The 72,089-nt window shown below is 35.2% G+C and overlaps 1 protein-coding gene and 1 pseudogene across 1 annotated transcript; both read left to right on the forward strand.

The window, feature by feature from the left end:
* The first annotated feature begins 24,846 nt into the window (after positions 1-24,846).
* LOC127898647 (PTI1-like tyrosine-protein kinase 3) lies at positions 24,847-27,316 on the forward strand (annotated as a pseudogene).
* A 1,666-nt stretch (positions 27,317-28,982) lies between these two features.
* Positions 28,983-32,485, forward strand: LOC102616164 (WAT1-related protein At1g68170). The gene is given in 8 exon segments (XM_006491775.3): positions 28,983-29,341; positions 29,934-29,958; positions 29,960-29,997; positions 30,549-30,665; positions 30,889-31,138; positions 31,235-31,393; positions 31,496-31,647; positions 31,929-32,485. Coding segments are annotated over 8 exon segments (1,224 nt in total). The 5' UTR covers positions 28,983-29,129; the 3' UTR covers positions 32,200-32,485.
* The last annotated feature ends 39,604 nt before the right edge of the window (positions 32,486-72,089 follow it).

Here is a 72,089-nt window from a genome sequence, read left to right on the forward strand (position 1 = left end):
AAAGGAGAGGTTTCCAGCACAAAGGCATTCCAAGTTGCTTCCAAGGGGAGATGTCCATTTCAAGTGGTGAGTATAATGTGAGTGCTACTTTGAATGTTTCTAATCTTTCTCCTTTCGATATAGGTGAAGATTCTAGGACAAGTCCTTTTAAGGAGGGGGGAATGATGAAAACCATCAAGGGAATACCATTAAAGTTTCAACTAATCTTTTGAGCATTCACGGAGGCCCAATTACAAGAGCTAGAGCCAAAAAGATACAAGCTACTTTAAATGGGTTAATTGAGAAAATATGGATTGAAAATGCAATTCAAGATGCAGGACATGATGAATTGGGCTTGGAGAGAAGACAAAGCATTGTGCACATTATTCAAGTTGTTGGGCAACCAAATATACAATTTAGGTCAAATGCAGGAAGGGTAAATTCAGAATAAAACTGGTATTGATTAAGCTTGAACCAATGTGCAAGCTATATACCACTAGAAAGATATTAAGTTATCTTCTCAATGCAATTTACAGAGTTGAATTTAGAGTTCTCTAGAAGGTGTTATGACCAATTTATTACAGCTTGTTCAGGCTTGGGAATTCCAACCACTCCTTTGTTTATTCAACTTCATTTATTTGTTTGGTTTCAAGTTTGTCAATGTGTTAGGTAAGTCTATCATCAATGATGGTGGGCTAGCATTAAGTTTATTAATGACTAACATTAATAATGGTGGGTTAGTGAAGAGTTTTGAAGTATCCTTTGACAAACCTATTTGGAGGGTTGTTCCAATGTTTCCATTTGTATTTTTAGGATCTTGGGTGGTTTTTATTAGCCTGTTTAAAATTAGTAACCTTGTTATGTAAGACGATTAGAGATGAATGTTATTTGAATTTGAAGGATTATTTTTTCTTTGGTTCTTTTGAGAACTAGTGAACTTATCAAGAATTTGCATTCTTGTGGCATTCCAAATCTAAACTTATCACTCACCTTCTCATCCAAAAATTGAGTGTGGCGTCAATATCCTTCCCTATACCTCTGGTTCATGTTTTCTTAAACATTGAGTCAAGGTTTTTGTTTCACTTAAATATGTTTAGAACTTTCTTGGGAAGTTGAAACTCCAAATTAAGTGTGGGTTTCAAAGTTTCATTGTGGGATTCGCATCATTTATGCAAGATTAATCCTTTATATCCTATTAGCCTATTACTAGAAGGATAATATTTACTTCTAATTCATTTGTTTTTCCAGTTATATTCTTCTTTTTTCTTGATAGATAAAAGTTCATCAGTATATTTATCAACGGTTCTATGAAAAATTATTTCTAGAAACTTCTTTTTTGATTTTAATTAATAGAATAAGATCTATGTTTAAGTTTCTATTTTTTAATATTATGAGTTCTCCAACTCTAAATTCATGAGCCTGTGACAGATACAATTGAACTAACTATTTAATATATAAATCAGATATTTCTAATGGGATATATGTGTAGCTATATTATTCATTATGGGATCCTAATCTAACACTGGATCATATCTTGTTTATGATTTTGAAATAATCTATTACGTGGCTTGTTATACTGACGGGAAAAACTGATATAGTTCCCATTCGGGTTAACCATTAGAATATATGTCCCTGTTTTCCTGTTGATGTACCATTTGTTATTTCAAATTTTGAACAAAAAGTAGGCTCTAATACAATTTTTTGGGGAAATTTATCAACGTTATCAACCCAAGATCAACAAAAGGGTGCCAATGATAAATTTTTAATTTTTTGCAATTTTGCTTTATCAAAGTGCACCTTTTATGCAGTAATTGTTATCTTTGTGGTTCTCTTTGTGGCAAAAACTTCATATTTTTAAATCTACTATGGATTAAGTCTATGAATTTCAAGTAATTGTTCTAAAGCCTCGAGAACAAAAAATAATTTTTCTTAAATTATTCCAATCAGGGGCTATAGTTGTAAGATTGCCTAAAAATTAGAATGACTATGAAACTTTTGCAAATGAGAAGATTTCATTTTGAAGATATACAAAAGCATTTGCATATTCAGAAGGTTTGACCTAAAGCATTACAAACCTTAATTTTGATGATAACAAATAATATAGTAAGGGTAATATGGAAAAAATGCTTTTGAATCTCATTAGTTTTTGCAGATCAAAAATCATTCATGTGAGATCAAGCTCAAAAGATTTAAGGACATGCTCATCAAATCAAGACTTAAATGTGAAGAACCTTGGCTTGGATGATGTTTCATTGTCATAATTCTTGTAAAATTAATTTGTTAGATTTATGCATCGTCAGGCATTTAAAGCTCAAATTTACTATGATCATGTCATTCATAGATGTATTTTGTCCAAGAAAATATTTTCCACACTTGAAGAAATTTGAAAACTGAATGTTTTACAAAATGAATTTCTTCAAAGCATATGTGCTGATTTGAAAAAAGTCTTGAAAAGTTTTGACGTGCCAAAAAACAAAGAAAATTTATACAATTTTAACATTATTTCTGAAAATCTACAAAAGGACCTATTTGATAATATTTCAAAACCTTTTAGGCACTTTCATATATAATTATATAAAACCTTACAAATGTGGACCAAAATGCAAAAGTTTCAAAGTTCGAATAAGCCAAAGAAACTCTATCAAAAATGGAATCTTCCTCTTCTTCATCAGAAATAGCTTCATCAAAATCCTTTCCTATTTCTCTCTCTTCTACTCTTTCCTTACCTCGTTCTTGTCAAAAACATGTAGCCTCAAAAATAGAAAATCTTGTTGAATACTCGTATATTCCTGAATTTGCTCAGATTAATGAATCCCAAATCCCTGTTATGAGTCCATATCATCTTTACAAACAAAAAACTTCTTTCACTCGAAGCATCAGAACCCTAATTTCCACAAAAAGACCTCTTCCCAAAGAGTACATTCAATCCTCACGACTTGATCAGTGTGCTCTTCTAGCCTCTCAAAGTGAACAATATGTCACAATGGATATACCAACAGACCTCGTAACCAACTGAAAACGAGAAGGGTATGCACACCTCCATCTAGTGGTGTCAGGCTTATCCTCACTTTACATGGCAGAAAAGGCTTACCTGTCACATCCAGAATTGCTCTCCTTGACACAAGGTTCAAACAGTATCAACATGTTGTTATTGGCATCATTTTAACCACTCTCCATGCTGGAACTGTCTTGTTGACCTTCTACCCAAATTTCAACATGTCTTTAGAAGATCGTAACCTTCCAACAACACTGAAAGTCCAAATCTAACTTCAAGGAGCAGAACAAAAATCCACTTCTAAAATAGCCACACTCCTAGTGTATCGATTGCAAAATCATGCGCTAGATCTCCCAACTGCACAAACAACCAGTGATGCACTGATGATCCTTGCAGACACAGATACAATTCCAACCCTAATCCAAATTCCCAAACAAATTCAAAAGCAAGAGTTGCTCAAACTCATGCCTTTGGAATGACTTACCAACTATAAACAATTCCATCAGAATTCAAAACTTGTCCAGACTTCTCAAGTTGTCTTCGAGAGAAGAACAGATGGACAAGTCAAGTTGTCTTTTTATACTCCAGATAAGCCAAGTCCAGATCCTCCACGGCTCTCCTATACTGCTATGATTATAGCAGTTTCTACTGGACAAGAGTCGAATCTTCCAATCTATGGATTTTCCTTAGAAGGGTATCTAGTATATCCTAAAAAAGTCAACGGTCACTTCTTATGGGATGTTCCAGAAGCCCATATGTGTAATCCCGATTGTCCCTGCTTGGATGATGACGAAGACTTTGAAACTATGAGAATAAGGAGAAGGAGAAAGAAACAGCCTTGTATTCCTAAAACTCCGTGTCAGCCCTATCGTTCAGGACCACCAGATGATCCAAAGTTAGATCAACCTTTACCCATCTACAAGAAAACACTCAGGCAAATAAAAAGAGAGTCCCCATCAAAGCCTATCCCTGTCCAACCACAAATTAAGTCATGCTTGATGTTCTCGATGTTCTCATCTTCTAGCCAATCATACCAAGAATCTTTTCCTCCACTCGAAAGACACACAGATCCCCAAACCAAAGTTGTTTCTCAACCTTATGTCCAATCCCCAATCACATCCTCTAGAGCACTAGAAGCACCAAAGCAGTATGAGGCAGTGCTAAATTGGCAAACCTAAAATGCCAGTGCTTAGAATCAAGCTCTCCACCATCTTGGGAAAAAGATTGACAAAGTGACATCACATGTGTCATAAATAGAAACAAAGGTGGACACAATTACTGCCCGACTTGAACAAATTTATTCAAATCTGCAAAATAGAATCTCTGAATTGGATATTGATCTCAGAACAATGATCAGCAATTGTATTTGGGGTCCAAAATTCAATAAGAAATAAGCAGAGATCAGACAGCTAAAAGTAGAATTGGCCAGAATTAATGCTGACAAAGCACAACCTTCCATTTTCACTAAAACCCAATCCATAACTATACCAGCACCACTATTCACATCATATCAGCCTTTTTACAATCCTCTTAAACAGTCAACTTATGACCATTTCTTTGGTCTTTCTCATCTCCAATACACAAACCCAAATATTCCTTCAGTTCCACCGCCAAAGCCTACCTCACCAAGAAAACCCAAATCAAAAGTCAAAATCTCAAAACCTCCACCCAAGGAAGATCTTCAAGTTCAGAAGACTCTCCTAAAGAAACTCCTGAACCTCCAAAGAAAGACAAAGCTCCAGCTTACCAATACCATTATCAATAGATTGATTACCAAAACAGTGACTCAGATTCAACCTCAGAAGAAAGTTTACCCTCCATAGATCATCTCAGCTCATCTGAACAAACTTCATCAGATTCAGAGTCCCACTATACAGACATTTCTGGTCTTCTAATGGCCACAAAAATAGAAGATCCTAGTACATCTACTCCTGTTGTCGATGAATCTTCTAATGATAATAACTAGTTCCCCCGGTTTTTAAAAATTCTTCCAAACCATCTTCTTCACCATGGTTTACATTTGATGACATCCCTCGTCACAAATGGCAGGCTCGACATCAAGAATTTGTGCATGGATTGATGTGCAAATGACAAGGCCTCATGTACAATCTCAAAATGTTCTCCGTGAGTTTTGTTCCAGATTCACTAGATCATTACAAGATTGGTTTAAAAGTCTAGGCGAATACAGACAACTCCAATTTATTCAAACCACCATTCCTATAGCTCTTGCAGTCATTTATGAGTAGTTTATTGGAGAACCAGTAGCATCAACTGAAGCTTCTCGAAAAGAATATCATCAGATGAAATGTTGTTCCCTTAAACAACAACACCTAGAAATGCATTACAAAAGGATGAGCATGCTTTATTACAAATTGAATGGATTTAATGATCCATCTTTAAAGCATGTCTTTGCTGCATCTTTACCACCAGAGCTTCAGCCAGAGCTTCAAAGGCAATTAACAACCTTTAACCTTGACATAGCAAATGTCTCACTTGGAAAAAGCTTTCAATTAACCATGCTATGCCTTGATAAGATCTGTGAGCAAAAAGATTTCTTCAAAGATCTTATTGAACACAAAGAACCCTTTGCCTCAGCTTGATGAGAGAAGAAGTTTTAGAGAAACATGATATGGAGAGAACTGAAATTTTATTTATGATTAACTCCTGCCTACAACTGAAGCATAAGGTGCCTTATATAGAAAATCATTGAGGACAGGACCCCTCGAATGATTATAATCGACAAACAGGCACATGCTTTTAGAAAGTAAACGCACACCTTTTTAGAAAGGAAAGCACACCAACTAAGACTTTTATATAAGACAAAGTAAAGCACACCGACTAAGACTTTGAAAGTAAAGCATACCGACTAAGACTTTTTAAAGTAAAGCACACAGACTAAGACTTTTACATAAAGCATTCAAAGCAAACGGGAGTCACATGGGCTATTGCATCAAAAGCTGTGTGAGAGCGACAAAGTGTCATCATGGAGTGGATGGATAGCGCGATGGTGACACGTCTCCTGTCTCTTTCTCATATTGGCGCTTGTGCCAATGGATGCATCTCTGGTCTAGATACGCCTCAGCTTGCTGATACTTTTCTTCATCAGTTTCAGACATGTGATGTGATGTAGAAGCAGCAGGAGAGTCTGGGTTGGTGACAGTATAATGGGGATTTTCAGTTTGGAGAAGGGAATGAAAATCTTCCCATGGGTCCTGAGCGTCTTGGAATAAGACGTTGGTGTAATCAGGACGTTGTTCCATAACAAGGATTCCTTTGGGACTTGAACTTGAACCTGGAGTACAACCTTGTGTTTTTGGAATTATTTCAAGGGTGTGTGATGGTCCAATGGAAGTATGGTGAATGTTTGTGGCAGGTGGAGGAACATTGTTAAGTTCCATGAGATAGGCTTTGAGAACAGAGGTGACTGATGTATCATGGATGAAGGTATAAGGATGAGGGTAAGTTCTCCATTCATATGCCATGTCCTGTGTCCAGTAGTCTCTTGTTTCTGGGTGCTGGAAGTAGGGCCTGTGAATGATGAAGACTGTAGTCCACATGTTAGCTTCCTATTCTAGCATTTTGTCTAATCCGTGAAAAGTACACAGATTCTGGAGTTGTTTACGCCACCATGTGAGTGGGGAATACCATTCGAGGAAAGTCCATAGAAGGTTTGGTGAGAGAACTTAGGAGTAGTAAGGTGAGTCAGGACTGGTTTGACGGGGAAAACTAGCTTCGTAGCATACAAGGTGGTGAGACACCACATGTACCAAAGCTCATCTTCAGAGATGGACAAAGAGGAGAGAGTGAGGCCTGTGAGAAACAGGTGCTCCATGCAAAGGTTAGGAAAACGGTCAGGTTTTATGGTTTGAACATTAAAGAAAAACCTGTAAAGGAACTTCTTTGTAAAATCTTGCAGTTGGTAAGCTGATTGGAAAGAGATGTTCATGGGGAAGTTTCTTTGGTTGAGAGCTTTGAAAGAAAGTTGGCGATGCATGGCTATAACGGGAATGGTTTGGATTGAGGAAATGAGTGAGGGCTTATTTATAGCTAGACGTGTGAGGAAGTCTGGAATGAGGTTCTGGTTACTTTTTATGTGTTGAATAGTGAAATCATATGTAGCAAACCAGTTTTTGAGACTGAGCAGTTGCTTGTCTGGGAGCAACTTATTTTTGAAGTCAAAGATTTAGGGAAAAGAAGAGTTATCCATATTGATACGAAATTTGTGGCTGATAAGATGGAATTCAAATTTTTTAATGCCATACTTGGCTGCCAAAATCTCTTTGTAGATCACATGGTAGTTCTTTTTAGAATCTTTCCCAAAGAGATGTCAGCAATGCTGAGATTAGTGGCTGTGAGTTTTCGTTGAAGATCAGGTTGTAACTCAGAAGGAAGAGAGGCTATGAAGACATATTTGAGAGACGGTTCATTGAACCCATTGAGCTTGTAAAATAGAATACTCATTCTTTTGTAATGAGACTCTAAAAGATGTCGTTTACGAGAACAACATTTCATCTGATGGTACTCTTTTCTGTCTGCATCGGTAGATGCTGTTTTTTCTCCAATGAATTGTTCATGGATGAGGTTGAGTGCTGTACCAACTGGTGATTGCATGAATTAGAGTTGTCAATATTCTCCCAAGCTTTCTAACCAATCTTACAAAGAACCCGTAGATCGGGCCATGAATTCACGAAGGACAGCTTGAGATTGAGCATTTGGTTTTGTTCCTTGGAGATCAATCCATGCAGTAAATTCTTGAAGTCTAGCAGGCCATTTGTGACGGGGAATGTCATCAAATGTGAACCAAGATGCTGAGGATGGTTTTGTTGAGTGGTCATGAGCTGGTGGTGGCATTGGTGGTACCGATTCTGTGTGAGATGCTTTATGCTCATCATCAGAAGAACTGTCTTCAACAATAGGTGTAGAAGTTGAAGCACTGGGATCTTCAGTTTTGGTTGCCATTAATATGCTCGTAATGTCAGCATATTCTGATTTAGAGTCAGTGGAGGAACTGGTTGAGTTTGTGGATGAGGAAGAGGAAGATGGGTTTGACTCGGACGGATTGGACTCATATACAGATTCTGGTTCAGAGAAGTCAGAGGATGAGTCATGAACAGTATGATAATGATACTGATCCATCGGTCCTTTATCCTTTTTAGAAGGTTCAGGAGTGGCTTTTGGTGAATCTTCCGGAGGTGCCGGAGGAACAGAGGAGGATGAAGGTGGTTTTGACTTGGGTTCTAAAATTTTTACTTTGGACTTTGATTTCTTAGGTGAAGAGGGCTGTGGTTGAGGAGTGGGTTGGAGATGTGAGAAGCCAAAGAACTGGTTGTAAATAGGCTGTTGAGGTCTGGGAGGTGTATAAAAAGGTGAATAGGTTTCAAACACAGGTGGAGGCACATGTATGGACTGTGTTTGGGTGAAGAGTGTGGGACGAGTTTTTTCAGCATCAATTCTTGCTAATTCAGCTACAAGTTTTCTGATCTTTGCTTCTTTCTTGTTGAACTCTGGACCCCAGATATGATTGTTAATCATTCGTCTGAGATCGGTATCTAGCTCAGAGATATGGTCCTGTAGATGTATATACATCTGATCAAGACGATGGCTGATTAAATCAACTTTAGTTTTAGTCTGGGAGACTTGACTGGCAACTCGATCAATTTTCTTTCTGAGTTGTTTGAGAGTTTGATTCTGAGCATTGGTGTTCTGGTTTGCCAATTTAAAACAGCTTCATACTGTTTTGGTTCTTCAGGTTGCCCAGAGGCTGTAACTGGGGATTATACAAAAGGTTTTGAGACAACTCTGGGTTGAGTGTCTGTTTTTTTTTCAAGTGGTGGGAATGACTCTTCATAAGATTGACTTGAAAACATTAGGCATGATCTTATTGGTTGAACATGAGGTTTGGGATCTGGTGGAGATTGTGGAGGAAAGGATTTGCAAGATGTTTTTGAATGAGAAGGCTTTTTCTTTTTCTTTTCCTGTCTCCTCATAACTTTCAGTTCGCCATCTATCCGTATCATCCAAGCAAGGACAATCCGGATTACACATATGGGCTTCAGGAATATCCCATAGAAAATGACCATTGATTTTATCAGGATATATAGGATACCCGTTTGATGAGAAACCATGAATTGAAAGTTTCTTTTCTTGACCAGTTTGAACCGCTATAATCATAGCAGTGTAAGAAAGCCTTTGACTTTCTCAAATAGGTTGAGACTCAGGTGTTTGGAAAGATAGTTTGACTTGACCATTCTGTCTTCTTTCAAACATGGCTTCTGTTGTTTGAACTAGTTCAGAGTTTTAGTGGAAGTGCTCATAATTGGTCAGCCATTCAAGAGGCATGAGTTTGAGTAATTCTTGTTTCTGGATTTGTTTGGGAATTTAGATAATGGTTGGAATTGTGTCTGTGTCGGCAAGGATCATTAAGGCATCAGATGTGGTGTGAGGTGTACAAAGATCTAGCGCATGATTTTGTAATCGATACACTATTTAGTGGTGAAGAGTTGCAATCTTTGATGTGGGAGTTTGTTCTGCTCCTTGGAGCTGGATCTGAACTTTGAGGGTTGTTGGAAGGTTGGGATCCTCAAGAGAGAGGTTGAAATTTAGGTAAAAGGTTAATAGGACACTACCGGCATGGAGGATGGTCAGAACAGTTCCTATAACAGCATGTTGGTATTGTTTGAACCTAGTGTCGAGAAGAGCAATTCTGGCTGTAACAGGTAAAACTTTTCTGCCATGGAGAGTCAGAATCAATATACTACCACCAAGATGAAGATGGGTATACCCTTCTCGTTTTCAATTTGCTACAAGATCTGAGGGTATTTCTAAAGTGACATACTGCTCACTTTGAGAGGCTTGTAAAGCACATTGATCTAGTCTAGAAGACTGGATGTACTCTTTGGGTAATGATCTTTTTGTGGAGATGAGGGTTCGAATACTTTTGGTGAGAGAAGTTTTTTGTTTATAGAGATTGTAGGGACTCATGATAGGAAACTGTGATTCATTGATTTGGGCAGATTCAGGAATATAAGAATATTCGACAAGGTTTTCAGTTTTGGTGCCTACATGTTTTTTACATGATCTTGGAAGAGAGAGACCAGAGGAAAGAGAAATATGGGATGAAGACGATGAAGGGGTTGAGTTTGAAGATGAAGTTGTTTCCATGTTTATTTAATCTTCTTCTAGGAGATCAAATAAGATTATTTGGAATTACTAAGGATACCACCTCTTCGTGAAGTGTGGCTCTGATACCAGTGGGTAGTTGTACGTGGCGTTGTTTACACCAGATCTACAACAGAACGAAGTCTGTCCTTAGGGCCAGTAGCCTGCAAGTTCTGGTTTCTAGCCGGTATACACTTAAAACAGTTTTTCACGATCCCGTCCCAAAACACGGCACTCATGGCCTTCAAAGAGGGTGAACGTTGTGAGAAAACAATTTCATTTTATAAAAATCAGTTTTGGAGGATAAATAGGACTTTTCTTATGCACAGGATCCTCAGGCTTAAGGCAAGTGCAGAGCATACTCAGTATGAAAATTTAGAGGCGAGCGTACCCTTATATTCCTGAATCTGCCCAAATCAATGAATCACAATTTCCTATCATGAGTCCTTACAATCTCTACAAACAAAAAACTTCTCTCACCAGAAGTATTTGAACCCTCATCTCCACAAAAAGACCATTACCCAAAGAGTACATCCAGTCTTCTATACTAGATCAATGTGCTTTACAAGCCTCTCAAAGTGAGCAGTATGTCACTTTAGAAATACCCTCAGATCTCGTAGCAAATTGGAAACGAGAAGGGTATACCCATCTTCATCTTGGTGGTAATAGATTGATTTTGACTCTCCATGGCAGAAAAGGTTTACCTGTTACAGCCAGAATTGCTCTTCTCGACACCAAGTTCAAACAATACCAACATGCTATTATAGGAACCGTTCTGACCACCCTCCATGCTGGTAGTGTCCTATTAACCTTTTACCCAAATTTCAACCTCTCTCTTGAGGATCCCAACCTTCCAACAACCCTCAAAGTTCAAATCCAGCTCCAGGGAGCAGAACAAACTCCCACATCAAAGATTGCAACCCTTCACCACCAAATAGTGTATCGATTACAAAATCATGCATTAGATCTTCCTACACCTCACACCACATCTGATGCCTTAATGATCCTTGCCGACACAAACACAATTCCAACCATCATCCAAATTCCCAAACAAATCCAGAAACAAGAATTGCTCAAACTCATGCCTCTTGAATGGCTTACCAATTATTAGCACTTCCACCAAAACTTTGAACCAGTTCAAACATATGTGAAATTTTGACTTTGGTTCTGAAATTTTGACTTTGGATTTTGATTTTTTGGGTGAAGAAGGCTTTGGTGGAGGAGTTGGTTGGAGATGTGAGAATCTAAAGAAGTGGTTGTATACAGGTGGTTGAGGTCTTGATGGTGTATAGAAAGGTGAATATGATTCAAAACACTAGAGGAGGAATAGGTGTGGTCGGATGAGTCTTTTCAGCATCAATTTTCACCAATTCAGCTTTGAGTTTTCTGATCTCTGCTTCTTTCTTGTTAAATTCTGGACCCCATATGTGATTGTTGATCATTCGTTTGAGATCAGTATCTAGGTCAGTGATACGGTCTTGTAGATGTATGTACATCTGATCAAGACGATTGCTCGATCAATTTTCTTTTCGAGTTGTTGAAGAGTTTGATTCTGAGCATTGGCATTTTTGGTTTGCCAATTTAAAATAGCTTCATATTGTTTTGGTTCTTCAGGTTGCCTAGAGGTTATAACTAGGGATTGGACAAAAGGTTTTGAGACAACTCTAGTTTGAGTGTCTGTCTGTTTTTCAAGTGGAGGGAATGACTCTTCATAAGATTGTCTTGAAAACATTAGGCATGATCTTATTGGTTGAACAGGAGGTTTGGGATCTGGAGGAGGTTGTGGAGGAAAAGATTTACAAGATGTTTTTGGATGAGAGGGGTTTTCCTTTTTCTTTTTCTTTCTCCTCATGACTTCCAGTTCGTCATCAACATCCGTATCATCTAGGCAAGGACAATCTGGATTGCACATATGGACTTCAGGAACATCCTATAAAAAGTGACCATTGATTTTGTCAGGATATACGAGATACCCTTCTGATGAGAAACCATGAATGGGAAGTTTCTTTTCTTGGCCAGTTTGAACTGCTGTAATCATAACAGTATAGGAAAGTCTTGGAGTATTTGAAACAGGTTTTGGCTCAGGTGTTTGAAAGGATAGTTTGACTTGACCATTTTGTCTTCTTTCAAACATGGCTTTAGTTGTTTAAACTGGTTCAGAATTTTGGTGAAAATGCTCATAGTTGGTCAACCATCCAAGAGGCATTAGTTTGAGCAACTCTTGTTTCTGGATTTGTTTAGGAATTTGGATGATGGTTGGAATTGTGTCTGTGTCAGCAAGAATCATCAAGGCATCAGATGTTGTGTGAGGTGTAGGAAGATCTAGTGCATGATTCTGTAATCGATACACTATTTGGTGATGGAGGGTTGCAATCTTTGTTGTGGGTGTTTGTTCTGCTCCTTGGAGCTGGATCTGGACCTTAAGGGTTGTTGGAAGGTTGGGATCCTCAAGAGAGAGGTTGAAATTTGGGTAAAAGGTTAACAGAATACTACCAGCATGGAGTGTAGTCAGGACGGTTCCTATAACAGCATGCTGGTACTATTTGAACCTGGTGTCTAGGAGAGCAATCCTTGTTGTAACATGTAAGCCTTTTCTACCATGGAGGGTTAGAATCAGTCTGACACCACCAAGATGAAGATCGGTATACCCTTCTCATTTCCAGGTTGCTACAAGATCTGAGGGTATTTCTAAAGTGACATATTGTTCACTTTGAGAGGCTTGTAGAGCGCACTGATCTAGTTAGTTTGAACTACTGTAATCATAGTAGTATAGGAAAGTCTTGGAGTATCTGAAACAAGTTTTGGCTCAAGTGTTTGAAAGGATAGTTTGACTTGACCATTTTGTCTTCTCCAACCAACTCCTCCACCAAAGCCTTCTTCACCCAAAAAATCAATATCCAAAGTCAAAATTTCAGAACCAAAGTCAAAGACCACTTCATCTTCATCAGTATGGCATCTCCTAGATGTTGAGATATAATGGTTTTATTTTAAACACTTTGGCATGTTCTCAGCAATTATTAGAATTTTCGGCAATCTCGTGCTGGTTCCACAAATTTTTTTCCTTTTTTCTTCGCCACACCTATTGCATTATCCTTTTTGGTTTTTTTCTTTACTTATATATAGCCCCTACTGTTTTCTCTTCCTGTTTACCACTTACGATTATTTAAAACTTTTTGGATTCTATCGCTAATTCTTTACAGTTCTTGTGCATTGATTTGTCTAATCATTTAAGACGCCATCTTGACGTGGACAAGATATTGTAAGAACTATACATGTGAATTCTGTTATGATGGAATTTGTTTCGCGCTCTTAAATTTTGGGTATGGAAATTTATACAGCTGGTGTTTTTAGGAATTAGTGTATGTTAGCTAGATTTTTATATTTTATGGCAATTCATCAACTGCTTATAGACAATGATAATAGCAACCTGTTAGCCACTCTTGCTATGTTGAGGCTTCAATGTATAACAGAAATTGAAATATAATTGCTCAAGTTTGAGAAATATATTGCCTACTAATTCTTGGGATGTAATATTAATTACCCAATCCCATTTCTTATAGCTTTTCCTTAATAATTTTCTATTATTATTTTCCATAATTTCTATAATTATAGAAATTATAATTTCTTTTTTTGTTCTCTATCAGTTTAATCTTTTACAACAATTTCATCTAGTTAAATAAGAAGTTGGTGTTGTAATTGATGGTACAATTAGCTTTAAACTTTCATATAGTGGATTTTAATTTACTAATGGATTTTTGTTACTTACAATATGCTATTGTTTATAATTTGCAGCCATGTTTACATGGAGATAGGGGTTGTGGTAGCTGGTGAAAAGATTGATGTAGCAACTGTAATTCCAGAGCATTACACCTTAAAGAAGTTGTGGCAAGATGTAAAGGATGTGTGCTTTGACAAGCCTATAAGACATGCTAACAAAGTGAGAGTTTATGTCATGTTGCCATGGGAAACATCTAATATGCATGTAAAACCTGACTCTGACCTTCAAGACACATTCAAAAAGCTGAAACTGAAGAGTTATTCTTGGCCATTATTCATTATCAGAACGAAGTTAGATGTAACCCCTATTTCTCTGGATCAGAATGAGAATGAAGAGACTCCCCTGGCCAGTTTCATGTTCCACAAGTTTCTGAGCTTGATTGGTTTGATTTTGCTGAAGTAAATGAATCTGCTTTGCCTAACTGGAATGCTTAAATCAAATCTGTTGTTGGATGTTCTGCTACTGCGGCTGAAGAGATTGAAGGCAACGAAGATGATGATAGCACAACTAGTGGGTTTGCTAATACTTATGATAGTATACGTGTTCCTGATCATGAAAATAATGCAGAGGAAGTGGAATCTGTTGTAAGTGATGATGAATTAATTTTAACAATGAAGATGAGTGGGATGCGAGATTGGATGCCTATGAGTCTGGAGATGACAGTGGGGCAGATTTAGACGGTGAAGATGAAAACGTTCAACTTGCTGCTTGTAGGTATGAAGCAAATTATGGTGGCTTCGAGTTCACTCCTGATGGTGACAATATTATACTTAGAATTGGACAGCTATTCAAGACAGCTGATGAGTTTAGAAATGTTGTCAAAGTTGTCATAATAAAAAATGGGTTTAGACTTAAAAGGGTGAAAATGAGAAGAGTAGGGTGACAATGAAGTGTTCGGCTTTAGGATGTACTTGGAGAATACACGCGAGTCTAAATTGGAATAAGAAACATTTCCAAATTAAAAGTCATATGCCCAAACATAGTTGTGAAAGAAACAGTGAAAACTATGAAGCAAATTCAACATGGATTGATGCTACATTCCTTCATTTATTCAGAGCTAACATAGAAGTTCCTATTGATGTGCTCGGGTCAGAATTATTCAGAAATTATGGCCTTAGAGCTGCTTGGTCAAGACCATAATGCCATTTTCACAAAGCTATTCAGGTACATGCATGCAATCTTAGCCTCAAATCATGGTTCAACAGTGTCGTTAGAAAAAGATTGGCTTGGTGGTGGGGTGAATCCTCACTTTAATTTTTTTTTTGTATTTTTTGATGCATGTAGGTTTTTGAGGGTTGTAGGCAGTTCATAGGTGTAAATGGTTGTCACTTAAAGGGTCTGTACAAAGGGGTTTTACTATATGCTGTTAGTGTAGATGCCAACTACGGCATATACCCACTGGCCATGTGTGTTGTAGAAATTAAAAACATTGAGTCTTGGGTTTATATTATGGAGAAACTTTATGATCAAATAGGCTGTAACGATGGTGAGGGTTTGTGCTTCATGTGTTGTAGAAATTAAAGGGTATATTGAATGCACTTGATAGGGCTTTTCCTCGAGCCATGAGAAGGTATTGTTGTAGGCACATATATGCAAACTTGAAGCTGAAATTTCCAGGAATCTGACTTAGGAATGAATTTTGGGCAGCATGTAAAAGTGGAAACCAAGTGGAGTTCAACAATCATATGACTGAAATTAACAGCATCAGCCCTACTGCCCATAGGTGGCTGTTACAAATTCCTGTGACATGTTGGGCCAAACATTGCTTTCCCACACAAACCAAATGCTCACGTCATAAATAATATGACGGAGTCCTTTAATAATTGGATAAGTAACTTTAGAGGCATGCCAATAGTAAGAATGCTTGAGGAGATTAGAAGAAAGATTATGATCCTCATACATAAAAGACATGAGCTGGTCAATACTTGGCAAGATGAGCTGCCTCCACTTGTTAGGAGAAGAGTAATGGAAGCAAGGGTTGAATCTAGGGCATTATCTATAATATTTAGGCACAATAAATCATTTGAAGTCATGGAAAATGTCTCCAAGAGGTGTGTTGTAGATCTAGGCAGCAAGCACTATGATTATGGGGAGTGGGATGTATCAGGCTTGCCTTGCAAGCCTAATATGTGCCGCATTGATACAATGAGGTATAATGTAAATGAATATGTCCATCCTCTGTTGAAAAAAAGTGCATTCATGAAGACCTATCAACACCAATCATATTAGTGCCAGATGAAAGTAGATGGCCATTACTCCTACATGATAACTTGCTGCCACTAACTATCACTAGAGCTGCTGGCAGGATGGAGAAAGACAACCATTTAAGAGGAGCACAAGTGTAAGATGTTCTAACTGTGATGAGTGGGGCCACAACGTGAAGAGTTGCAAGTCTATTACCAAAGCTGGAAAAAATAAAAAATTGGTGAAGAAGAACTTCTATCAGGTCTTAGTTACTTGTTTGTAATGAAGTTTTTATATTGCTTTTGTTAGTCTTTGCCTATTTAAATGACGAACTAATATATCTATTAATTATCTAAATGTAAGATCGAGGAACGACATCCAGCTGTAACAAAAAAGAAGTTGTCACATGTGGTCCAACCATGAACACTCAAAACAGTGTCCATGAAAATGGTAAGCGTTTCGTGTCTAGTTTATTTTTTAAATTTATACATATACAAGTTTAATTTCACCACCTGTTTGTTTTACTAATGTTGTAATTCCAAAATAATATGTTACATTTTAATTTTTGTACATTTTATTATGAAGGACAACTTACCTAAGAATGACCACTGCCAAGTTAAAGCATCCAGCAGCATTATGAATACCTTTTTTGTAATTATGGAAAGAGCAGGAGTGAAGCTAATCCCTTCTAACAAATTCTTTTGAGGGATCAGATGATACATCACCTTAACTATAAGCATTGCTATGAAGATGTCGTATCATCTTTTTGTCACTCAACTATAGATATAGGTTTGAGTTTTTGTACATTTTTAGTTGTCCGTCACATACAAACACACTTTTTATGGGGCCATATATGCCTTGCCTATTTTTGTCATTTCTAAACAGAGGATATTGTTATTTGTATTGGCTAATAGGAATTCAGCCATTGATGATATGTGATACTCTTATTGTTGCTAGATTGCATACGTCTTTATAATCTAAATAGCAAAAAATTATGTGCTTTATATTGTTTCAGTACTTCATTCCTTATTAATTTTAATTTGTTGATTAAGGATTGAATATTTAAGGCAGTCAAGGGTTAATTTCAGCAAAGGCTTATGCTCTTGTTGTGGTTGACATTGTCAATTTAAACAGCAGCGTTTCCTCTGCTTGTACATGTTATTATGAAATGAGACTTGCTTTGTTTGCAATGACAAACGGATATATAGTTTGTGCATATTGTTGTGTGTTATTAGATGTATGTTTCTTGAGAAATTAGCTTGAACAACAGTAGCTTATGCTATGGTTGTTCTTAAGCGAGTTGCTTGTATGTACTTGTTGAACTTACATAATGATGTAACTGCTCATGTGTGTTATTTATTGTGTGTGTTGGATATGTATAGATATGAACAGCGGGATGTGCTGGGTTTGTAGAGGTTCTTATGAAATAAGTTGCTGTGTGTTAGTGTGTGCTTGTTGTATTTTGAACAGCAGCTTGTGTTGAGGGATGTAACTGCTACTGTGTGTTATTTGTTGTGTGTATTGGATATATATGCATAAGACGAGCAGCTTGTGCTCTACTTGTGGGTCGCAATGAAGTGAGTTGTTGTGTGTCTACTGGATACGTATACATATACTGGTAGTTTGTGCTATGTTTGTGGTGATTGTTATGAGGTGAGTTGCTATGTGTTAGTGTGTGTTTACAGTATTTTGAATAGCAGCTTGTGTTGAGGGATGTAGCTACTGTGTATTATTAGTTTTGACTACTCAATATTGTCAATTTTTGCCACCTTCATTTCCAACGTTGGATTACACATGCATTTTATTCCTATTAATAAGCACATTACATATAAAAAGCACTATATTCTACAATTTATTGCATTCTTCATACTTAGGAATTCTTAGGATTACCACTTCTTAAGCATCATTAAATTGAGCACAAACATAACTAGGTTCATGTACATTATCATCTTCACAGCTCCTCCAAAAACTGACTTTTGCAGCTTCTTCACAATACTCTTCACTTCCTTCATGTTTGATTCAATAGCATTCAGAGTATCATAATCCACAATAGCACCTAAATTCTCCTAAAACACAACTCCATTATTGAAATTATTCCTTTCTGGAACCCACCATTTAAAGTACCCACAACCTTTGTTTCAGCATCTATAATAAAGCTTGTGAGGGTTGTCATCCGATTCAGATATCATCACTTCGGCTCTCATCCGACACCTGCAGATTCGATTTGAAAACCTAATGAGTTTCCCATTAACAAAGTTCCTCTAAGCTGGCTCATAAATTTGTTGCATGCTTGATTGGCTGGATGTGTTTGAGCTCTCAACATCCATTTAGTTGAGACAATGCAGTAGTTTCCTTATGTTGAATGCTGTTGTGGATGAGTTTGAGACAAATGCAAAGATTTCTTATGCCTTTGTTGAATGCTTCTGTTGATAAGAAGAAAATGAAGAATAAATTGTACTTTGTGATTTACTACGCCTCCATTTATAGCAATTGTTGCTGCTCAAATTTTTACCGTTTACTTACAATGGCTACTTTTACAAATTTATTTCAGTTTTACATTTTTTTAATAACCAATGTCAATTACTTCATATAGTTGGGCATTTTGGTCTTTTTCTAATTTTTTGTGATTCCCGCCATTTTTAGTACCCATCGGTTCTCATCCATTTTATTTAATAATTCATTATTTTGGCGGAAAGGGTATTTTAGTAATTTTAATAGTCAACTAACGGTCAACTTAACGGCAAGGGAGGTATGTGTAATTACATCAATACTTTCTATCAAAGTGTTAATACTTCAAACCTCAGGGGAGGTCCCTAAAAATTACCCTTTGTCAAATGATGTATAAAGCTTGTAGCTAATAATCCAAAAGAAAGAAAAAGCAAATACTAAAACGAAAATAAATAATGATTAGATCCATAACACTAAAATCAATTATGCAAATGATAAAAAGGATAATAAAAAAAAAGGACATTTACTGGTACTTGATGATTTTGGCTCACATCTTGCTCTGGTTTTACACTCAATAATGGCTTGAATGCCCTCTATGGGTCGAAGATAAGCTTTCCATCCAGTTTTCTTATAAAGTAACAAATGAGATCTTTTAGAGTCTGATTCCCAAGACTAAATTGTACACTTTCTTTTTGAAATAGTGTCCATAAATTATGAATCTCACATTGCACATATTGCTTGGATGCGTCTCAAAAGATCATAAGATATTATCTAATAGTTCTTTACTTAGGCCATCTTTAACGAATTTAATTTTATCTTCATGATTTTCATAAACCATTCCTAAATTTTTACAATGTGATTGATTACAATCAAGTTTTACACAGTCAAGACATTTAGAGCCAAGTCGATTAGCTTTTTTTTTTTTATAGCAAATGTGCTTTTACCAAAACCAATCGAACCTTTGCTTTAATTAACCAATGAATATAAAAAAAATCACATTGGTCATCAACAAACACAATCATTCGCAATGAGCTTTATTAATTTTCTTGAGAGCATTTTAAAGAAAAGAAAGAAAACACTTATGCAATTTACATTGTATTTCTTCCATATTTGATTTTGGGGTTTTAGTTATTATAGAAACTGAAGATACTGACTTAAAAAGTTACAAAGTACCATTTATATCGAAAAATGAATCAAAACACATCAACAAAATAAATCAATTATGCAAAATCAAGTCAAACTTGGAGGCAAACAAAATAACAAAATGAAACACACAATGTGAGAAAGATTGAGTATAATCAAATATTCAACTCACCTTCATCCCTTTATTGAGTTAACCTTAAGTTCTAATTTAAAGTCTTATGTCCACCCTCTGTTTCCATGAATTGTCTTTTTAGATCCTCAACATGTGACACTAACACTGGCGGTCGTAGATCCCAGATGAGATGTGATCTACAAATTTGTGTCAGGCCTCTTAAGTGAAATTTCACTTGTAACAGTTCTCTAAGATGCTTCAAAATGATCTTTCTTATTGAGGTTGTCATGACGTTCGATGAAAGGAAATACAATCGTCAAACAAACTCGGCAAGAGATATCACGAAACTCAAAAGATGTGCGATGCATATCATCTAAAACATAAAAAAAACAACTAAAAACTTTTAAATTGGCAAAGTAACAGTAAAACAAATTGGCACAAAGTAAAATCACTCATTAAATATAGAGAAAAGAAAAAAAAGATTTAATCAAGATTTGGTGGACCACTTAAATTTATTTTAGTGCTTAATGTGATTGGTATTCCAGATATAGTTTTAATTTTTTATCATCAACTTTAAATATAACCCATTCTTTAGATTCTCATTTTTGTACAACCCCATATAGATATATATTTTTTACAATAAATGGGCCACTCCACTTTGACTTTAATTTCTCTGGAAGAAATTGAAGATGAGAATGTTAAAGCAACGTTTTTTCACCAATCTCATCTGTTTTTCAAAAAATTCTTTTATCAAGTAAGATTACAAAATCATGCACTAGATCTTCCCACACCACACACTACATCTGATGCTTTAATGATCCTTGCAGACACAGACACAATCCCAACCATCATCCAAATTCCCAAACAAATCCAGAAACAAGAATTGCTCCAGCTCATGCCTCTTGAATGGCTGACCAACTATGAGCATTTTCACCAAAACTCTGAACCAGTTCAGACAACAGAAGCCACGTTTGAAAGAAGACAAAATGGTCAAGTCAAACTATCTTTTCAAACACCTGAGACCAAGCCCGTTTCAAACACTCTAAGGCTTTCCTACACTGCTATGATTACAGCAGTTCAAACTGGTCAAGAAAAGAAACTTCCCATTCATGGTTTCTCATTAGAAGGGTATCTTGTATATCTGACAAAATCAATGGTCATTTTTTATGGGATGCTCCTAAAGCCCATATGTGTAATCCGAATTGGAAATCATAAGGAAAAAGAAAAAGAAAAAGAAAAAATCTTCTCATCCAAAGACATCTTGCAATTCTTTCCATCCACAACCTCCACTAGATCCCGAGCCTCCTGTTCACCCAATTCGATCATGCCTCATGTTTTCAAGTCAAAGTCAATCTTATGAGGAATCCTTCCCTTCATTTGAAAAACAGACAAACACTCAAACCCGAGTTGTCTCAAAACCTTTTGTCCAATCCCCAGTTACAGCCTCTGAGTAACCTGAAGAACCAAAATAGTATGAAGCTGTTTTAAATTGGCAAACAAAAAATGCCAATGCTCAGAATCAAACTCTCTAACAACTTGGAAAGAAAATTGATTGAGTTGCCAGTCAAGTATCCCAGACTAACACTAAAGTTGATTCAATCATCAATCATCTTGACCAAATGTACATACATCTCCAAGACCGTATCTCTGAACTAGATACCGATCTCCAACGGATGATCAACAATCATATCCAGGGTCCATAGTTTAATAAAAAAGAAGCAGAGATCAGAAAACTCAAAGCTGAATTGGCAAGGATTGATGCTGAAAAGACTCGTCCATCACCAGTATCTTCTCCAATGTTTAAATCTTATGCACCTTTCTATACACCATCCCGACCTCAACAACCTGTCTACAATCAGTTCTTTGGATTCTCACACCTTCAACCAACTCCTTCACCAAACCCTTCTTCACCCAAAAAATCAAAATCCAAAGTCAAAATTTCAGAACCACAGTCTTCATCTGTTCCTCCGGTCCCTCCAGAAGATTCTCCAAACGCCACTCCTGACCCTCCTTGCAAAGACAAAAGACCAATGGATCAGTATCATTATCATGCTGTCTAAGGCTCATCATCTAATTCTTCTGAACCAAAAACAGTATATGAGTCAAATCCATCAAAGTCAAACCCATCGTCCTCTTCTTCAAACTCAGCTAGTACCTCCACTAATTCTGAATCCGAATATGCTGACATTACCAGCATATTAATGGCAACCAAAACTGAAGATCCAAGTGCTTCAACTTCCACACCTATAGTTGAAGATAGTCTTTTTGAAGATGAAAATCAAACATCTCAGACAGAACCGGTGCCACCAATGCCACCACCAGCTCCTGATCACTCAACAAAACCATCTTCAACATTTTGGTTCAAATGTGATGACATTCCTCGTCCCAAATGGCCTGCTTGACTTCAAGAATTTGCTGCATGGATTGATCTCCAAGGAACAAAACCAAATGCTCAACCTCAAGCTGTTCTTCGTGAATTCATGGCCCGATCCACGGGTTCTTTATGAGATTGGTTAGAAAGCTTGGGAGAATACAGACAGCTCCAATTCATGCAATCCCCAATTGGTAGAGCACTCAATATCATTCATGAACAATTCATCGGTGAAAAAACAGCATCCACCGATGCAGACAGAAAAGAGTATCATCAGATGAAGTGTTGTTCTCTCAAAAGACATCTATTGGAATCTCATTACAAAAGAATGAGTATTCTTTTTTACAAGCTGAATGGATTCAATGAACCTTCTCTCAAACATGTTTTCATAGCCTCACTCCCTTCTGAGTTACAACTTGATCTTCAAAGAAAACTCACAGCCACTAATCTCAGCATAGCTGATATCTCTCCGGGAACGATTTTCCAAATGGCAATGCTATGTCTAGACAAAATTTGTGAGCAAAAGGAATTCTTCAAAGATCTTATGGAAGATAAAAAATCTTTTGCTGAAGCTTGTAAAAAACCCTATCTCAGGATAGAGTGCAAAGATGACAGGAAGTGTGTTTTTCCAACCAAAAAGAAAAAACATTTTCAGAAACACTTCCACAAGAACTCATCCTCCAAAAAACCCTTTCCGGTAGTTCAGAAAGAAGGATGTCTCTCAGTACAGAAAGAAAAAGCACAACCGTTGTTTCATTTGTAAGAAACACTGTCACTTTGCTCGAAACTGCCCTCACAAATCTGCCAAAGTTGTTCGTCTCATATAGTATGTTCAGCATTCTTCTCTGTTATCTGAGAATGCAGATGTTGAATTAAATTTTTTAGAACAGTCAGAATAAGATAACCAGATTGCTTTCATCATCGCAGAATCTTCTAATTTTGATGATATTTCAGTCATCTCTACAGTTCAAAATGTCAACCTTATCTCAGCCATTCCTAGACTTTCTCTCAAAATGTCCATTTTTCCTTTAAAGTTTCATAAATCTATCCCTGTCATCGGGTTTATTGATACTAGTGCAAATACTAGTATGATTGATCCTACTGTTCTTCCCTCTGAGTATTGGGAATCTCATTCAAAGCTTTTCAGAGCAGTTAATGGAGAAACTTTTGAAACCACTTTGATTACCAAAAAACCCATTGGTATTCAATTCTTTTCGAATTGTATAATTTGGAAAAAGATTGTAGCTTCAAAACTCCCTGATAAAGATTTACTCATAGGTTTTGATATCCTGCATTTAGTTAAAAACCTATTCCTCACTAGTTCTGGAGTTCGCTACAAACAGATGTTCTTGCCTTATATGGATACACTTCGTCTGTATGCACTTTCAGAAACACCATCTCCATACAGTCACATTTCACAAAAGTTCCTAGAGTTTTGTCCAGAAAACCATTCACAGTTCCACCATCCTTCACCTCTTTGGAAGGATGAAAAATTCTTCATTCATCTTCCTTTCAAACTCAATGAGGACATAAACCCCACAAAAGCATCTCACCCAGGTATGTCTCCTTCAGACCTCTTGCTTAATCCTCAAGTTCGTTCAATTACAATTTACGCACAATACTAGCATCATTAAGATTTGAATTAAAAGCTTTAATAGCTCAAACTGATTTATGTTCAAGTTCGACCGATAAGTGGCAACACTTACCGTAAATCAGTTGATAGGGTGACATTGTTAAAGACGTCTTAAATGCCCAAAGTGCATCAGTTGGTTTCTCTGTACTTTGAGTTAACCGTCTTTTCTAAAGTTTATTTTATCTCCCTATTTGCTAATTCAACTTGACCATTTGTTTGAGAATGATAAGGGATAGCATTTATGTGTACTTCCATATTTCTTCATTGATGACTCAAATGACTTGTTACAATAATACTTACCTCTGTCACTAAAATGGCCAATTTTAAATATTTGTTCTTTAATTCTTATTTTTTTTATCTTAATTTTATAATTTTTATCTTATTTTGGTGAGTGTTTGAGATTTATAGTTTGGATTTATGTTGTTATGTGTCACTTTTAGTAACTACTCTGCTAAGGACCTTAGTTTTTTTAGAGAACTTTTGCTTTGAAAGCTTTTGGTGCATTTCTAATGTCGTTGGAGCTATTCTTCTTGCTTTGAAAGCTTTTTCGTAATTTATATTCTCTTTGTTAGGTTGTGAGTGATAGCAAAATGTTCCGAGTTCATGTGGTATTTTTGGGGCATCCTCTACTGGAGGGGTTTCGAATGATATTTCCATTCTTTCTTTTTGTTTTTGGCTTCCATCTTTGTCTATCTAAATACTATAAAGTTGCGGTTATGTTTTGATTTTTCATTTCATTTTTGCAAACTTTTGTTGCAATGATGTTGGAATGTTTGTAGTTTATGTAGAGTATCCGGACTCTGCTATTTGGGGCCTCTGTAATGTGTTTCTTTTCCCCCCTACCTCTCTTTATTGATGGGTTGTGAATGGTATATTTAGAACTTAGTTGGCTTTTTTTCCCCTCAATTTTCTGAAATGAAATACCCTTTTGCAGTAATTTTGAATGTCAAATAGTTTTCTCATTTTGAATGTTGGTTTATGATTAATTTGTTTAATTGTCCGACTGTGGTGCAGAATTTCATGTGTAACGTGAGCAGGATTGGATAAACGTCCTGAAGACGATCTCTATTTGAAGAGAGTAAAGATGCGTCGTTGGCTCTTTTGTACTTGTCAAGTAGAAGAGTCTTATCCATCTCATGAAAATGAGCGCCTGAAAAGCCTAAAGAATTATCCATATGGTATGTTTCTTTGGCCCTTGTTGTCTCGATTTATTATTGAATAGTGAAGCAGCTTTTGAATAGATGTAATACTCTGAATTCCTTGTTTATAGCATCACTTTTAATTGGTCTTGCAATTATATTTGGGTACATTTAATAATTTGTAATGATTCCGAACTTTTAACTGTTTTATGTTTAGATAGAACGATTTGGACATGGCTTTGATCTCGTATTTTACAGCTTAATAAGATAAATTAAAATTCATATTTATGATAGGAAATTCTTGATAATTTTAGCACTTGATTTTTAATATTATGTTGGAGAATTGCTAGAGATGAGAAAAAGTTGGTTATGATAGTTGTTTTGATGATCAGATGGGTACCGATGTCAAGCATTCAATAGTTAATACCTTTTACTTTTCCTCATTTGTGGCTGCGCTCAAACTAAAATTCAAAATTGTTTTGTGAGAGCTTATTGCAGTGGATATTCTATTCTTTTTGCAGAAAATTGATATATCATTTGATTAGTAGCAACTAGTTTCATTGTGACTCCAAGTACATATTTACTGTTGTAATTAAGTTTGTTTTCACATAAGGCCTTCAAAAGTAGCTATTGGCATAATTTCATATGGTTAAAAGGAAATGAATAGATTTCTTATTTATGAATAAAGGCATACATCTATAACTAGGTTCAGTTGTTTTTCTATGCTTGTCCTATCTCAATCATTTTCCACATTTTAGGGCACCACAAAAAGGTCCTAGCTCTTGTAAAACCTGAAGTGCAGAAGGAAGCACCACCTATTGAAGTGCCTGCATTGCCTTTGGATGAACTGAAAGAAAAGACAGACAATTTTGGATCAAAGGCATTGTTTGGTGAGGGATCGTATGGAAGGGTGTATTATGCAAACTTAAAAAATGGCAAAGCAATGGCTGTTAAAAAGCTTGATGTTTCCTCTGAGCCTTAGTCAAATGTTGAATTTTTTATTCAGGTATATCTGAAACTTCATAGAAGCATATTGTTTTTATTATTACTTTGTTGTTATTGATTGCTGAATTTACATTTTTAATGCATGTGCTTTTGTCCCGCTATTTTGTATCAAGTTTCAGTTGTTTCAAGATTGAAGCATGAAAATCTTGTCGAGTTGCTTGGTTACTGTGTTGAAGGAAATTTATGTGTTCTTGCTTATGAATTTGCTACAATGTGATCTCTTGATTAGAAGATATGATGAGCTGATTTGGATTATACATGTAATTACATGCAGAAAAGGAGTTTAGGGAGCACAACCAAGTATAGTGCTTGACTGGATGACATGGGTTAGAATCGTAGTTGATGCAACATAATACACAGAGATATCAGATCTAGCAATGTCCTTCTCTTCTAAGATTTCAAAGCAAAGATTGCATATTTTAACCTTTCAAATCAGGCCCCTGATATGGCAGCTTGCCTTCATTCTACTCGAGTTTTGGGAACCTTTGGTTATCACGCTCCAAAGTAATGCTTCTGAAAATCTTCTGTCCTATTTATTCGTTTTCTCTGTTCTTGATTCACTATTTCCTTTTTTGATGATTGGTTTGGTTCAGTGCTTCTAACTGTCAAAGATAATGCAATTACTACTGACAAATTTCTATATACCATATGACCTTGATTGATCCCAAACTTGTGACTTTGACTTTTATCCTATCCAAAATGACACTAAGTAAATGTAAAACAGTAAATTTTAAGAATGGATAATGTTCTGTTGAACTAGAATGGTTTTTAAGAATGGGTAATGTTTATTGAACCAGAATGGTTTTAGGAATGAGTTATGTTCTATTGAACTAGATTGCTCTGTCAGAGATGGTTTATAACGAAATAAAATATATTAATGTTTCTGAGATTTATAATCTTTTTATGATGATTGTTGTTAAGGATTGTAGTGTAGATGTTATGTGTAGATTTTGTATAGATTTATTTGTTGGTTTGGTTTGGAATGTTGTTGGGTATGTGGCTGGAATTAGAGTGGTATTGGAAGATGGTGGGTTGCTGGGTATGGGTTGGAGTGTTGTTAAGTGTCTGCATTGGAGTGTTGGAGTGTGGCTGTTGGAGTATTCCCACTGGAAGAGGGCATTTCTGCTGGAAGTCAAGCTTAAAGTCTTGCTATTGGAATATTTCCATTAATCTTTAGAAGTTTTGTTGGGTAACTTGGCTTGGTTTCTAGGATTATAACTTAACTGTGTTGTTTTATATTTGGGATTTTTTTAATTTAAGATGTTTTATTATGTATTCATGGTGATTACATTGGATACTATATGTATCTCTTTTGAATTTGTTGGATTGAATGGATTTTAATTAATATTATTTGTTTTTAGTTTTTGTTCCCATATTCATTTTATCAATTAATTAAATCTGTAAACAGGAATTGATTAATAAATTATAATTATAATATAATTTTTTAAAAAATATATAACTCTATGACGGAAAATAGCCATCATAAAGTCTATCACAAAAAATTTTCATCCAAAATTTTAAAATGATAATTGAACTTCCCACCAAAAATTAAAAAAAATAGGCGCGAAATTTAAATAAATTTTAATTTTAATTAAATTATTTTTATATTAAAATAATATGTGATGGATATATGACCGTGAAATACCATCATAAATTCATGATAGAAAAATATTCTGTCATAAATTAATGACAGTGACATAGATGACGGATAAACTATCATGCACCCCCTTTTATGATAGTTATTTTCCGTCATCTATTACATTTTTTCTTGTAGTGCAACAGGTAGCGTAAATAATTACCTGATGATGAAATGAAGAAAAAATTAATAGCTTGTGGAACATATTGATAATCAACAATAAAATTATATTTACCTAGTTAAGAATAGTTTGTATTTTAAGTGATGAGTCATAAATCATTACTTGTCATTTGTTAGGTGTTTTGACATTATTTTTTATATTATAATATGGTACTTTCATTTTGTACAATACAAAAAATCACAATTATATAAGTGTTATGTATCATTATTTAGTAATTAAAGGTCATCCGCACTGATATTTGGCTAAGTAAACACTCAAACTTCAGATTTTTTATTTCAAATCAACAGATTTTACCAAATAAATTAGCCGATACAGATGTATTATATTATGTTGAACTTATTCATAAGATTTTAGGAATTGATATTTTATTCCAAATTGAGAAAAAAATAACCACAAAAAGTAAAAGAAATCAAAGTTTCATACTGTAAGCGTCATATTTCCTAGCTATCTGCATATAGTAACGAGTGTTAGTCAAAAGAGTAAGCTACGTCCTCCTACACACGTGTCAGCCCAGTCAACCTAAAGGTATTCTGAAAGTAACAAAATAAGTAAGGTTTTAATTAATTTTTTAACCCTTATCTTCTTTATGATTCGAGCACGGATAACATACTAATTAGAGTCGACCGCAAATATACGTATCCAAGAGTATGACATATATATATGTATGTATTGCAACACATGAATTAGGTAAATAATACTTTCCAAGAACTTACCACTTTAAAGTTTAAAGCAATGTCAAATTGATAATAAATAATCCACCAAAAAAATCACGAAGCACATTAGTGGAGAAAAGCCGACCCGAGCAAATTATTTCACACATGGAAAGTGCATAATCAGCTGAGAATTAATTTTTGACTAAAATCTAGTGGACAAATAGGAATTCAATTGCCTTCCAAAATTACAGCTACTTCTCCTTTTCAACGTGGGCAACATAAATCATGGCAACTGCCACCATGCACTATCCCACGTGTAACAGCCACGAAGCTACTTCGCACGATTGCATGTTTCTCCAAGCGTGTCATCAGGTATTACGCAGCCTTTCAATTGATTTTTGCGAGTCAGAGCCACAAAGTACATTAAAGAGGAGCCAGCCCCATTAATGTTTAATTAACAGAATTGTTTACGCATGAGCAACAAACGTGGACGCTACGTATGTGCTTACGTGGTAAAAAAAATTGCCTATAAAGACTACTGAAAGAGCAGAGCAAAGAAAGCCATCCATCTCTCACAGATTAATTTTAATTTATTGGTTTCATTTGTTTCCTTTCTTCTTTCAATTTCAAACAAGAGAGAAGAACAAAAAGGAGAAAAGATTTTCTTGCTTGCCCGTGCTATTGATTGCTCTTAAATTGTCATACATTTTTTACATGATGATGATGATGAAGTGGGGGCAAATATGTAATTTAATACATGGGTTAAAGCCAGCGTTGACGATGGTGGTGGTTCAAGTGGCATTTGCCGGGGTGAATGTCTTTTACAAACTGGCGGCTAATAACGGAATGAGCTTGCGAGTTATTGTTGCCTATAGATTCATTTTTGCCACTGCTTTTATGGTTCCCGTCGCAATCATTCTGGAAAGGTGATTTCATCCTGTTAATTAAATTTTCGATTTGGCACTGTATATATATATATATATATATATATATATATACATTCTTTGGTCTAATTAGTTTTCGGATTTCAAATTTTATTTAGTTAGTCACTTCAGTCCGAATCTTAAGAAGTAGGGATTTTCTAACAATTTGATTGAAATGGTCATTTGAGTTTAAATTATAGGAAAAATAGTGGTTAAGGCCCATCCCCACCTTTAGAGAAGAATATTTCTTTAGTAGAACTGTTGCTTAAAAATCGTTATAAATATCTTTTTTTTTTTTTTACAATTATAAATATCTTTTTTATTTCGCTTGTTATTGTGATTTTCTACTGCTTTCCAAAGGTTCTTACACTTCTGCATACTATTTTTATACACTTCTATTTCTGTTTAGAACCCTCAAGAATCAGAAAAGCTCAAGCCAAGGCATAATTGACAATGAAATAGCCAGACGGAACATATTAGCTACACTGTAGAACATATTGCGCATTAAAAGAGACGGGAAAAATGTAAAGATTTTATTTGACTATTTGGTATAGTCTAACAGTATTAATTATTTGTTATGAAAATATTTTTTCAGGAAGAGCAGACCAAAATTGAATTTGAAAGATACTCTTTCAAGCTTTTCTTTGTGGATTATTTGGGTAAGTTGATGGAAATATATAATGCTGTATTACAAAAACCTACAAAAACCTACAAAATCCCTAGTGATCTAAACATTTTTGTCGAGCAAAAACTTCATTTAGTGGATTGAAGGGAAGAAGAGGGCTCAAATCAGGAAATAATTCTAATTTTGAGATTATTTTTGGTAATTGAATAAAGACATTAAAAGTAATGTGATGCATACAGTTGGTGGTAGACAAACACAGTAGCCAGCTGTATCACGGAAAATCTCTCCTATGCATGGCCATGTAGCTGCTGACCTGCTGTTTAATAGCTTTAAGTTACACTTGTCACTTCTGTTTCTTTTGGAATCCACAAAGCATGCAAACTCTTTCTTTACCAGCTCAAGTATCTTGAATGAGACAACGAATCCTAAACAATCTTTGGTACGCTGCATTAGTTTAGTTAATTAATTTTATCAAATATAACAGTTATCTTTACAGCTAATTTATTATTCTTCAGATTTTATTTATTTCTTTTTAAAATAATTTAATCTACGTTTACAAATTGGTTTATGTCAATCTGCATGCAGGGGATCACTATCCCAAAACCTGTACTTGGAGAGCTTGGTCCTGACATCTGCAACATTTGCTTCAGCCATGGCTAATCTCGTTCCAGCTATTACCTTTGTTTTGTCAATATCTATTGGGTACAGTTAATTTTAACGCACTTTAATTAATGGCCATATCATTTTGATCATCGTAAATGCTTTGATCATCCTAAATGTGGAGGAAATGATAGTAAGACTGCACTGTCAGAAACAAAATAATTAAAATCGGTGTTGGCTAGTTTATTCACTTGAATGAAAAATAAGATACTAAGTTAACACCGATTTTATTTTATGATCTTTAATTACAATCGATTGATTGCAGATTAGAGAAGCTTGGAATAAGAACACGGGCAGGAAAGGCAAAAGTGTTGGGGTCATTAATTGGTATAGGTGGGGCAATGATACTCACGTTCTACAGAGGAGTAGAGATCAATATCTGGTCAACAAATATTAACCTTATTCACTCTAACGGGCACGTGGCATCATTGCATGCTGACCCTGGTAAACGTTTCTTGGGTGCTTTATTTGCTCTAGGCAGTTGCTTCGGCTACGCTATTTGGCTGGTCATTCAGGTAATTAATAAATTAAAATTTTGCATGCCTTGTAATTTAATTAATTGTTAGTTAAATTTAATTATTTAGTTATAAATTGCCGTAATATGCATGTAGGCCAAGATGAGTGAGGAATATCCATGTCAATTCTCGAGCACAGCTTTGATGTGTGTAATGGGGGCAATTCCAGCTGTTGTTTTTGCTCTTTGCATGGAGAAAGATTGGAGTCAATGGAAACTGGGCTGGAACATTAGACTTCTTACAGTAGCCTATTCCGTATATATATGATGGTGAATTAATTGATGACCATTAATTTTGTTAAATTCATATAAACTTTAACCGTTAATCAAATTTTTAATTTTGTTACTTATATCGCAGGGGATTGTGGCTTCTGGTTTGATGGTGACACTAATATCATGGTGTGTGCGCACGAGAGGCCCTCTTTTTGCATCCATCTTTAACCCGTTAATGCTTGTGGTTGTGGCCATACTTAGCTCTTTAATTTTGGATGAGAAGCTTCACTTGGGAAGGTTGTTACTTTTTATCATTATTATTAATTAATTAACTGTTCATAATTTATTATAAGAACTAATTGAATAATCCGCTCAAATGGATATAATGGATATAGTAGATATTAAAAACATTGACCTTTAACTTTCATGTGTAGAAGTAATGGTGGAGAACTTCTAAATAAGTTTTAGAAAGACAAAAATTAAATAAATAAATTGACTCAAATTATGGAAACTAAAAGAATATTGACTTTTATTTGAATTTCGTATGCGTCTTGACAATATTTCGAAAATTGTTTCAGCATACTAGGAGCAACATTGATCGTGTGTGGGCTCTATGCAGTTTTGTGGGGTAAAGGAAAGGAGATGAAGAAGATAACTCAACTAGTACCTGCTAAAATCAATGGAGAGTCATCAAAATCAATTGAAATTGTTATTACTTCTCCAGTAGATGGAGATATAACAACGAAAAAAGAAGAAAAAATAGAGGAAACAATAAAGGTAATTACTAAAGGAGATAATATATTAGCCAAAGAAGAAATCAATACAGTAGAGATAAAAGGATTTGATTGAGATTCAAATACATCAACCAAGGAAAACGGGAGTGCTACAGGAAAGACACATAGTTCTAGCAATTTCTAGCTTACAATTGTCAATATATTTAATTAGTTTTCATCCCAACTTTCCGGACCCATTCAATAATCCTTCGTTTTCCTATTTAATTAAATTTTTTTCTTTGTTTAGACCGAATAGTTTTTCACATTGTAAGTTAATTTAAATATTTTTTTATTATTGTAAAGCACTGTATACATCATTAGTTAAATATTTGTTTAGTCTCTATATTTTGATCTTATGTGTTTGTTTGAACTTCATATTTTTTTAAAAAGTACATAAAGAAAGCCTTGTTAGTAGTTATATTACAATTCTAAACTTATTTTTCTACTTTTACAATAACTCCCTTGTAGAAATATTATTTGATATATTAATGAAAAGAAAATAATGTAAATTTATCAAATTAACCTTAAAATAAAAATAAAAATCAGTTATTATTATTTTACTTTTAAGATTAATTTAGTAAATTAATTTTTTACAAAAAATTATTAAGGATATTCAACATTGTAAGGATATTGATATTTCAATGGAAGAAATCATAATTAATAAGATTTTTACAAGAGTACGTGCCAGTTGTTTCATGCATATTGATATTTATTTATTGATTTGCTAATAAGTAATTATTAGTTAATTTTTTAATTATTTTTTAGATAAAACAATTAATGTAAAAAAATATGGTTGCTATTATTGTAAAAGCAAAGAAAAGTTAGAATTAGAGTGTAACATATTTAATAGTAAAGTATCTTGAGGTATTTTCCAAACTAGAGGGACCAAACAAGCAGTTAGGTTAAAATATAAGAATTAAATGAGCATTTATGATATATGACCACTGGAGATGGTTAGTTTTTTTCTATTGAAATTAATATTTATCACTTACTTCTCTACTATTTTTATAATATCAATAAATTACTTTGACCTTATAATTTTATAATACTGCTCTTATTTTCTAAATAAATTTTTATTCATATTTCTCATAAATTACAAAAATGAAATAATTTGAAATTAAAACTAAAAAGTAAATAAGAGAAATTCTTATTGTTCTTTTTATTTTAATTGTTTCTTTTTTTGTTTATTCCAAGATTATTATTCGTAAACTAAAATAATATCTAAATAAAAATTCTAGAAAATACGTCAACCTTAATTGCATATTAGCTTTTCACATAATCGCTGCAATTGCATCTTTAAAATTATTTCTTATAATAAATGTATATTTTACATTCTCAAGCACTCCATAAGAGATAGGGGTGTTCACATATTGGATTTTGTAGATTGGACTTCAATCCATATCTGATTCATGATTTTATGGATTATAAATTTCTAATCCAATTCATGGATTGGTGAAATTCAATCCAAATCCAGCCCATATATCTGCGGATTGGATGTAGATTTGACCTAAATCATATCAAATTCACCATTTTGCGGATTGATTTTGCAGACTAAAAACTCTAATTCTGTCCAATCCACATAAAATAAAAAAATTAATGTATAAATAATTTTACTACCAACCAAATTCAAAATTAAATAAAATTTAAATAAATAAATTATTTAAAAATATAAAATACATTCAAAATTTCTACACCAAAAAGGAAAAAATCTCATTTGTTTAGATACATGAAAATTAACTAAAATTATGAAAATTAATTGTTTATTTTATACTATATTATTATTGGATAAGATATAATATGGTGTTAATGTTACTATATTTTAACTTATTTATTTTTTAGTAAGCACTAATGCCACAATTACAAGTTTTAATTTATAACCAAATAAGTATTTTTTTTTATTTTTTTCCGGATTCGCGAATTACTATAGATCTACAAAAGTAAATCCATATCCAATTCACCAACTACGGTTTTTCAATTTTCAATCTAATCCAATCCACTAATTCACAAATCAAATTTCTATGGATCAGACAGATTGAGTGAATCAGATTGGATTCTGAACACCCCTAATAAGAGCAAGTGGCAAATATTATTTGGAAGGAAAATCCCTAACACATGATGCGCATGCAAGTGGTTCGAATTGTAACATTGTCGTTGGCATTTAGCATAAAAGAGAAGGAAGTCAATTTTAAACGACAAAAAAAGACAACAGTAGCGGCTTTAGCACTAGGAGAACTAGGTAGTTGCCTTGGGCCCCGTATTTAGGAAGGCCCCAATTTTTAGGTATCTATTTATTAATTTGTATAATTATTTTTTTTTAAGATTCAAAATAATTTAAGTTACATATATTTTTTTTTCTACAGTAGAAAAATCTTATTTTTAGGCTTTACTATAATATTACTTTCATTCATAATCAACTCTCTTATTTGATAATCTTAATCTTAAATATAAGATATATTTTTACTATATAATAATTATTTTGAAAGTTACTTCTTTATTTTTTTAACTATTCATGATTTCCTTTTTAAAGAATATGACTTATTAAAATTAGTAATGTTAGATTTTGAGAGCTAACTTTTAGTATTCTATTATATTTAAATACTCATTATCTATAAACTGATGCACATTGAATTGAGGATGGATACTTTCAGCAAAAGTTTTCGTGCTCTCTTATCTTTCTCTATGAAATTCATTTCCATCATCATATTCATCTCAACTAGTTAATTGACTCAATTCCAAGTGCTATCATTCTGTTTTTTCTATTTTTAATTATTATTGTTCTTATCCTTTTAAAATTTAATTTATTTTTGAGTTTTTGTATTGATTATGGCTTGAATAATCTAAAAAAAAAATTGCGTTTGTTCATTTGTTTGTTTTTTAGATTTGAAAAACATGTCAACTAGAAAATATGCATCATGATATTAAAAACTACAAAAAAAAAGAGGAGAATAGAAAAGTTAGTCCAATCTCAAAAAGGAACTCTTGATAAATTTGTCACAACTAGTAAAAATGATTTAAATTTAAGTAAAGAATTAGTTATTGAACAACCAACCTCAAATGAATTAAACAATGATGAAACAGTGAATGAAATAAACAACAATGAAGATGATAACAATAAAAATACAGACAAAGTTAATGTAGGAAATTTATTTGTTCCAAATGATGATACAAAGTTAAGAGATCTTTCAATAGAAAAAGGCACAATTAGAGAGAATGATATAACTTTCCCAAAAGATGAATATTCTATTGCATTTTATGTTAAAATATTACCAAAGAGAAAAAAAACATGACAAAAAATGGTTAATATATTCAATACAAATTGTAGCAAAAATCTGTTTAATGATGAAGGAACAAGAGATTGGAAAAATCTTAGTTCTAAACTTAAAAGTCATGAAACAACCAATGAACGTATAACTAATATGAATGCATGGGTTGATTTACAAGTAAGACAATCGAAAAGGAAAACAATTAATAAATATGTTCAAGAAAGAATTTGTTAACTTGTATGTTTCCTAAATAATGATTTTGATGATAACAAACACGTTTTAAATTGATAAGTTAGAAAAAGTTTTGTTAATCTGATCAAAATATTTAAGTTGTATAATATTCTAAGTATAGAATAACTTTCTGGAAATAAACGGATAACCGTTAATAACTAAATGGCACACCGAATTTATAGGGATTAATGGATAATGGTAATCCGATTGTATTCCATAAAGCAAGTCTTTTGCTAATGGAAAATTGATTATTAATAACGGAAAACCGATTGCATTCCAGAGAGCAAGTTCTTTGCTAACGGCGAATCGTTTATGGATAATGATAAATCGATTGCATTCCAAAGAGGAAATCCTTTGCTAATGGATAGCTGTTTATGGATAATGACAAACTGATAACAAACTAGAGAGAAATCATCTTGCAAACGGTGAACCGTTTAAGTCAAATAGATAACCGATACTTTCGGACAAGATTCTGAAGCGATAACGGTAATTTGACTTCTTAAAAATGGTGATCAGATAATAAGTAATGGCGATCTAATTGAGTACAGAAAGTCAACAACGGCTAGTTTTTAGCTCCAACTATAAAATGGTTCAATCAAATTCAACCAAAGAGATATCCAAGAGTTATCATCAAGCTTGCTACTGAGTATACAATTCTTATTGCGCTTTAAACTTGTTTTTGTTTCATCCATTCACATTTTGAACTTTCATTTGTAATCAAACACATTGTGTGAGAAAATTTATTTGTAATTCCTTTTGTAAAATCAAGTTGAGAGATTATAAGTGTTGGGATACACTTGAGTTAAGAGATTAGAGATAATTCCATAGAGTTTTTAGTTGTGAAATGCTCATAAAATTTGGAATAAACTTGAAGTTGTCTATGACGGTACAAACCAAGTGAAAAGAGTCTAAAATCAGTAGGTATACTAGACAATATGAGTTTGAAATGGTAGTTATGCAACCCAAGAGGGAGGGTGAATTGTGATTTTAAAACTTAAACTAAACAAACCACACAACAATTCAATATATTGCCTTAATGAAATAAATAATAATAAATTTAATAAAGCACAATAATAAAAGAGTAAGGGAAGAGAGAGCAAACACAATGATTTTTACATGGTTCAGCAATCCTCGCCTACGTCCACGCCTCCAAACAAACCAAGCTTGAGGATTTCACTATCCAAGTCTCCCAATGCTTCAAATATTTACAATGAACTTCCAATGTGTCAATGAACCTTTTAAACAAGAGATTATCCCCCAATCTCTTCACTCAAGTGTTTCCCAAACTTACACACTCACAAATTTGATAAGAAAACAAAGATTACAATAAAAACTCTCTTTTAGAGTGGATATACAAATGATAGCACATTGATGATTCGATATATGATGATTTACGATGGAAGCTCAATATAAGTTGTACGCACTTGTTTATACTTGCAAAAGTCTTTAAATTGAAGTTGGAATTGAGTTTATATAGCTTAAGCCCAAAAACTAGCTGTTATAGGCAAATTCCAGCGAGCAAGCGACTACCCGTTTAATTTAGCTAGCTCCCCGCTTCAGAATAGTAAAGTTACCGTTAAATTTGAATTTTGCTACAGTCATACTGTTCACAAATTTATATTTTTGCCCAAAACATTCTGTAATTATATTATGGCCCAAAATGTCATAAAACTTTACAACCAGGTCCAATTTCAGAATTTCTAAATAATGCTTGTTATTCCTAAAAATTTTTGAAATTGTGATATGACCCAATACATAATAATATTTTTCAAAGAAGTCATTTTCAAAATTTAACAAAATACTTATAAATTTCAAAGTTCTCAAAACCTTTCAATTTAGTCCAAAATTTGAAAATATGAGATTTTCGTTAGTCGGCTAGCCGTTAGCCCTCATGCGGTTAATCACTAACTCTTTGTCCATTTTTGGATATTTACACTTAGGTCCTCATTTTTCTAAAATTATAGTATGGACCAAAATATTTCAAATGTTTGCAAATAGGTCCAAATCTAGAATTCAAAACAATGCTTATTAAAATCAACGATGACAAAACTTTTTCATTTTAGTCCACATCTTGAAAAACAAATAATTTCATAAAATATTTGGCTTATAATTGCAAAACCTTTGGTTATGAAAAATGATGATTTATTAAAAAAATCTTGAGATTCTCAAATGCTAAACCATGCATATATTAAATCATACCGACTTTACAAGAATTTTCATAATAATGAGTCCATTGAGGTCTAAGCTTTATTCTTGATCGAGTCGTTGTCCGTTGAGTGTCTTGAACTTGAGTTAACTTGATTCACTTCATCGTAAATGTTATCCTTCAAGAACTAGTTAAATGTGAAATACAATATTTTTCAATTTACTTAAGACACATGTTTGTTATCATCAAATTTACAATATGTGTAGCCCTTTAGGCTAACAAAGTTGTTCCAAATAGCATAAAATGAGAGTGTCCATTCTTTGTCTACTAGATTTACGGATATAGTAAACACTCTAGGAGTGCTTGGTAAGATCTTTTCAAATAGTGCGAAGGTAAAGAAAATCATTAAGTCATTACAAAAAAAATGGAGACTTAAGAGAACTAGCATTGAAGAAGCTAAAAATTTAAATACTTTATTTATTGATGATTTAAGTGGCTCTCTTATTTCTTATTAAGAGGATTTGGTAGCCGAAAGAGAAGATGAAGATAAAAAGAAGAAAAACATTGCCTTGAGAGCATTTAAACTTAAAAGTGATGAGGAAAATGATTTCGAGGATGAAGAAATGGCTATGATGGCTAGAAAATTCAGGAAGTTTTTTAAGAAATCCAGAGAGCGAAGAAAATTCAGAAACCTCAAGAACCAAAAGAAGAAGAAAGAAGTAATCATATGCTATGAATGCAAGAAGCTTGGCCATATAAGATCGGAGTGCCCACTTCTCAACAAACTCAAGAAGAAAGCCATGGTGGATACTTGGGACGATAGCGTTGAAGAAGATTCGCAAGAAGTGTCAAACCTAGCACTTATGGCAATAAGAGATGATGAACTTGATAAGGTAAATGATCTTCCTACTTATGATGAATTGTATGATGCTTTTAAAGAACTGAATAATGATGTGATGAAAATTGGTAAGAAAAATGCATGTCTTAAGAAGAAAATGCTAGAACTTTCAAATGAAAACGATGCCTTGCATAAATGCAATGATTTACTAAATGAAAAGATCAAAGAACTAGAATTAGAAAATGAAATATTGCATGATAGGATTATTTCTTTAAAAGGTAAACGAAGTACCTCATATGAGCATGAAATATCAAATGTTGATAATTTTATCAAAGAAAATGAAGAGCTTAAGAAGAAGAGCAATGAACCCAATAAAATTATGTTAAAATTCACAAATGGTCAAAAGAACTTAGAAAAATTGCTCGGTTCTAAAAAATGTGTGTTTCATAAAGTAGGGCCTGAGTATAAGCCTAACTTGAAATAAAAATACTACAAAAATTACTTTATTAAGGCTACCTTCACTAGTGATCATAAAATTGTTTGTCATTATTGCAATAGAAATGGTCACCTAAATTATAGATGTCCTGTTAAGAGAAATGCATATTACGGAATCAAATGTGTTTGGGTTCCAAAAAGAACTATCGCTAACACTCAAGGACCCAAAAAAGTTTGGGTACCTAAAACTTGAGATTTTCTCTGTAGGGTTTGAAGAAGAACAAGAATAAATAGTACTTGGATAGCGCTTGCTCAAGACATATCACGGTAAATTATACATAGTTCTCAAGTTTTACTAAAATAAAAAATAGTGGAGATGTTTCCTTTGTAGACAATTCAAAGGGAAAGATTCTTGGAATTGGTAATGTCGGTAAAGTTTCGTCAACTCTCATTGAAAATGTATGTTTGCTTGAAAATTTGAAATACAACTTGATTAGTATTAGTCAATTATGTTATAAGGGTTATAAAGTTGTTTTTGATAAAACTAGATGTGTCATTGAAAATGCACGTGAGAACAAAATTTTGTTTGGTGGAAATAGATGTGGTAAAGTTTACACCACTAACATAGAATGTGCATCTACCCATGATAAATTTTTTTCCGCATTGCATGATGATGATTGGTTATGGCATAGAAGATTAGGACATGCAAGTATGGATTTAATTTTAAAAATTTCCAAAAATGATTTGGTTAAAGGTCTTTCAAAAATTGGTTTTCAAAAAGATAGAATTTTCAAAATCTCTTCTAAAAGCAAAAATCATATCTCCACTTCAAAACCACTTCAACTACTTCATATAGACTTATTTGAACCATCTAATATGCTAGCTTGAGTGGCAAGTATTATGCTTTTGTAATTGTTGATGATTTTTCAATATACACATGGGTATTATTCTTAGCCAACAAGGATAATGCTCTTGATACTTTTAAAGTGTTTTGTAAAAAGATTTAAAATGAAAAATGTTATGGTATTGCATGCATTAGGAGTGATCATGGAGGAGAATTTGAAAATCATGGATTTGAAACATTTTGCAAGAATTTTGGCATTGTGCATCAATTCTCTTCACCAAGAACTCCACAACAAAACAAAGTTGTTGAAAGAAAAAAATAGGTCTATTCAAGAAATGGCTAGGACCATGTTGAATGAAAATGCATCACCAAAATATTTTTGGGCCAAAGCCGTTAACACCGCTTGATATGTTTTAAATTGTGCGCTGATTAGACCATACCTCAATAAAACTCCCTATGAGCTTTGGAAAGATAGAAAACCTAACATTGGTTATTTCAAAGTCTTTGAATGCAAATTTTTTATATTAAATACAAAGGAAAACCTTGAAAATTTTGATCCAAAATCTGATGCTAGCATCTTTCTTGGGTATTCAAACTCAAGCAAAACTTATATAGTTTATAATAAAAGAACTATGGTTGTTGAAGAGTCAATGTATTTAAGGTTCATTTCTCTCACTTAAATATAATAGAATTTATTTTGACTTAAGAAGCCCCTTTAAGTATTAGAATAATAATAATAATATGTAATATTTAATTCTAAGAGTAGTAATAACATAAGTGATGATGCAATGACTAAGTAATAATGACATAATCTATGACATAAGTGATGATGTAAGAGAAGTAGAGATAGATAAGAATTCTAGAAACTAGTAAGGTATTTATGAAGGATAATTTCAACCATTGATCAAGAGTTATGGTGGCAAAATTCTAGCCATCCATTAGCCTTAAGAAATCCTATAAATACCACCTAGCCCTTTCATTTTCAATCCAACTTAGGAATTAAAACATTTGTTTAGGAGAGAATCAAAGCAATTGGTAAGTTTACTCTCCTTATTCTCTATAAGATTTCCAATCACTCTATCTAGGGTTTATATTAATATGATTTTATATTGATACAGATTATAATACATGATTTAAGGTGTGTTTAGGTTCTGTTTAGGGTTGTGATTTATTGTGGGTTTTAATAATCAACCCTTGCTGCATTAAGCACACTAGACAAATTCTGGACAATATGAGTACCTCGAATTCAAACATATATTTTCTAAATGAATTTTTTTAAAAACTTTATATTTCTGAAAACTAGACATGTAGGGCTTATTGAATAAATTTTGTTTCATAAGATTTGACCTTTTGTTCAATTTTATATGGATTTTTGAATCGGACACTAATACACTAGAAAACTGTGATTCACAAACTTATTGGTACTATTAAATGAACTCAAAAAATTCTGAAATTTTATATAGGAGTTGATACATGTGTCTAGTATTCATAGTTTTAATTTTATAATTTTCTGATTATTATATGATTTTATAAAAATCTTAGAACACGTTCTGTTCGGTTAAGGTATTGTGAAACAGTTTCAAATTTGTCAAGTAATAAATAGTCTCGAAAATGTTTTTGGTATCGGATCCTCTTGAACATTTTACACGAGATACCCATGGATGTCCAGAATGGTTCCATAGAATATTATGTCATTTTGATTTTTAGATTAAGAATATTATGGTTCCATAGAATATACGAGAATCAGACTAGTACGGGTATGAATTAGAAAATCAGATTCTTAGGATAAATTATTGATAGTTATATCTTATATTTGTTAAGGTGTTGGAGGTGATTGAGGTTTTTAGAGGTTTAAAGGTGTGTTAGTTCAAATCCTTTTATCGAGGTAAGTGACTTCATTCTTAATATACTGGATATGATTAATGGATTTTCATAACAAAATCAATTTATGAAAATGTTTTCAAATTTAAATTCTTTTAACAAAATATTTTATAAATGCTTTTCAATATGTAAATTATTTTATGACATGACTACTTTTTATAATTTTGTCTATAAAATATTCTGCAAGCCTAAATTATTGTTATGGACTTTTATAAATCTGATACGAATGTTTTGTACCCATATCTGATTTCAATTATTGATGATTGTATGAGATTCCTAATGTTTTGGCTCATTGTCCATAGTTATTCTAATTATGATTCTGATTCTGATCGTAATATACGATATATTTGTCTGGATCAGTACTGGGTTTCTGTTCTAGGTGTGCACATGATATTCTAATTCTGTTTCTAGCCGGGTCACCAGGACTATAGGTGACACTATGTGATATGAGCTAACTATCTGCTTTCTGTGTACGCGTTATGTGATTTGCTTTCATAATTGATTATTCTTTAGATATTTTGAATTACTATGAAATTATGTCATCTTTTTGAAATATGTTGTTTTTATGAAATTTATGAATTATAATATATGTTTTAAATGGAAGAAGGCTTGCAATATTTTTGGTATCGGTTGGGCTAGTGTGTTAGGAATGGTTTTACTTACGGAGTTGACAGCTCACCCCTTGCCATTACTTTTTTTACAGATTAAGTTTCTTTTGAAAGGTGTGGTTAGCTTTAGAGTTAGAGATTTCATTTTCCTTTTGCTATTTGAATAAAAGGAGGAATGGACTCATGTTTCTTTTTAGTTTATTTCTGTTATGAACTTGTAATTTGGAGTTTGAGACTTTTGTTATTATTTTTATATTTCGAGAGTGATTATCTAGTATTAGACATATGTATTTGTGGATCTATTTGAATAAGATTTTAAGGTATTTCAGTTTGGAATTTATGAGTAAGGATTACGATTTGTAAGTAACCTCCTTCTTCACGTGCTCCGCACGTGTTAGTTTTGGGGTGTTACAATGTATGTTACGGTTGATGAAGCTAACCCTTTCTTTGCGAAGAAAGTTGTTGTTAATGATGATGCAAATGAAAAGTTACAGGAAGAATCATCAAAAGATAAACAAGAGAATATTCTGTTTGCTATCGGTTAACTGTTAAAACAAAAACAGTCAACTGATATCAAGTTTTTAATATTGTTATGGATATTAACGGTACGCCAAAATTATAACGGCTTGCCGTTTTTGTAAGATAAGGGAACATTAAACCATTTTCTTCCTCATTTTGCCTTGGCTTGAACCGTTTTCTCCCCTCATCGCAACTGCAACTCCCTCTCTCTCTAAAATCAATTGGTCATCTTGCATTTTTCTTCGAAATTAATGCCATAGGATTGTTTTGCATCAAGTTTAGAACCTTCTACCCGATTAAAACACAAATTCAAGCCTAAAATTGAAAAATCCCTATTTTAAGACCATAACCCAAACCGCGTCTTTTTCTCTAAATTTAAACAAATTAAGCCCATAATCACCTTTATCTGCACCCAAAATTCACCTTAATCTATTCTTTTTATTCCAAACCAAAATTATTTGCAAATTTCTCCCCATGGCTGATGCAGGACCTTCCAGGCTTAAAAGACAATAAAACAGAGGGCAAGCAGGAGTCCTACTCATCCCCCTCAAGCTCCTGAGTTCGAGAGGATTCACTTCCCCCTCTATTTCTCTAGCTAGGAGGTTCCAGACTCGTTTTATGACAAGAAAAGTAACTGATTCCTTTTATGTTGATTTGGATGATTTTGAACTATAGTAGTAATGTCAAAGAGATGTTAAAACCATGGGAGAATGCCTTAAGTATAGAGAAGAAGGTGTATCTGAACTTTGTTAGAATTTTCTACTCTTAAATAGAGCTTTCGGCTACTAGGTTAGATTGATTAGTCACTAATATTGGGGGAGTGTCTATTGAGCTCAATATGGAGAATTTGAATTCTATTCTAGGAACTGAACATGCAGGACTAGAGTTGTATGCATCTGGGAAAGAACTTTAGTTTAACCGTTTTTCTCATGTAGATGCGATTAAGACCATATATGGTATTGATTAATTGATTGGCCATATACTAAGGGGGAGCACATACTTAGGGGGAGTAAAATTGCATAATCTTCCTAATATCTTGTAACGTTTGTCATCATAAAAAAGGGGAAGAATGTTAATTTGTATGTTTCCTAAATAATGATTTTGATAATAACAAATACGTTTTAAATTGATAAGTCTGAAAAAGTTTTGTTAATCGAATCAAAATATTTAAGTGGTATAATATTCCAAGAATAGAATAACTTTCTGGAAATAAACGGATAACCGTTAATAACTAACCAACACACCGAATTTATAGGGATTAATGGATAACAATAATTCGATTGTATTCCAGAGAGCAAGTCTTGCGCTAACAGAAAACCGATTGTTAATAACGGGAAACCGATTGCATTCTAGAGAGCAAGTTCTTTGTTGACAACGAACCGTTTATGGATAACAATAACAAACTAGAGAGCAATCATCTTGTAAACGGTGAACTGTTTATGTCAAATGGATTCTGGTTCAATAACGGTGGTAATCCAACATCTTAAAAACGGTGATCTGATAGTAACTAACGGCGATCTAATTGGGTACAGAAAGTCAACAACGGCTAGTTTTTAGCTCCAACTATAAAATGACTCAATCAAATTCAAACAAAGAGAGATCCAAGAGTTATCATTTAGCTTGCTACGGAGTATACAATTCTTACTGAGCTTTTAACTTGTTTTTGTTTCATTTATTCACACTTTGAGCTTTCATTTGTAATCAAACACATTGCGTGAAAACAATTTATTTGTAATTCCTTTTGTAAAATCAAGTTGTGAGATTGTAAGTGTTGGGATATACTTGGGTAAAGTCTATTGACACCTTCAAAGTTAATTGTAAGTGTTGTTGAAGCCTTAGAGGCTTACTTAGTGAAATCCTCAAGTCTGGTGAGCTTGGACGCGTGGACGTAGGCACGGTTGGTTGAGCAACATTAAAATTGTGTGTTTGCTCTCTCTTACCCTGTCTCTTTATTTTTCATTGCACATTAATTTGTTTATTTCGAATATTGGTTGCTTTGTTTAAATTGTTTTAAGTTTTAATTGCTTAAATTTTTAGAAACTCAATTCACCCCCCTCTTTGGTTGCCTAGTTAGTGTTTCAGAATTGACAAGGAAGAAAACATTAAAAAAAGTACTAATAAGAATTATTGTTGTTGTAAGAATCTTACTAAAAATAATTTAGCATTTCGTGGAAAAAAAAAGGGAAGATCTACGAAGAGAGAAATGGAAATTTCTAAAGTTTAATTGAGAGTTTGATCCAACAGTGCAAGAACATACTCGACATATTAAAACTGGTGATATTCATGATCATTATCTTAGACATAACCTACAAAATGAACTGATATTAATGTTAGCACTTGAAATAAATAAAAAAATCAATTGTTAACAAAGTTAAAGAAGCAAAGAATTTTTCGATTATACTTGATTGTGTTAATATAAATATTTCTTTAATATTGATTTTGATGATAACAAACTTGATTAAGATTGATTTAAAAGCTCAAATTATTCTTTCATATAGTTTTCATACTATAAAGGCTTTATATTCAATAAAAAGTAATTTTATGATCTTCATGTTTATGATTTATATTGAAAAAGTTTTTGAGGACTTTGAAATTAGCAAATATTGCTTAAAACTCTGGAAATGGACTTATTTGACAAGTTTTATAAAATTTTGGGTCATAGTATAATTTTATAAAGTTTTAGGGCCAAACTGTAATTTTGTAAAATAGTTCATTGTAGCAGTCACTATAGCAAACGGCTAACCGACATCTTGATAACGGCTAGCCGACATTGAATAGAATTGAAGAGTAGTCTCTGGACACTAACGGCGATCTGACATCTTGAAAACAGCGATCCGACAATTTTAAAATTCAGCCCAACGGTCATATTGACCAGTCAAAATGGTGATCCGTCATCGAGTTAACGATGATCCGACAGTGAGCAGAAAGTCAATAACGACTAGTTTTCAACTCCAAATTCAAACAATAACAATTCCAACGATTATCATTGAGTAAAATATTGAGTATACAACTTTCATTAACCTTTAAATTCTTGTATTCATCTCACTTACTCACACTTTAGATTTTCATTTGTAATCAAACACATTGTGTGAGAGAAATTTATTTTTGTAATATTTTTTAAAAACAAATTGAGAGGTTGTAAGTGTTGGGATACACTTGGGATAAGAGATTGGGGATAATCTCTTTGTGTAAAGGTTTATTGACATCTTGAAAGTCAATTGTAAGAGCGGTTTAAGCCTTGGAGGCTTGCTTAGTGGAATCCTCAAGCCCGATGAGCTTGGAGGCGTGGACATAGGCACGGTTAGCTGAACCACGTAAAAATCACGTGTTTGATTTCTCTTCCCTTACTCTTTTATTATCTTGCTAGATTAAATTTATTATTTTTTATTTCATTAAAGTAATAGATTAAATTGTTGTGTGGTTTGCTTAGCTTAATTTTTAATAACCCAATTCACCCCCCTCTTGGGTTGCTTAGATAGTATTTCATTTGGTATCAGAGCCTTGTTCTCTTATTAGGACTTAACTGTTTAGAGTAAAAGATCCATGGTAACAACTAGACCATCGTTCTTTGACGGAAATGACTATGCATATTGGAAAACTAGGATCAGAATCTATTTGCAAGCTTTAGATTATGAAATTTGGGAAGTTGTTTGTGATGGTCCATTCTTGCCTATGATTAAAAATGAAGTAGGAGATGATATTCCTAAACCATCAAGTCAATGGAGTGAGTTAGAAAAAAGAAAGATGTCCTTAAACTCCAAGGCAACTTGTTTTGTGATCTTGATAAGAAAGAATTCCATAGAGTATCTAGTTGTGAGAGTGCACAAGAAATATGAAATAAACTTGAGGTTGTCTATGAAGGAACAAATCAAGTTAAAGAGTATAAAATTAGTAGGTATACTCGCCAATACAAATTATTCCAAATGGAACAAAATGAAAGTGTGTATTCTATGTATACACGATTTACGGACATAGTGAACACCCTATGAGCCCTAGGAAAGAATTTTTTGAATAACGAGAAAGTGAAGAAAATCATTAGGTCACTTCCAAAAGAATAGAGACCTAAGGGGACTGCCATTGAAGAAGCCAAAAACTTAAATACTTTACCTATTGATGATTTAATTGGCTCTCTCATTTCATATGAAGAAGATTTGGCAGCAGAAAAAGGGCATGAGAAGAAGAAGAAAAGTGTTGCTCTCAAAGCTTCAAAATATGAGAGTGATGAGGAAAACGAGTTGGATGATGAGGAAATGGCTATGTTAACTAGAAGATTCAGAAAATTCTATAAGAAAACTAGTGAGCGGAGAAAGTTCAGAAACTTCAAGAACCAAAAAGAAGAAGCCAATCACTTGCTATGAATGCAAAAAGCCTGGACACATCCGGTCTGAATGTCCTCTTCTCAACAAGCTCAAAAAGAAAGCAATGGTAGCCACATGTGATGATAGAGATGAGGAAACTAGTGATGATGATGAGTATCAAGAAATGACAAATCTTACTCTCATGGCTATCGGGGAAGAATCATTGGATGAACTTGATGAGGTAAGTGATCTTCCTACGTATGATGAATTACATGATGCTTTTAAAGAATTGCATGATGAGTGGATGAAAATTGGTAAAAAGAATGCATGCCTTAAAAAGAAAATGCTAGAACTTACAAATGAAAAGGATGCCTTGGAAAAATGCAATAATGAGAAAATAAAAGAATTAGAATTAGAGAATAAAATGTTGCATGATAAGATTGCATTTTTTAAAAGTAAACAAAGTACTTCATATGAGCATGAAAAATCACATGTAGATGAATTGATGAAAGAGAATGAAGTGCTTAAGAAGAAGAATAATGAGCTAAATGAAATTGTGCTAAAATTTTCAGAGCCATACTCATCCCTGAACTTTTGTTTTCTAAAACTCAGTTTTTCATGACCAAAATGGTATGATTTAATTCTTTGTTCTCCTTTGATTTTTAGTGCTTCAGGAGCAGAGAGAGATTTTCTTATTCATGGCTTCCACTTCATCTTCAACTTCTTCCAATCCTGTTACTCTTTCCTCTACCCTTTCTTTGCCCAAATCTTGCACTTCTCATACCACCAATAAGATTGAAAACCTTGTAGAATATTCCTACATCCCTGAATCAGCCCAAATCAGTGAGTCCTCCTACCCTCTCATCAGCCCTTACCAGCTATATAAACGGCCCAGTTCCTTTACCCGTAGTATTCGTACCCTGATCTCTACCAGACGGCCACACCCTAAAGAATATATCCAGTCATCTCGCCTGGACCAATGTGCTCTCCAAGCAACCTCTGTTGAGCAATATGTCACTTTGGAAATACCCTCTGAATTGCTTTCTAATTGGAAAAGAGAAGGTTATACCCATCTCCATCTTGGAGGCATCCGATTAATCCTTACCCTTCATGGGAGAAAAGGGTTATCGGTCACGGCTCGCATTGCTATGCTTGATACCCGGTTTAAACGATACCAAGATGATGTTATAGGCACTGTCCTTACAACCCTCCATGCAGGAAGTGTTTTACTCACTTTCTATCCAAACTTCAACCTTTCTCTTCAAGATCCCAACTTGCCCAGAACCTTGAAAGTTCAAGTTCAAATTCAAGGTGCAGCCTTAGATCTACCCACTCCAGAACACCACTCTGACAGCCTCATGGTGTTATCAGAATCTGACCAAATTCCCACAATCATCCAGATCCCACGACAAATCCCCCGTCATGAGCTCATCAAACTTATGCCTCTTGAATGGATCTCCAACTATGAACAGTTCCATAACAATACCGCTCCAATTCAGACATCTGAAAGCATGTTTAAAAGACGACAAGATGGCACAGTCAGAATGACTTTTAAACCACCTCCAAGTGCTCCACAAGAGCCTCCTCGGCTCTCTTTTACGTATTCTTCAATGATCACAGCTGTTCAGACAGCCCAAGAAGATCTGCCCATTACAGGGTTCAATTCTGACGACTACCCTGTTTATCCAGCCAAGCAAAATGGCCATTTCCTATGGGATGCCCCTAGCTTCGGCATGTGTGACCCAAATTGTCCTTGCTGGGATGATTGGGACGAAGACGATGATTATGCAACCTCAAGGAAAAAGACACCCATAAAGAAAAAACCTCCAGTCTCATGTCATCACTCTAATCCCAAACCACCACAAGATCCTCCACCTCCACCAGCCCCATTACCCATCTACAAAGCAGAACTCCAATGGATTGCAAAGCATTGTAAACCTAAGGTTCCATCTCCTATCCCAAATTCACCGCCTATTGTCCAACCACTGGCTTGTATGATGTTTTCCTCTACTTCTTCAAACTACTCCTCTTCTTTTCCTCCTTTAGAAACCCACACCGACTCCCAACGTAATGTTGTGTCCAAACCCTTTTTCCCTTCAGCTATAACCTCCACTGGTCATCTTGAACAACCTAAACCTTTTGAATCAGTCCTCAACTGGCAAACTCAAAATGCCAGAGCACAGAACGATACTTTGTTAAATATCAATTCAACACCTAACAAGATATCCTTATTAGGAAGGGTTGAACCGATAACCTTGGTCCAAATGACACAATTGGGGAAGATTTGAATACCAATGGGTTTTTTGGTAATCAAAGAGGTGGTGAATAGTTTGCCATTGACAGCTTTAAAATGTTCTTCATATTCTGTCCAATATTCCGATGGAAGAATATGTGGGTTTAACATGCTGCGTTGGGCACCGGTGTCGATGAGACCAATTGCTGGAATGGGCCTTTGAAACTTGAAGGGCAAGATCTGGAGTTTGATGGATGGTATAGGGACAGTAGTGTCAAGGGACAGTAACTGTTGGTGGAAAATGACTTGGGACTGATCACTGTCTGAATCATCAGAGGAATTTTGCAGTGCGAACACAGTTTCATCAGTGGGTTCATCTTGTTGAGAGAAATAGAATCTAGTTCATCCTTCTCGGGAGAGTAGTCTGTAGTGGCTTGAAGATGCTCAACTAGCCGAATAGATTTTTCCCTTTTGTTGGGACAATCTTTGGCAAAATGACCTTTTCTTTTGCAGATGAAACATCTGCTTGATTTTCTCCGTTTAAAGTCTCTGACGATGACTTCTTTCTGAAGAATCTGTAAGGCTTTCGGGATCTGTGAGGTCTGGATGAAAATTCTGGATTTTTGAATTTAATTGTGGTAAAAGGAAATTTGTGTGTTAAACACGAGAGTTAAGTGACATCAAAATTGAGTGAAATACGTGAGGGAGTGTTGTGAGGTCTTTTTGCTAACAATTTTTTTTTCAGATCACAAATATGTCAAAAGATCAAGAAGCTATAGACCAATCAATCATGCTCAAAGCCATGCAACAACAATTTGAGCACATGAATCTGATGTTTGGAGAGATCCGTGACAAATTGGAGAGGCAAGACACTGCCATAGCCAATCTACAAAGGGGGCAACAACCAATAGCTCCTAATGTAAGAGGTAATCAAGGGCGTGCTATCATGGGAGAAGAAGATGGCGATGACGTAGATGATTTTGATGACCAGGCCACCGTTGACATGCGTGGAAGAGATAATAGAAGGGCAAGACGTATAGATCGTGATTTGGGGAGTATAAAACTGAAAATTCCTTCTTTTCAAGGTAAACATGATCCAGAAGCTTATTTAGAGTGGGAAAAAAAGGTGGAGCTAGTATTTGATTGCCACAACTACTCTTAGGAGAAAAAGGTAAAACTAGCTGCTGTTGAATTTACTGATTATGCTATTATTTGGTGGGATCAACTTGTTTTGAGTAGGAGACGAAATCGTGAAAGGCCTATAAACTTTTGGGAGGAGATGAAGGCCATTATGAGGAGGAGATTTGTTCCTAGTCATTATTATAGGGAGCTGCACCAAAGGCTTCAAAGTCTTACACAAGGTTCTAGAAGTGTGGAAGATTACCACAAGGAGATGGAAATAATCATGATTCGAGCCAACATTGAAGAAGAACGAGAGGCCACTATGGCAAGATTTTTACAGGGGTTAAATCAAGATATTGCTAATGTGGTTGACTTGCAGCACTATGTTGAGTTGGAAGACATGGTTCACATGGCCATGAAAGTGGAACGACAATTGAAAAAGAAAGGTTCCACTAGAACCAATTTGGGTTCATCTTCCTCATGGAAGTCAAAATGGAGCAAAGATGAAAAGGTTGTTTCAAAGCCTAAGATTGAGCCAATCAAGGATCATAAAGAGGGAGGCAACCAAAGTAAAGGTAAATCTGATTCCCAACACTCTAGAAATAGAGATATTAAGTGTTTTAAATGTTTGGGGACAGGTCATATTGCATCTCAATGCCCAAATAAAAGAGTAATGATCTTGAGGGATGATGGTGATGTTGAAACCGAGAGTGAATCAGATGATGATCCTATGCCACCTTTGGAGGATGCTAATGATGGTGTAGAATATCCTGTTGATGGTAAGTTGATGGTTGCTAGGCGTGCTCTCAACATGCAAGTTAAAGAGGATGTGGAGGTACAACGTGATAACATCTTTCATACTAGATGCCACATCAAAGATAAGGTATGTAGTATGATAATTGATGGAGGAAGTTGTACTAATGTAGCTAGCACTAGTTTAGTTGAAAAATTAAATTTGAAAACTTTGAAACATCCAAGGCCATATAAGCTACAATGGCTGAATGATTGTGGGGAAGTTAAAGTAAATAAACAAGTGCTGGTTTCATTCTCTATTGGGAGATACAAGGATGAGGTTCTATGTGATGTAGTACCCATGCATGCTGGACACATTCTTTTGGGTCGACCTTGGCAATATGATAGGCGTGTGACACATGATGGATACTTAAATAGATATTCTTTTGTAATGAATAAAAGGCAAATCACTCTTGTACCATTAACACCTAGGCAAGTGTATGAGGATCAAATGTCAATAAAAAAAGAGAGTGATACAAAAAAATGAAAATGAGAGTACAAAAGAAAGAGAGATTGAGAGAAAAGCAAGTGAAAAAATACAAAAAAATATTGTTGAGAGAAAAGAGAGGCAGCAAGTGAACTTGTTTGCAAAAGAGAACGAGGTTAAGAGGGCTTTTTTTTCAAAACAGCCTATCGTTGTACTTTTGTGCAAAGAGGCTTGTTTACACACTAAGGAGCTTAACTTTTCTTTGCCTAGTGCTATTGTGACTCTTTTGCAGGACTTTGATGATGTGTTTCCAAATGAAGTCCCTAATGGTTTGCCACCTATTAGGGGAATTGAGCATCAAATAGACTTCGTCCCTGGAGCTACCATTCCTAATAGACCTGCATATAGAAGTAACCCCGAGGAGACAAAGGAGCTTCAAAGGCATGTTGAAGAACTCTTGGCAAAAGGATATGTGAGGGAGAGCATGAGTCCATGTGCAGTACCAGTTTTACTAGTGCCCAAAAAGGATGGAACATGGAGGATGTATGTTGACTGTCGTGCAATTAATAAAATCACTGTAAAGTATCGACATCCTATTCCTAGACTTGATGACATGCTTGATGAATTGCATGGTTCTTGTGTGTTTAGTAAAATTGATCTTAAAAGTGGGTATCATCAAATTAGGATTAGAGAGAGAGATGAGTGGAAAACTGCCTTTAAAACAAAATATGGTTTATATGAGTGGTTAGTGATGCCATTTGGGTTATCTAATGCACCTAGCACTTTTATGAGGTTAATGAACCATGTTTTGCGTGCTTTTATTGGCAAATTCGTAGTTGTCTATTTTGATGATATTTTGATCTATAGCAAAGGCTTAGATGAACACATTGAACATTTGCAAAGTGTATTGACTGTTTTAAGGAAGGAAAAGTTGTATGCTAATTTGAAGAAGTGTTCCTTTTGTACAAATCAGATTGTTTTTCTTGGTTATGTTGTAAGTGCTAAAGGAATTGAGGTTGATGAAGAGAAGGTAAAGGCTATTAAAGAGTGGCCTACACCTAAAAGTGTAAGTGAGGTAAGAAGTTTTCATGGTTTGGCTAGTTTTTATAGAAGATTTGTGAAAGATTTTAGCACCCTTGCTGCACCATTAACTGAAATTGTGAAGAAACATGTGGGATTTAAGTGGGGTAGTGAACAAGAAAAGGCATTTAATCTAATTAAGGAGAAATTAGTTTATGCACCATTACTTGCTTTACCTGATTTTACTAAAACTTTTGAAATTGAGTGTGATGCTTCAGGTATAGGTATTGGAGCTGTTTTGATGCAAGAAGGGCGTCCAATTGCTTATTTTAGTGAGAAATTGGGTGGAGCAGCCCTAAACTATCCTACCTATGACAAGGAGATGTATGCATTGGTGAGAGCTTTGGAAACTTGGCAACATTATCTTCTACCTAAAGAGTTTGTTATACACACTGATCATGAGTCCTTGAAGCATTTGAAAGGGCAAGGTAAGTTACATAAGAGACATGCCAAATGGGTTGAATTTATTGAGCCATTTCCTTATGTGATCAAATATAAACAAGGTAAGGAGAATGTGGTGGCTGATGCATTATCTAGAAGGTATGCACTTATCTCTACATTAAATGAAAAGTTGTTAGGATTTGAGTACATTAAAGAATTATATGCTAACGATCCTGATTTTGCTAATGTGTTTAATGCTTGTGAGAAAGTTGCATTTGGTAAATTCTATAAGCATGATGGGCTTTTATTTAGAGAAAATAAATTGTGTGTGCCTCATAGTTCTTTGCGTGAATTGCTTGTGCGTGAAGCTCATGGGGGTGGTTTAATGGGACATTTTGGCATTGCAAAGACTTTAGATGTTTTAAAAGAACACTTCTTTTGGCCACATATGAAACGTGATGTTGAAAAAATATGTGAGAAGTGTATCACTTGTAAACATGCTAAGTCAAGAGTTTTACCCCATGGATTGTATAACCCTCTGCCCATGCCTAGTGAACCTTGGGTTGATATTTCTATGGACTTTGTTTTGGGTTTACCTAGGTCAAAAAGGGGAAATGATTCTGTTTTTGTTGTTGTTGATAGGTTTTCAAAGATGGCGCATTTCATTCCATGTCATAAAACTGATGATGCGACAAGCATAGCTAATTTGTTTTTCAAGGAAATAGTCAGGTTGCATGGAGTACCAAGGAGTATAGTTTCAGATCGAGATGCTAAGTTCTTGAGCCACTTTTGGAAAACTTTGTGGGGTGAAGATTCGAGGACGAGTCCTTTTGAAGAGAGGGGGAATGATGAGAACCATCAAGGGACCATTAAAACTTCAAGTGATCCTTTGCACATTCATGGAGGCCCAATTACAAGAGCAAGAGCCAAAAAGACGCAAGCTGCTTTAAATGGATTAATTGAGAAAATATGGATTGAAAATGCAATTCAAGATGCAAGACATCATGAATTGGGCTTGAAGAGAAGACAAGGCATTGTGGGCATTATTCAAGTCATTGGGCAGCCAAATACACAAGTTGTATCAAATGCAGAAAGGTCAAATTCGGAATAAAAACTGTATTGATTGAGCCAGAATTAAAATGCAAGCTATATACCATTGGAAAGATAATTAAGTTAGCTTTCCAATAAATTTTACAGAGCTGGATTTGGAGTTCTCTAGAAGGAGTTATGACCAATTCTTTACAGCTTGTTCAGACTTGGGATTTTCAACGAATCCTTTGTTTTTCAACTTATTTGTTTGTTTTGTTTCAAGCTTGTCAATGTGTAAGGTAAGTCTACCATCAATGATGGTGGGCTAACATTAAGTCTGTCAATGATAGCATTAATTATAGTAGGCTAGCATTAAGTTTGTCAAAGATAGCATTGATCATGGTGGGTTGGTGAAGACTTTTGAAACATCTTTTGACAAACTTACTTGGAGGGTTGTTCTAATGTTTCCATTTGTATTTTTAGGATCTTGGGTTCCTTTTAGCCTATTTAAATTCAGCAACCTTGGTATGTAAGGAGATTAATGTTATTTTGAATTTGAAAGATTATTCTTTCTTTGGTTCTTTTGAGAACTAGTGAACTTATCAAGAATTTACATTCTTGTGGTGTTCCAAATTTAGACTTATCACTCACCTTCTCATCTTTTTCTTGAGTGTGGCGTCAATACCCTTTTCTATACCTTTGGTTCATGTTTTCTTAAGCATTTAGAACTTTCTTGGGAAGTTGAAACTACAAATTAAGTGTAGGATTGAAAGTTTCATTGTGGGATTCGTATCACTCTCTTCTAGGAATCGAAGAAATTATTCGAATTAAAAATGATACGCTCACCTCAAAATTTCTAAGCTGAGTATGCTCTGCACTTGCCTCAAGCCTGAGGATCCTGTGCATCAGAAAGGTCCTGTTTATCCTCCAAAACTGATTTTTCTAAAATGAAAGTGTTTTCTCACAACGTTCACCCTCTTTGAAGGTTTTCGGGTGGTATCGTGAAAAAATTGTTTTCAAGAATGAATTTCAGATTTGGTATTAACTGGATAAGTGTATATCGGCTGGAAACCAAGGTGTGCGGACTACTGGTCCAAAGGAGATTTAAATATCTTGGCTTGCCAAGGATCTCATCACTCTGGTGTAACAACGCCACGTACAACTACCCATTGGTATCAAGAGTAAAGGCTGTATGATCATCTTTCTCTGATTGTTCTAAGAAGATGGATTCAACATCTTCGTGGTCAGAAAGTATGGAAGATTGCTGTAAGTGCTGAATAAGACGAACAGACTTGGCTGACTTATTTGGGCAGTTACGGGCAAAATGACTGCGCTTTTTGCAAATAAAATAGCGATTGTGTTTCTTCTTTCTGAACTGGGAAGGATCCTTTTTTCGGAAGTGCTTCTTTTTATTGGTTGGACAAGTGCACTTTTTGTCATCTTTCCACTGGATTTTGAGGTAGGGTTTTTTACAGGCTGAGGCAAAGGGTTCTTTGTGTTCAATAAGATCTTTGAAGAAATCTTTTTGCTCACAGATCTTATCAAGGGATAGCATGGTTAATTGAAAGATTTTTCCAAGAGAAACATTTGCTATGTCGAGATTAAAGGCTGTCAATTGTCTTTGAAGTTCTGGCTGAAGCTCTGGTGGTAAAGATGCAGCAAAGACATGCTTTAAAGAGGGATCATTAAATCCATTCAGTTTGTAATAAAGCATGCTCATCCGTTTGTAATGCATTTCCAGGTGATGTCGCTTAAGAGGACAACATTTCATCTGGTGGTATTCTTTTCTAGATGCTTCAGTTGATGCTGTTGGTTCTCCAATAAACTACTCATAAATAGCCGCAAGGGCTATAGGAATAGTAGTTTGAATCAATTGGAGTTGTCTGTATTCACCTAGACTTTCAAACCAATCTCATAGAGATCCAGTGAATCTGGAACAAAATTCTCGGAGAACGTTTTGAGATTGTGCATTAGGACTTGTCATTTGCACATCAATCCATGCAGCAAATTCTTGATGTCGAGCTTGCCATTTGTGTCGAGGGATGTTATCAAATGTAAACCATGGTGAAGAAGATGGTTTGGAGGACTTTTCAGAAATTGGAGGGATAGATGGAGCCGGTTCTGTGTGTAAGCCTTGGTCATCATTATTATCATCAGAAGATTCATCGACAATAGGAGTGGACGTACTAGGATCTTCTGTTTTTGTGGCCATGAGAAGACCAGAAATGTCTGCATATTGAGACTCTGAGTCTGAAGAAGTTTGTTCAGATGAGCTGAGATTATATGTGGAGGGTAAACTTTCTTCTGAGGTTGAATCAGAGTTATTATTTTGAAAGTCAATCTGCTGATAATGGTATTGGTAAACCAGAGCATTTTCTTTCTTTGGAGGTTCAGGGGTTGCTTTAGGAGAGTCTTCTAGGACTTGAAGATCTTCCTTTGGCGGAGGTTTTGAGATTTTGACCTTGGATTTGGGTTTTCTTGGTGAAGTGGGCTTTGGCGGTGGAATATTTGGATTGGTAGAATGGGGATGGGACAGACCAAAGAATTGGTCGTAAGTTGATTGTTTAGAAGGAGTGTAAAGTATGGATTGGGTTTTGGTGAAAAGGGAAGGTTGTGCCTTCTCAGCATCAATTCTGGCCAATTCTGCTTTCAGCTTTCAACTGTCTGATCTCTGCTTCTTTCTTATTGAATTCGGGACCCCAAATACGATTGTTGATCATTGTTCTGAGATCGATATCCAATTCAGAGATTTGGTTTTGTAGATTTGAATAAATCTGCTGAAGCCGGGTAGTAATTGTATCCACCTTTGTTTCTGTTTGTGACACTTGTGATGCCACTTTGTCAATCTTTTTACCGAGATGGTGGAGAGCTTGATTCTGAGCACTGGCATTTTGGGTTTGCCAGTTCAGCACTACTTCATACTGCTTTGGTGCTCCAGAGCTTGTGATTGGTGATTGGACATAGGGTTGAGAAACAACTTTGGTTTGTGGGTCTGTGTGTCTTTCGAGGGGAGGAAATGATTCTTGGTATGATTGTCTAGAGGATGAAACATCAAGCATGACTTGATTTGTGGTTGGACAGGTTTAGATGAGGACTCTCTTTTTATTTGCCTGAGTGCTTTCTTGTAGATGGGTAAAGGCTGATCGGATTCTGGATCATCCGGTGGTCCTGAAGGATAGGGCCGACACGGAGTTTTAGGATTAGGAGTCTTTTTCTTTCTTCTTTTTCTCATGATTTCAAAGTCTTCATCATCATCTATGTCATCTAAGCAAGGACATTCTGGATTACACATATGGGCTTCTGGAACATCCCATATGAAGTGACCATTGACTTTATCAGGATATACTGGATACCCTTCAGAGGAGAAGCCATAAATTGGAAGATCCGACTCTTGTCTAGTAGAAACTGCTGTAATCATAGCAATATAGGAGAGCCGTGGGGAATTTGGATTTGGCTTGTCTGGAGTCTGAAAAGACAACTTGACTTGTCCGTCTGGTCTTCTTTCGAAGACAGCTTGAGAAGTCTGGACTGGTTTAGGCATGAGTTGGAGCAACTCTTGTTTTTGGATTTGTTTAGGAATCTGGATAATGGTTGGAATTGTTTCTATGTCTGCAAGAATCATCAGTGCATCACTGGATGTTTGTGCAGTCAGGAGATCTAATGCATGATTTTGCAATCGATACACTATCTGGTGATGAAGTGTGGCTATTTTAAAAGTGGATGTTTGTTCTACTGCTTGAAGTTGGATTTGGACTTTCAGTGTTGTTGGAAGGTTGGGATCTTCTAAAGACACGTTGAAATTTAGATAGAAGGTCAACAAGACGCTTCCAGCATGGAGAGTGGTTAGAACTGTGCCAATAACAGCATGTTGATACTGTTTGAATCTTGTATCAAGGAGACCAATTCGGGCTGTAATAGGTAAGCCTTTTCTGCCATGTAAAGTGAGGATAAGCCTGACACCACCCAGATGGAGGTGTGTATACCCTTCTCGTTTCCAGTTGGTTACGAGGTTTGTTGGTATATCCATAGTGACATATTGTTCACTTTGAGAGGCTTGAAGAGCACACTGATCTAAAGATAGATCATGACTTTTCTGATGCATTGGATCCTCATTCAGAGGCAAGTGCAAAGCATACTCAGTATAGAGATAGAGATGAAATGCTCTTAGAATAATGGCGCAAGTATTATCTTGCTACCTAGAAGAAGAAAGGGTATTAGAAATACATTGGAATTATGAACAAACTTTCAAAATGTTTATTGAAGATGTTCTGCCGAATACAAAGACTTGAGAGCTCTTATATAGAGCCTCTAAAAGTAAAAGATAAGACAAAACCCTTATCTTTAAGGCAAAACTACAAAAGCAAAAGTACACACGTGAAAAACATAAAAACACACTTTAGACAGGATAGGACCCCTATCTATCTTTATTAAAGTCGAGATTTATGGAAAGCTTCTATAGCCATGTGAAGCTTTATGGGGTGGAGGGGTATCTAGATGGTGATATGTCACCTCTCTTTTTCATACTGTTTTCGAGCTTTTTGTATCTCTTGATAGATCAGATAATCTTCATTAAGCTCATCATTGTCGGTAGGTTCTGGCTGAGGGGCTGGCTCAATAGCAAAAGTACACACGTGAAAAACATAAAAACACACTTTAGACAGGACAGGACCCCTATCTATCTTTATTAAAGCCGAGATTTATGGAAAGCTTCTGTAGCCATGTGAAGCTTTATGGAGTGGAGGGGTATCTGGATGGTGATATGTCACTTGTCTCTTTTTCATACTGCTTTCGAGCTTTTCGTATCTCTTGATAAATCAGATAATCTTCATTAAGCTCATCATTGTCGATAGGTTCTGGCTGAGGGGCTGGCTCAATCGGCAGACTTTGAGATTGTTGAGATGGAAGAAGAGACTGGAAATCTTCCCAAGGGTCTTGAGCATCTTGAAAAAGGACATTGGTGAAATCAGGACGTTCTTCTCAGATGAGAATTCCTTGAGGACTGGAACTTGATCCTGGGGTACATGTTTGAGCTCTTGGTAAAATTTCAAGGGAGTGAGATGGTCCCATGGCGATGTAGTAGATATCTGATGGGGCTAGTTGAACATTATTGAGCTCCATGAGAAAAGCTTTGAGAGTTGAGATTATAGTCGGATCATGGTTAATTGGAAATGGATGTGGAAATGTTTTCCATTCATATGCCATATCTTGTGTCCAATAATCCCTTGTGATTGGGTGTTGAAAATATGGCCTGTGTATGATGAACACGTGATGAGATTAAGGATAAAACCATCACAATCACATGGGATGAGGCATATTAAGATCCTATTCAAGTTTTCGTCGGACCCGTTACAAGAGCTCGAGCAAAGAAATTCAAAGAAGCACTTAATGGATTGATTCAAGCAACTTGGGCTCAATCAAATTCATGAAGGCCCATTGAAGGAATCGCACATGATAAATGCATGATTCAGGCTCTTGAAGTTTCCAAATACTCACTTCCATGAATATAGGGAGTTGGCTTAAACATTATGGCGGGAAAATATATTATTTTCCTTTTTCAGATACTATCCCATTTCTTGAGGAGGCTATTAGGGAATCAAATCAATTATTTCTATTTTAATTGCCTAGTTTCCATTTAATTGATGTAAGGCATTTAAGACAATTAGGATCCTGATTTAGTTTAAATTCTTTCCTATTTACTTAGATTAGGATTCTAATTTGATTTAGATTCTTTCCTATTAGGGAAGATTTAGATTTAGATTTGATTTTTGGGTTAGGACTTATTTCCAAAACTTCACATACCAAGGTTCGTGCTTTCAATAAGCATTGGGTCGAGGTTCATTCCATTCCTGGTTCTTGATGGGGTTCGTATCAACACGAAGGTGAACATATTTGCTTCTTGGTCAGGAAGTCTGTTTAGTTGGTGGTGGTTTGAAATGTTTTGAAGCTGTTTGCGCCACCATGTGAGTGGTGAAAACCATTCAAGTAATGTCCAGAGTAGTGATGGTGCATGATCAGGTGTTGAGATGTGCCTGAGAGTTGGCCGAACAGGAAAAACTAGTTTCGGGGCATATAGAACTGTAAGACACCAAACATACCATAATTCATCTTTTGAAATGGTAAGATTTGGACTGAGGGCGAATCCTATAAGAAATAAGTGTTCTAGGTGAAGAGATGGAAATCGAAGTGGTTGAGTTTTATGAACATTCATGAAATACCAGAAAAGGATTTTCTGGCAAAGTCTTGGATTTGGAAGGCTGAACTGAATGAGAGATTGAGAGGGAAAGTCTTTTGGGTTAAAGCTTTGAAAGGAAGAGAATGATTCATGGCTATAATTGGGATGGCCTGAATAGAAGTGACAAGAGTGGGTTTATTTATAGACGGACGGGTGAGAAAATCAGGGATGAGATTTTTATCACCTTTGATGTGTTGGACTGTGAAATCATACTTGGCAAACCAAGCTTTCAATTTGAGCAATTGCTTGTTAGGGAGCAATTTGTTCTTGAAGTTAAGAATCTTTGGAAAAGATGAGTTGTCCATCCTGATCAGGAAATTATGGCTGATCAGGTGGAATTCAATTTTTTTGATTCCATACTTAACTGCTAAAATCTCCTTGTAAATGACATGGTAGTTCTTCTCTGCATCCTTGAATTATCCACTTGCATGAGCACAATAGGATTTTGTTTCTCTAATTTTTTCTAAAAGAACTGCACTCCAGTATTCATCACTGGCGTCTGTCTGGAGAATTCTTTGTCCTGTTGTTGGAATCTTGAGTGGTGGTGGTGATTGGGAAATCCTTTTGAGCTGTTGGATAGCTATTGTTTGTTCAGGACCCCATGGTAGAGGTTGCTTTTTTAACATGCGTGACAATTTGCTAGTGTGGACCGCAACTTTGGGAATAAAGTCTCTCAAATAATTCACAATTCCAAGGAACTATTGAATTTACTTTTTATTGAGATCTATATCCAGAAATTTTGTCAATTCTTCTACAATGTGTGGTCCTGGATAGTAGTGACCATCTTTTAAGACCATGCCAAGAAAGTCAATAGATTCCTTTCTAATGCTACTTTTCTTTGCACAATGTCAAAGAAATTTGAAAGTAACTTTTGGTGGGTCTGGTGGAAAACAACAAAATGTCATCGATATACACCAAAGCATGATGGAGGATGGGAGAAAATATTTTGACCATTGCTTTTGGAAGGTGCAACTTTAAGACCAAAAGGCATTACTGTCCATTGATAATGGGCATTTGGAATGCAGAAGGCTGTTTTAGGTCTATCAGTGGGTGAAATGCCAAGTTGCCAAAAACCCGCTTTAAGATCAAATTTGGAAAAGACTGTGGCACCTTAAAGATGCACGAACAAAGACTGGATTTTTGGAAGAGAAAATTTATCATCTCTGAGAAAAGCATTCAGAGGCTGATAATCAATGACTAATCTCTTTTTTCCTCGAACTAATTCAGACCTTTTTTCAACATAAAAAACTTGATATGCCCAATCTGAGGTTGTTGGCTTAATGAGACCTTGCTGTAGGAATTGATCACATTCTTGTTTGGCTAAAAGAAGATCAGAAGGTGACATTCCTGGATGAGTTGCTTTTGTGGGATTGATATCTTCATTTAGTTTGATAGGGAGATGAATAAAGAACTTACTATTCTTCCAGAGAGGAAAAGGATGATTGAACTGAGAATGGTTTTCAGGACAGAACTGAAGAAGTTTTTGTGTGATGGAGGAATAGAGAGGAAATGTATCAGAGAGAGTACAGTCATAAAACATCTGTATAAGGCAAAAACATTTGTTTAAACTTGATTCCAGTTGGTGTGATGTAAAGCTTTTGAACCAGATGAAAAAATCAAACCCTATGAGAAGGTCTTTATCTGGTAAATCTGAACCAACGAATTTTTGCCATATGACACAGTTTGGAAAAAACTGATTCCAATGGGTTTTTTGGTAATCAAAGAAGTTTCAAAGATCTCACCATTGGCTGCTTTGAAGAATTCTGTGTGATTTTCCCAACAAGAAGAATGGAGGACAGAAGGATTAAGCATGCTTCGTTGTGCACCTCTGTCAAGAAAACCAATGACAGGAATAGGTTTATGGAACTTTGAAGGGAGGACTGAGATTTTTACTGAGAGTATGGTAGGATTAGAACGGACTTGATTAATTTCCTGAAGTGTAGAGATAACAGAAATTTCTTCAATGTTAGAATCGTCTCTAGATTTTGCAAGGATGAATGCCGTTTGATCATCTTGTTCTGTCTGTTCAGAGAAATTTGATTCAACATCTTCTTGGTCAGAAAGCATTGAAGATTGTTGTAAATGTTGGATAAGATGAACAGCTTTGGCAGACTTGTTTGGACAGTTCTGGCAAAATGACCTCGTTTCTTACAGATAAAGCATTTGTTATGCTTCTTTTTTCTGAACTGGGGTGGATCCTTCTTCTTGAAATATCTGTAGGGCTTTTTGAATTTCTTGGAAGAAGATTTGTGAGAGTGCTTCTGGAAATGACCTTTCATTTTGGTAGAACAAGTGCATTTCTTGTCATCTTTGCACTGAATCTTTAGATACGGCTTTTTGCAGACTGAAGCAAAGGGTTGTCTGTTTTCAATGAGGTCTTTGAAGAAATCTTTCTGCTCACATATCTTGTCGAGACATAACATAGTCAACTGGAAGATTTTTCCAAGTGAAATGTTGGCTATGTCCAAGTTAAAGGCTGTTATCTGTCTTTGGAGTTCTAGTTGGAGTTTTGGAGGAAGTGAAGCAATGAAAACATGCTTTAAAGTTGGATCATTGAAGCCATTTAACTTGTAATAGAGCATACTCATCCACTTGTAATGTATCTCCAGATGGAGTAGTTTGAATTAGTTGAAGCTGTCTGTATTCTCCTAGACTTTCAAACCAATCTCGTTGTGAACTAGTAAATCTAGAACAGAATTCTCGGAGAACTGCTTGAGACTGGGCATTAGGTCGTGTCATTTGGACATCAATCCATGCAGCAAACTCTTGGTATCTAGTTGGCCATTTGTGGCGAGGAATATCATCAAAAGTAAAACGTGGTGTTGAAGATGGTTTAGAAGAAGACTCAGAGGCTGAGGAAGGGGGAACTGGTTCAGTCTGGGAACTATCTTGGTCTTTATTCTCACTTTCCTCATCTGACTCATGCACGCCTGGTGTAGATGTACTTAGTTCCTCTGTTTTTGTCGATGGTTGGACCATGAGTAATCCAGAGATGTCTACATACTGAGATTCTGAGTCTGAAGAAGATTGTTCATAAGAACTAGAACTATCATTGGAAGATGAGTCTGAATCAGCACCATTGTTTTGTAAACCAACGCTTTGGTAATAGTATTGGTGAACAGGAGCCTTATCTTTCTTTGATGGCTCTGGAGTTGCTTTTGGAGAGTCTTCTGGCACAGGTCAGGTTTCTCTTGGTCTTGGTCCCGAGATTTTGACTTTTGTGGCTGGCTTCTTTGGAGTAGATTGAGTGGGTTCTTGGTTTCTGTAGAAAAGACTCGAGAGACCAAAGAACTTGTTATAGTCCATCGGTGGCTTAGAAGGATGATAAAAGGGTTGGTATGTATCAAAGAAAGGAGCAGGAACGGGTAAAGATTGAGTTTTTGTGAAAAGGGATGGTTGTTCTTTCTCTGCATCAATTCTGGCTAATTCTGCTTTGAGCTTTCTAATCTCTACTTCTTTTTTATTGAATTCTAGACCCCAAATATGATTATTGATCATCGTTCTGAGATCAGTATCTAACTCAGAGATTCTATTTTGAAGATTTGGATAAATCTGTTCAAGCTGAGCACTGATTGAATCCACCTTTGTTTTAGTTTTTGCCACTTGTGTTGCCACCTTATCAATCTTTCTACCAAGATTATGAAGTGCCTGGTTTTGAGCATTGGCATTTTGAGTTTGCCAATTTGGAATTACTTCATATTGTTTTGGAGGTTCTGGTTGGCCAGAGGAAGTTATGGGGGATTGCACAAAAGGTTGAGAAATAACCTTTGTTTGTGGATCTGTTTGTTTTTCCAGAGGGGGGAAAGATTCTTGGTAAGACTGGCTGGATGAAGAAAACATTAGCCATGACCTAAGCTTTGTTGGAGAAGGAATGGGTTCTTGCTGAGTAGCCTTTATGTCCTCTTTTTTTATCCATTTGAGTGCTTTTTTATAGATTGGTAAAGGCTTGTTTGAGGCTGGATCATCCGGTGGCTCCGGGGAATGTGATTTGCAAGGAATTTTTGGGTGAGAAGACTTTTTTCGCCTTCTTCGTCTCCTCATGATTTCAAAATCTTCATCATCATCATAGGGATCATCCAGACAAGGACAAGCTGGATTGCACATATGGGCTTCTGGAACATCCCATAAGAAATGGCCATTAATTTTATCAGGATATACTAGATATCCTTCTGAAGAAAAACCATGGATTGGAAGATTTTCTTCTTGTGCTGTGGATACAGCTTTGATCATGGTTGTATATGAAAGACTTGGAGCTTCTATGAAAGATAGCTTCAGAAATCTGGATTGGTTCTGAATTCTGATGAAATTGCTCATAAATTAGAGAGCCATTCCAGTGGCATTAATTTGATCAATTCTTGTTTTTGAATCTGTTTTGGGATCTGGATGATGGTTGGGATTGTTTATGAAGTGGGGAGATCTAGTGCATGATTCTGTAATCGATACACTATTTGGTGATGAAGCGTAGCTATTTTTGAAGTAGCTATTTGATCTGCTCCTTGGAGCTGAACCTGAACTTTTATGGTTGTTGGCAGATTTGGGTCTTCCCAGGGACAGGTTAACAGTACACTTCCAGTTTAGAGTGTTGTTAAAATAGTACCAATGCTAGCATGTTGGTATTCCTTGAATCGGGTGTCTAGCAAGACAATTCTGGCCGAGACTGGCAAACCTTTTATGCCCTGTAAAGTAAGAATTAATCTCACACCTCTGAGATGAAGATGTGTATACCCCTCTCGTTTCCAACTGGTAACGAGATCAGTAGGTATTTCAAGTGTAACATATTGTTCACTTTGGGAGGCTTGAAGAGCACATTGATCTAGTCTGGAGGACTGGATATATTCTTTAGGAAGAGGTCTTTTTGTAGAGATCAAGGTTCAAATGCTTCTGGTGAATGAGGTTTTTTGTTTGTAAAGCTAGTAAGGGCTCATTACTGGAAACTGTGACTCATTAATCTGTGCTAACTCAGGGATGTATGAGTATTCAACAAGATTTTCAATTTTTGAAGCAACATGTTTTTGGCAAGAACGAGGAAGGGAAAGAGAAGAAGAAAGAGAGATATGAGAAGATTAGGAAGAAGCTGGATTTGTAGATGAAGATGCCATATGAATGAAGTTTCTCCTAGGTTTACAAGTAACACTTGAACACATTAAACTATGATACCAATCTCCAGACTGGTTGAAGAGCCACCTCTGCTTGAGTTTGTTTGGCTCTGATTTTACTTCTCTCCTCCAGACATTTGGTGAGTCGTCACAATCAGGTCCTTCACAAATGACGCCAACTCAACCACAAGGAACAGCACCATCTCCTTCAGCACCCTCCATTGACTATGAGAGCATGTATGCTAATCTCTATTGGTCAAAAGAGCCTTTTGCAGAAATTGATAGTGATGTTGACAATTTGTCGCCATCACATAGCTTTTGATGCAGCAGCCCATGTGACTCACGTGTCCCTTATCTTATAAATAATCAGCTTTGTATGCTTTGTTGTCTTATGTAAAAATTCTTAGTCGGTGTGCTTTACTTTCTAAAAAGGTGTACTCTACTTTCTAAAAAGGTGTGTTTTACTTTCTTTGTCGTTTATAATCATTCAATGGGTCCTATCCTTGATGATTTGAAAAAAAACAATGTGCCCATTTGTCGCTTATAATCATTCAAGGGGTCCTGTCCTTGATGATTTTCTATATAAGGCACCTTATGTTCCAGTTGTATCAAGAAGACTTTAAGAAATAAAAATTCCCTGTAAGATATCTCATTGCCCTCTAAATTCTCTCCTTGTTTATTCCCAAAGTTGCGGTTCACACCAGCAAATTGTCACGCATGCTAAAGAAACAACCCCCACCATGGGGCCCTGAACAGATAACAGCTGTCAAACAGCTCAAAAAGATTTCTCAATCACCACTGCCACTCAAGATTCCCACAATAGGACAAAGAATTCTCCAGACAAATGCCAGTGATGAATACTGGAGTGCTATTCTTTTAGAAAAGATTGGAGAAACAAAATCCTATTGCGCTCATACAAGTGGACAATTCAAGGACGTAGAAAAGAATTATCATGTTATATACAAGGAGATTCTAGCTGTCAAATATGGAATCAAGAAATTTGAATTCCATTTGATTAGTCACAATTTCCTTATCAGGATGGATAACTCCTCTTTCCCAAAAATCTTTGATTTCAAAAACAAATTGCTTCTAGATAAGCAATTACTCAGTTTGAAAGCTTGGTTCGCCAAGTATGACTTCACAGTTCAGCACATCAAAGGTGATAAAAATTTGATCCCTGATTTCCTCACCCGTCCATCTATAAATAAACCAACCCTTATCACCTCTATCCATACCATTCCCATAATAGCAATGAACCGTTCTCTTCCTTTCAAAGCCTTAACCCAAAAAACTTTTCCCCTCAATCTCTCCTTCAGTTCAGCCTTCCAAATCCAAGACTTTGCTAGAAAATTCCTTTTTAGATATTTCATGAATGTCTACAGAACCCAACCACTCCATTTTCTGTCCCTTCACTTAGAACACCTGTTTCTTACAGGATTCACTCTCAACCCATCTCTTACCATTTCAAAAGATGAATTATGGTATGTTTGGTGTCTCACAGTTCTATATGCCACTAAACTAGTTCTCCATGTCCATCCTCCCCTCAGGTATATCTCAACTCCTGACCATGCACCATCTCTTCTCTGGACATTACTTGAATGGTTTTCCCCACTCACATGGTGGCGTAAACAACTTCAGAATATCTCAACCCATCATCAGTTAAACAGAATCCCTGACCAAGAAGCAAATCTGTTTACCTCAATTTTCATCATTCACATGCCATATTTTCAACATCCAGTCACCAGACATATGAATGCAAAACATTTCCACATCCATTCCCACTCAACCATGATCCAACCATAATCTCAGTTCTCAAAACCTATCTTCTGGAACTCAACAATGTCCAACCGGTTCCAACAGACATCTGTCACACATCCATAGGACCATCTCACTCCCTTGAGTTCTTACCACGAGTTCATGAATATACTCCAGGTTCAAGTTCTAGTCCCAAGTGTCCTGTTTCAAAATGCTCAAGACCCTTGGGAAGATTTCCACTCACTTCTCCCATCTCAACATTCTTAGTGTTTCCCTACTGAGATAGCCTCTCAGTCAGCCACTGTAAAAAAGGATGAGCTTAACGAAGATTATCTACTTTACCAACAGATACAAAAAGCTCAAAAGCAATATGAAAAAGAGACAGGAGACATATCCCCATCCAAATATCCTTCCACTCCATAAAGCTTCAAGCTTTTCACATGGCTACAGAAGCTTTCTAGGAATCTCGGCTTTAATAAAAGATGACAGGGGTCCTGTACTGTCTAAAGTGTGCTTATGTTTTTCACATGTGTGCTTTTTACTTTCTGTTTTGTCGTTTGCTTAAAGATAAGGGTCTTATCTTATCTTTTACTTTTAGAATCTCTATATAAGAGTTCTCCAGTCCTTGTATTAGGCAGAACATCTTCAATAAAAATTTGAAAGCTTGTTCATAATCCTCTCATGTTATTCTAAGTTCTTTTCTTCTTCTAGGAAACGAGTTAACACTTGAGCCATTATTCTAAGAACGTTTCATCTCTATCTCTATACTGAGTATGCTCTGCACTTGCCTTTGAGTAAGGATCTTGTGCATCAAAAAAGTCCTGATTTATTTTTAAACCAGTATGCCAAAATTATTCTCTCACAACGTTCACCCTCTCTAAAGGTCTAGGAGATGACTTGTCTTTGGGTGGTATCGTGGGTAATGGTTTTCTTCCACTGGTTTGATATCTAAAGGATTAGGGTATATCGGCTGGAAACCCGAACTTGCGGACTACTGGTCCAAACGTACTCTGACCCCGACTGGTATCAAGATTAACTAAAAGTATCATAGAATAGGTGGCATAGCTAAACATATAAAGATTAAATAAGAAAATATCATATTATATGTGGCATAGTTGACCATGTAAAGATCAAATAAAATATCATAGTATAGGCAAAATAGCCGACCATATCAAGATCAAACGATCACATCATAGTAACAATCATAAGATAAAGAAATAATTAAGGATGAATTTAAGTATATATAAAGGAAGCTTTGTCCTTACATTGCAGTTGAAGTGTTACTTAGCTCTCAAACTTGATTTCCTAGACCCTCCTTAATTTTCTACTAATTTGAGGATTTCTCTACTCTTTGATATAGAAAAGTATAGAATTTCTAAGTAGATATGGAAAATAAAAGAGCTAGGGGTATAATAATTGATCGCTAGGATTATGCCATCATAATTTTAGATTAATGGTTGAGATTTATCCTACCATAAATATCTTTATAAATTCTAGAATTTATAATATTTCTATAAACATCTCTTATTGCATCATTACTTATGTCATCATTATTCAAGTTTCACTATCATAAATATTTGATATTAATTTTATTATAATTTTAATACTTAAGGGATTTGTTAGCTTAAAAATTAATTCTACTATATTCAAGTGAGAAAGTTGTGCCTCACACAATTGGTATTAGAGTCAACTAGTGACCAAATGTCTAGATGGATATGTTTATGACATGACTTCATTTCGTTCTGTTTCCAATGACCTCATGAGGACGTGAAGTCATCAAGGGGGAAAGTATATGACATTTACATTACTCACAAGTGAGTTCGTAGACTAATTTATAAGTCATGGGCTCTCTTAAATATGTAGACATAGTTTGGGTTGTAAAGCGCAAATGTCAAAACTGTGATGGGCTTTGTCCTAAAAAGAATAATATCTACTTAGTTATTAGGTTATATTGTCATACTATGCCACCTCAAAACCGATCCACAATATTTAACCCTCAATGCATTCAGCAGTTAGCCCTATAGCAGCTTAAAATCTTGATGCTACCCCTTGCATTAGAAATAATTTGTTGTGTTGTTTCTGGCTCCTTTGCTGCATAAAGGGGAACCCATTATTCACTTCTCATCTGTGGAAGTTCAAACCATGGCTGAGCCCTTCAAATTATATTTGGTTCATAAGTTTTATTTTGGCCAACCTCTTGTGGATACAATTCAAAAGTTTGTTTTTGTGCTTCTTAGGTTGAATTGAAAGTCCTAGGTGCCTTTTCTTAATAATAAGCATGTGTTAATTACACTTGAGAGGGAAGAAGATTATTCCCATATTTAGGTTAGGCAATCTTGGTATGTTAGAGGCAAGAATATGCATGCTTTTGAATGGTTGACTACTTTCCCTTGCTTGAAAGAATCTCTTATTGTGCATGTTTAGGTGTCTTTACCTTATTTTACTCTATATTTTATTTACTACAAACCTCTATAGGTAGACCATGCTATTATCATTTTTAATAGGCCCTTTATTACTAGAATTTTGGTGTAGTATATATAATGTGTCATAGCCATTGTTGCCACGTATTTGGATTGGTCAGGGAGTTTTTATTTTTTTATAGGACATTACCTTTGAGCGGATATCGATGTTCTATGATTCCTGTAGAACTTGGGCCATTCTGCTAATGCATTTTATGTGGCCAATCCTAGGCTTCATAAAGCCCAACAACCTGTAGGAGTGATTCATAAGAGGGTTGTTTGAGAAAAGGGAAAGAGGCCATTTTTGTTGCCAATGTTTAGTCTAGGGTGGTTCCTACCCTTTAATTTATTATTGTTGTTGTTAATAAATGACCCCAGGGGCCTAATTGATATCTTATGTAAGGTAAAACTATTATAGTTGACAATCAACCTATGACCCGTGTTGATTCTCCTATTGTAGGCCTACTTGATTACCTATAGGATGTTGAGATCTAGGTTGAGTCGAATTCGGTTACTAAGCTTAGGGTTCATGATGATTCTATTTTGAGGGATCATGCTATTAAGACTAGTGATGTTGATGATTGTACTAAGGATGATGTTTCTCTCAATATGGTTTAGGGTGATTCTAGTGTTTAGAAGGTGTCTGGGGGCTGTACTTTTTTCAAAATTTTGGTGGATGATAACTTTACAGACATTTTGGATCAATTTCATGAAGATTTTATTTGTAAATGTACTGAGGGCTTTCACCTTAATTTTAGTGTAGCGCATCTGGTTCTAAGAAAGGTTTCTCTCTAGTCATTAGTAGCAAGTATCATAAAAGCTTTCTTTTTTAATCCTTGGGAGTTTCTTTTGTTAGGCTTAACATTAGTTTTGCTTCGTTAGTGATGAGAACCATCAATAGAATACCATTAAAGCTTCAACCAATCCTTTGAACATTCTTGGGGGCCCAATTACAAATGCTAGAGCCGAAAAGATGTAAGCTACAGTAAATGGATTAATTGAGAAATTAAAATGCAATTCAAAATGCAAGACATGATGAATTGGGCTTGGAGAGAAGACAAGGCATTGTGGGCATTATTCAAGTTGTTGGGCAGCCAAATATACAATTTAGGTCAAATGCAGAATGAGTAAATTAAGAATAAAACTGGTATTGATTGATTTGGAACTAATGTGCAAGCTATATATTGTTGGAAAGATAATTAAGTTAATTTCCAATGCAATTTATAGAATTGGATTGGGAGTTCTCTACAAAGTGTTATGACGAATTTATTAGAGCTTGTTCATGCTTGGGAATTCCAACCAGCCCTTTGTTATTCAACTTCATTTATTTATTGTGTTTCAAGTTTGTCAATGGCTAGCATTAACTATGGAAGGCTATTATTAAATTTGTCAATGGCTAGCATTAATTATGGTATGCTAACATTAAGTTTGTCAATGACTAGCATTAATAATGGTGGGTTAGTGAAGACTTTTTAAGCATCCTTTGACAAACCTATGCTTAGAAGGTTGTTCTAATGTTTCCATGTGTATTTTTAGGATCTTGGGTTTCTATTGCTGATTTAAACTCAGCAACCTTGTTAATCATTCTTTCTTTGGTTCTTTTGAGAACTAATGAACTTATCAAGAATTTCCATTCTTGTGGTGTTCCAAACTAAACTTATCACTCAACTTCTCATCTACATCTTGAGTGTGGCATCAATACCATTCTCTATACCTCTGGTTCATCTTTTCTTAAGCATTGGGTCAAGGTTTTGTTTGTCTTAAATCTGTTTAGAACTTTCTTGGGATTAAGTGTGGGTTTCAAAGTTTCACTGTGGGGTTTGCATCAGTTAGCCTTTTATTATTTCTTGATGCTTTTGTGCTTGGAAATTTTGGTTTATGTCCCTTCTAGAGTTCTTTTCTTTGCTTTGTTTAATTTTACAGGTATGATTATTGCCTAATTCCCACTTTACTGATGGCTTTTAAAAAGAAAACAATTTGTGTTTCTTTCTGATTAGGATCTTGATATGATTTCTCCTAAGTTTTTGCATATCTTGAAATATGTGTTTTTTAGTAATAGTATATAAGTAGTATTTAACATCTTATTTTTTTATTTTTTCTGAAGAGAAACTTAGATTAAGCGAGGATCCTAATATGTTTCTTGTTCATATAGGTAGTTACAATTCAAAATTATTACCGACGTCCTCATCTAATAGGATTTTCACTAGCGATGTGGCAGTGTAATTAATTCACTTAGAATTTGTAAAAAAAAATCGTCAACCTGAAATGACCTGCCCCGAACTCCACAGGGCGAATCT

The sequence above is a fragment of the Citrus sinensis genome, chromosome 5 (assembly GCF_022201045.2).
Source record: "Citrus sinensis cultivar Valencia sweet orange chromosome 5, DVS_A1.0, whole genome shotgun sequence".
Lineage (NCBI taxonomy): Eukaryota > Viridiplantae > Streptophyta > Magnoliopsida > Sapindales > Rutaceae > Citrus > Citrus sinensis.